At 40.6% G+C, this 72,089-nt stretch overlaps 1 protein-coding gene across 1 annotated transcript; it reads left to right on the forward strand.

Moving 5' to 3' along the window:
- The first annotated feature begins 1,281 nt into the window (after nt 1-1,281).
- LOC134314426 (synapse differentiation-inducing gene protein 1) lies at nt 1,282-51,271 on the forward strand. Its single transcript, XM_062995022.1, has 3 exons — nt 1,282-1,875; nt 13,563-13,700; nt 51,095-51,271. Exons 1-3 carry the CDS (start codon nt 1,333-1,335, stop codon nt 51,251-51,253), a joined length of 840 nt encoding a protein of 279 aa, XP_062851092.1. The 5' UTR covers nt 1,282-1,332; the 3' UTR covers nt 51,254-51,271.
- Nucleotides 51,272-72,089: the final 20,818 nt, after the last annotated feature.

Genomic DNA, 72,089 nt, shown 5'->3' on the forward strand with positions numbered 1-72,089 from the left:
CAAGAATACAAATGAACACCATAAAGTTACAAGCACTGAAGTAAGAATATCATTTTCAATTTTTAATTTGTATTATTATTATTATTTTTTTTTTTTTAATTTTCTATTTTTCCCACTTTTTTTTTTTAAATCTAAATTGCTCCTAGATGTACAGTAGGTAAGAGAGTAAATGATTACCGGGCTGATGATTTCTGGGTGCCGGGCTTCTAGCTTTTGACGTTGAGAGTTTCATTCTGATTTCTTTCATTGTTACTAGGCCTTCTCCAAAAAATACAAGCTCTTAAAAAATAACAGATAAAAAAAAAAGTGTAGTTTTGTTAAAACATGATATTCTTACTTCATAATCAATAAAACGGAATGCTCATGGGCCATGATATACATGTTGTCTACTAATTACTTCTGAATGTTTTCCAAGCAAATATTCCTTTAAAAAGATGATTTTCTTGCACAGCAGGTTATGTGGATGCTGCGCAGCTCTATGATCCACAGGACCTGACCTGGGTTCAAACCTAATCCAGTTACAGTCTGTATTAGATTTTGGCATGATTTTCCGAGACTCCATGTGGGGTTTTGCCAGTTTTTTAAACCAATAACTGACTGTCATTAGTCGACCATAAACCCACAAGCTTATTTCATTCCATTAAAAAATAAGACATATCAATTCTTTATATTTTATTGATTAAAACAGTGTAACAAAGCATATGTGGCAGTAATGCAGCGCATTAAGATGCACATAAACATCAAAAGCAGCATTCAGATTGTACATTTTAAACAAACTGAACAGCTAGTGTAACTAAACTTTTATATTTCTGAACTCATCCGGCTCATTCACACTGAGGGTGGGTAAGGGTGAGTCAGAAATCAACACTGCTCCTGCAGTCACTCATTGATGTTAATTGAAAAGGTCTGGCTTACAGTTGACAGTTAAATTCATTCCAAATTAAATTAATATTAAAGTTGTTCTGGATCAAAGCGTGTCTTTATGAAGCAGCTTTCTGTAAAGGTTTTATGTACAGACTTTAGCCAAACACAAGCACAAAACTGATTTTATTTACATGATTTTTATTAGCATGTAGCTTTTGCATGGTTGAAACTCTGAAAAGCAATAATAGGGGTGTCCACATACTTTCACTTATGTGGTGTATCTTATTAACATTGCATATTACCAAAAAAACTGTTGATCTGCAACATGTATGACACTATTTACGGTCATCTTTTAGGACAAAGTGGTGCAATGCTGTCAGCTTATGCCTCCTCAAGATCGCTGATGAGGCAAATCAGTGCCAGGACACGCACCTTCCTCAGCGGCAGCACCCACTAGACCAGACCAGAATGGATCCAGGGCCCAGACTGGGCAGAGCAGAGGAAGAGAATAATCCTCCAGATCAGAGAAAGTTTATATCAGCAGGTGGTGGTAATTTGGCCTCTGAATGCTGCAAACACAATGGCCTAATCAACACCAGAAATGTGATGGTGGAGACCAAGGAAGGACGAGTGTCAGTGTACTCGGCTCCAAAGTATCAAGGCCACCTGGTGGTCAATCAGTCTCCTCAGCTAGGAGGTCAAGACAAAAATGGGACACATAAAAATAGCCACCACCCACAGCAGCTTAACCCCAGTACCCTGTCTGTGGACCCGTTCTACAGACCCAACCTCATCTTGTACCCGGAGGGAGTGCTAAGGGTGTGTGGGGAGGGAGTTGATTGCTGTGAGACCACCTTTATTGAGGACATGGCTTCTTCTAATTCTGGCACTGCTGTCACAAAAGATGGGCTTATGTTGACTGACAACAAATTCTTATCTGTGGAGGATGCCAAGATTCATACACTGTCCTACGACGTGGATGATGAAGATGATGACTTTCAGGAGCTGGAGGTAGGATTAAAAGATTTGTTATTGCAATTGCCAAAAAAACACATTTACAAGAATATTGAACCTAAAGATGGTTACAGAGACCAAAACCCATTACTTGGGATTTCCCAATCTTGTGATTTCCACCAGGGGCTTAAGTGCTTTGCTGATCAAAGACAAAGCAGGAGCAGGGACTTCTTTCTTGTCTTTAGGCTATTAGGTGTAAAGTGTAAAGCTTGCTTGACTGTGTACAGAATCATCTGTGTTTCAGCAGCCTCTAATTCAATGCACATTATTTTACTTTTTGCAGTGTATTTTCTACAAGCGTGTTCTGGTAATTTTTTCACATGTCTAGCTGTGAGTGAATGTGTGTGAATGTGTGTGTAAGAGTTTATGAAAGGTTGGAGTGGCATGAGTGGATAGGCAGTCTGGAAAGTGGGTTTCCTGCTGCTAGCAGCCTGTCTAGGCCTTCTGTTCAGTGGTGAATGCACATTCTGCAGATAAGGTAAAAGGTATAAGATGACTAACGCTGCATGAGGAGGGAAGAATACAGATGTGCTGTGGTATACATGTTTGTGATCAATTTATTAAAATCAAACAACTTTTAAAAGACCTTGAGCTGTTGTTTAAAAGAGCATCTAAATATGACTGATCTGATTTTCTGCAAGACTGAAGTGGAAAATTGTCATGAAGAAAAACAAAGGACTTTAAAATGTTATAAGTGCCACAAATTGACCCAATGTCTGATTTATACAAACAACCCATGTGTGGCATGATTGTTAAATTGCTGCAGCACCTACTAGCCTCACCTCGCTGGATTGATGGCTGTTGTGATTACTTAGTAAGTAAGAAAATGAAAAAGTATCTAGTTAGCTTTCAATGTCTTTTAGTTTTAACTACTTAACATCTACAGGGGTTGGACAAAATAACTGAAACACCTGTCATTTTAGTGTGGGAGGTTTCATGGCTAAATTGGACCAGTCTGGTGGCCAATCTTCATTAATTGCACATTGCACCAGTAAGAGCAGAGTGTGAAGGTTCAATTAGCAGGGTAAGAGCACAGTTTTGCTCAAAATATTGCAATGCACACAACATTATGGGTGACATACCAGAGTTCAAAAGAGGACAAATTGTTGGTGCACGTCTTGCTGGCGCATCTGTGACCAAGACAGCAAGTCTTTGTGATGTATCAAGAGCCACGGTATCCAGGGTAATGTCAGCATACCACCAAGAAGGACAAACCACATCCAACAGGATTAACTGTGGACGCAAGAGGAAGCTGTCTGAAAGGGATGTTCGGGTGCTAACCCGGATTGTATCCAAAAAACATAAAACCACGGCTGCCCAAATCACGGCAGAATTAAATGTGCACCTCAACTCTCCTGTTTCCACCAGAACTGTCCGTCGGGAGCTCCACAGGGTCGATATACACGGCCGGGCTGCTATAGCCAAACCTTTGGTCACTCGTGCCAATGCCAAACGTCGGTTTCAATGGTGCAAGGAGCGCAAATCTTGGGCTGTGGACAATGTGAGACATGTATTGTTCTCTGATGAGTCCACCTTTACTGTTTTCCCCACATCCGGGAGAGTTACGGTGTGGAGAAGCCCCAAAGAAGCGTACCACCCAGACTGTTGCATGCCCAGAGTGAAGCATGGGGGTGGATCAGTGATGGTTTGGGCTGCCATATCATGGCATTCCCTTGGCCCAATACTTGTGCTAGATGGGCGCGTCACTGCCAAGGACTACCGAACCATTCTGGAGGACCATGTGCATCCAATGGCGGTGCCGTGTATCAGGATGACAATGCACCAATACACACAGCAAGACTGGTGAAAGATTGGTTTGATGAACATGAAAGTGAAGTTGAACATCTCCCATGGCCTGCACAGTCACCAGATCTAAATATTATTGAGCCACTTTGGGGTGTTTTGGAGAAGCGAGTCAGGAAACGTTTTCCTCCACCAGCATCACGTAGTGACCTGGCCACCATCCTGCAGGAAGAATGGCTTAAAATCCCTCTGACCACTGTGCAGGACTTGTATATGTCATTTCCAAGACGAATTGACGCTGTATTGGCCGCAAAAGAAGGCCCTACACCATACTAATAAATTATTGTGGTCTAAAACCAGGTGTTTCAGTTATTTTGTCCAACCCCTGTATATCTACTAAATACACTGATCAGCCATAACATTAAAACCACCTCCCTGTTTCTACACTCACTGTCCATATTATCAGCTCCACTTACATTTTGAAGCACCTTGTAGTTCTATAATTACAGACTGTAGTCCATCTGTTTCTTTACATACTTTTTCAGCCTGCTTTTACCCTGTTCTTCAATGGTCATAAGCCCCACAGGACCACCACAGAGCAGGTATTATTTCGGTGGTGGATCGTTCTCAGCACTGCAGTGACACTGACATGGTGGTGGTGTGTTAGTGTGTCTTGTGCTGGTATGAGTGGATAAGACACAGCAGTGCTGCTGGAGTTTTTAAACACTTCACTTTCACTGCTGGACTGAGAATAGTCCACCAACCAAAAAAATCCAGCCAACATCGCCCTGTGGGCAGCGTCCTGTGACCACTGATGAAGGTCTAGAAGACGACCGACTCAAACAGCAGCAATAGATGAGCGATCGTCTCTGACTTCACATCTACAAGGTGGACCAACTAGGTAGGAGTGTCTAATAGAGTGGACAGTGAGTGGACATGGTATTTAAAAACTCCTGTGCCAAAAACAACATCAGCAGAACCAGTTCAACATTCAGAATGTCGATTTCAAACAATAGCCGATAGTCTATTACAAGTGCTAGCTAAGCATGTTAATTATCATTAATAAAGATCCAGTGGGTATATTAAAGCTTTTCCTGTCATCATTAGTATAGTCACAAGATAATGAGCAGAGTTCTTTTCACTGGGACCTGATGCAAAATATTCACATATTTGTTTGTATTAAAAAAGGTTAACTTTATTATCTTCATGTTCAATTTAACTTGTTCAGTTTAACTTGCTGTCAAGCTCCATATTGATGCAAAACAGCTTTTTCTTGTTATAAAACTTTCAATAATTTGTATTGTTTTTTTCCTTATTTACTCATGACAAAATTTGACAGGAGGCAAGATGGGTGAGCAGTAAGTAGCACTGTCACCTTACAGCAAGAAGGACCCAGGTTTGATTCCCTGGCCAGGCAGCCAGAGTTCTTTCTGTGTGTAATTTGCTTGTTCTCTCTGGGACCACATGGGTTTCCTCTGCATGCTCTGGGTTACTCCCACAAGTCCAAAGACATGCAGTAAGGCCAATTGGTGCTACTAATAATTACCAGATTACTAGAAAGTTTGTATGTCTGCCTTGTGATGGACAGGGCCCTGTCCAGGGTGTTGCCAACCTTTTGTTTAATAAATCTGACCCTCCACAACCCTGACCAGGATAAAGCAGTGGTAAAACTAGTTGTACAACTATTTGTCTCTTTGTTCTTTTAACCTCAATCAGCCATTTTGACAAACATTAGCATGCTTCTGACACAATTCTGTTGGAAACTTTGATCACCTTGATTCATTGTCAGTGGGGTTAAGATCAGGCCTTTGGGAAAAAAATTCAAAAGCGTCTTTGAAGTTTGATTTGAGCAATCCAAATCCAAATGCATTATTTGGGCATTGTCCTATGGGAACATCCATTTTCATGGCTGGTGGTTTGATGTAATGGTGCAAAATACCTCTGTTCACCTTCTGTAGTTCACCAGTTTCATTAGGAACAAAACAGCCCTAGATTATAATACTACCACTGCTATGTACACCAGTAGGTACAGTGTTGTTGGGTTTAAATCTGCTAATTGTGGCCAAATAACCCAACATGTATTATCTGATCACATAACTCCTTCAGAAGGATTTTGATTGTCCAGATGACAGTGATATCTGTGGTCCACTTGCTTTATTCATTACAGACCTTCTATATGTGATTTTTGAAATACATGTGGCTATCTGTCCAATTTTCTTCTCATCTTTGGTGATTGTTGAAACTTTATACATGGCTTTGGCAGGAGACCACTGTTTTATGTAGTATTTATTGGGTGCAGTGAATCTGGACCTATTTATAAATTATAATCAATAACAATGAACTAGGAGCCATGTCACAAAATCCCAAGACTTCTATAACATACATATTACTAGCTGTTGACCCTAATGGTATGTACAGGTTGTATGGAGTTTTGATAATCACAACACAGTTATAATTACACTTCATAAAAATGCTACCTTTAAGGACTGACAAAATAAAATAAATGAAACTGTTAGTAGATTATGCAGCAATACTGTATTATTTTACATACAAGCTGGTTGAACATAAATTATTGTATCTTGTATATAAAATCTTACTATTATTTTCATTTGCCTTAAAAGCTCCTCTCATTCCTTCTCATTCCCTCTTTAAATGAACTGATTTGGGCTGCTTTGCATAGCAGTTACAGGGACAGAAAGGTGTTTGCTGTCCCTTTTGTTACTGAAAGGCCATCACATCCTTTTAATGATACTAAGCTATTTAGGATGTGATTTGACCTTTTCATAATGGCATACTTTTGAAGTTCATTTTTGAAGCTTCCTCTTAATGGCTGTTAACTCAGTCGCACTTGTCAATCTGTTGCAGCACTTATGTGCTACTTAATCTTCTACGTGACACATGACTCTGAATATGATGCAACACTTTTCTAGTCATGTGTCACATCTCACACAGTATAATACTTCTAAATGTGAGGTACAGAAAATCATTACAGAGTCTTCAAGATAAGTGCTTCTTAGTGAAAAATATATGCTTAAATTGGATTTTGCCTTTCTCTATTTCTGTTTTTATACAAGCATGCAAATGAGAGAGAAGTAGCAATAAACGTTACTAAGAACACAGTTCATAAGAATTTAAGGGTGTTTGTTGAGACATATGTTCATTTAGTCAAAAGAGCTCTGATGAGGGGATAGGAAGGCCTGGCTTACGATTGACGTTCCAAGTCATCCCATAGGGGTTTAATGGGCATGGGTGTCTAGGTTCTGTGTAGTCCACTAAAGTACCTGTACACCAATTTTCAAACCATTTCTTCATGGACCTTGATTTGCGCACAGGAGCAATCTAAAATCTTTATACATCTGTCAATAATAAGAAGTGATGTCTCCATACCTTTGGCCATAAATGTACCTCACTGTGATCTGCAATCTTTTAATCTAATCAAGTAAAAGTATTTTTTTCCCCAAAATTGCTTAAGTATAGATACAATTTTCCAAACAATAGTTTTTACAAGTATCTTTTCTTTAATAAAAAAAAAAAAAAATGAATGTAGCATGTCAAAACTAGCAAATAGCAGCCTAGCCTACCCAGTGTAAAGATTACACATAGCTGAATTGCAAGTAGGGCGCAACCGCGACCCTCTCCCACCGCGACCCTAATTGGATAAGCGGTTAAGAAAGTGAGTGAGTGATTGTATTGCAAGTAAGGACAAGGTATTAATTTGGTAAAAAAAAGGCTTAAAGTGGGAAGTTAATAGGACCCCAATAATAGTAATTTTTTATACATTTAGGCTAATAAAGATTAAGCAAGTTAAGAAAGAAGCCAGTGGTCATTTTTATAACTTCTCTTAAAGTACTACAGAAGTACTACAGAGATGCATGTCTAATATTTGCACACCAGCAAGTAAACCACAGTCCAGGAAGGGGGGTGGGAGTTGGGGTGAGGTTGTTAATTAGCCAAACTGTAACTTCAGGCAAGACTTATAAACTAGCTGATGTAAGCATTCATCAATATGCAGTTGACACATCTAATTCAGAAACTTAGAAAGCAATAAAGTGTATTACGTAAGACACAACCCATAATAAGAGTGAAGGCAGGCAGACAAGATGAGGAATAGGTATGGTCCAATGGTATTGTATTCTTCCAGATATGAATATGGGATATGTACACCGATCAGCCATAACATTAAAACCACCTCCTTGTTTCTACACTCATTGTCCATTTTATCAGCTCCACTTACCATATAAAAGCTCTTTGTAGTTCTTCAATTACTGACTGTAGTCCATCTGTTTCTGTGCATGCTTTGTTAGCCTCTTTTCATGCTGTTCTTCAATGGTCAGGACTCTTCCAGGACCACCACAGAGTAGGTATTGTTTGGGTGGTGGATCATTCTCAGCACTGCAGTGACACTGACTTGGTGGTGGTGTGTTAGTGTGTGTTGTGCTGGTATGAGTGGATAAGACTCAGCAATGCTGCTGGAGTTTTTAAACACTTCACTGTCACTGCTAGACTGAGAATAGTCCACCAACAAAAAATATCCAGCCAACAGCGCCTCGTGGGCAGCGTCCTGTGACCACTGATGAAGGTCTAGAAGATGACCAACTCGAACAGCAGCGATAGATGAGTCATCGTCTCTGACCTTACATCTACAAGGTGGACCAACTAGGTAGGAGTGTCTAATAGAGTGGACAGTGAGTGGACACGGTATTTAAAAACTCCAGCAGCGCTGCTGTGTCTGATCCACTCATACCAGCACAACACACACTAACACACCACCAGCATGTCAGTGTCACTGCAGTGCTGAGAATGATCCACCACCTAAATAATACCTGCTCTGTAGTGGTCCAGGGAGAGTCCTTATCATTGAAAAACAGCATGAAAGGAGGCTAAAAAAGCATGTAGAGAAATAGATGGACTACAGTCAGTAATTGTAGAAGTACAAAGTGCTTCTATATGGTAAGTGGAGCTGATAAAATGAACAGTGAGTGTAGAAACAAGGACAAGGTTTTAATGTTATGGCTGATCGGTGTAAATATATATATATATATATATATATATATATATATATATATATATATATATATATATATATATATATATATATATATATTACATATAACTAATATAAGACGTAATGCTTTTCATCAGTGTCTATCTACTGTGTCAAGTTTGAGGAATTAAGTAAGACAAGAACACTTTTATTAAATCATTTGTAAATAACTTTCATTGTAATTGACTTGTTTCTCACTAGAGCATGTTTTGTTGTGTTGTGTGGGTGGCTGGGTGTAAAATCCCCCACGCTGTTACTGGTATTCAGTTTCGCCTCCTCTACAACACTCTTCACTATATTCCACAGATTTATGTTGCCATGGCACACGAGGTTCAGAGAAACTGACAGAAATAGAGAAAGCGAGTGTGAAAGTGAGTGAGTGAGAGAGCGAGAGAGAGAGAGAGAGAGAGAGAGAGAGAGAGAGAGAATCATTCAGTATGCGTGACTATGTCACTATCTGTGAACATATGCAAAGGGCAAACCTGGTGCAAATTGGTGGCATTAGAGGCATGTTATTCAAGCTGTTTCTGTCTACACACACACACACACACAGTTGGGTAAGAACAAGAACAGCCATCTGGATTTTATAAATACCTCACCTATACCACTAAAACCATGCATTCCTATATTAATCTACTGATTTATCTTGTTCAGGGTCAAGGTGGCCGGGAATCTGTCTTATAAACTTTAGGCCAAAGGTAAATTCAGGGAGGACCCTAGGCCATCAAAGAGTATTACATACATACACCGATCAGCCATAACATTAAAACCACCTCCTTGTTTCTACACTCACTGTCCATTTTATCAGCTCCACTTACCATATAGAAGCACTTTGTAGTTCTACAATTACTGACTGTAGTCCATCTGCTTCTCTGCATGCTTTGTTAGCCCCCTTTCTTGCTGTTCTTTAATGGTCAGGACTCTCCCAGGACCACTACAGAGTAGGTATTATTTGGGTGGTGGATCGTTCTCAGCACTGCAGTGACACTGACATGGTGGTGGTCTGTTAGTGTGTGTTGTGCTGGTATGAGTGGATCAGGCACAGCAATGCTGATGGAGTTTTTAAACACCTCACTGTCACTGGACTGAGAATAGTCCACCAACAAAAAATATTTAGCCAATGGCACCCCGTGGGCAGCGTCCTGTGACCACTGATGAAGGTCTAGAAGATGACCAACTCAAACAGCAGCAATAGATCAGTGATTGTCTTTGACTTTACATCTAAGGTGGACCAACTAGGTAGGAATGCCGAATAGAGTGGACATAGTATTTAAAAACTCCAGCAGCGCTGCTGTGTCTGATCCACTCATACCAGCACAACACACACTAACACACCACCACCATGTCATTGTCACTGCAGTGCTGAGAATAATCCACCACCTAAGATATTAAAACAAATAAATTAGTATGGTGTGTAAGTACAGTCTGGTTTCTATGCATGACTCCTATAAGTCAAGTCAAGTCAAATTTATTTGTATAGCGCTTTTACAATGGACATTTTCTCAAAGCAACTTTACAGAATCCAGGACCAACAGACCAAAAACCTCTGTTGAGTAAGCCGAGAGCGACAGTGGCAAGGAAAAACTCCCTTAAAAATACAGGAAGAAACCTTGAAAGGAACCAGACTCAGCAGGGACCCCCATCCTCCTTGGTTGGCCTGGAGGATAATTTGAATAAATAGGAGATACACAAATCATACATACACAAACTTAAATTTAACTAAAAGTTATAACTAGCAAAAAAAAAAAATAATGTAAACAATTGGAGTTCTTCATTATTCAGTCCAGTCTGTGATAAAGTCCGTAGTGAGTTCTTAACATTTTTAGTAAAAACACGGCAGGTTTCCATCACATCTAGCAGGAGCAGCATTGTTGGCACAGCAGTCTTGACTTGCAGGCTTCAACCTCGGGTGTGTAAACAGGTTTCCATCTACTGAAAATACATTAGCCAGGTATTTTCTGATATTATACTCAGGGGTGTATATGGATAATACAATCTGTTACAGGTTACAGCAGAGGCTATAATTTTTTAAGACGACTGTATAGGTTCAGCCAAAAAATCTGTTGCTGGTCTAACAGGCAGTTTTAGAAATGTTTGACTTTGAGATGCTAGCAAATTATTGCAATTTGTCAGTAAAGTTTAAATCTCAGCCTGCCTCCCTGTAAACACTGGCATGAAGATCATAAGGAAAAATAAGTACATGTCTACTCACTTGATTTACAAACAGTCTGTGCTAATAGAACGTGGTGGCTGATCAATCTCATATGCTTCATGCTGAGTACCAGCTCCTAGCCTCTGGCAGAAGGTATAGAACGCCAAGAAGTACAGCTAGCCGGTTTTAAATTTTTTATCAAAGCAGTCACGAAGGAATATTTAAGCAGTAAGATTTAGAGAACTGTGCAATATCGAGTCAAGTCAAGTAGTTTTATTTACTGTATCATGTGCACAGCATGCTATAGACATTTGTAGACTGGAATGCTTGGCTGGCTTTGTGCCCATTGTATTAGAGGACAAGCTTCAGACCCACTGTAACCTTAACTAAAATAAAGCATTAGAGAATAAATTATGAATACCTAACGAGTATGATTGTTGTTTTTTTATTGTCAAGTAAATTACCAATTTATACTATATGCATTTACAGTATATTATAGCTTGAGGTGCCCTGCGATGGACTGGTGCCCCATCCAGGGTGTTACTGTGTGCCTTGCGCCCAATGAAAAGCTGGGATAAGCTCCAGCGCACCCCCCCACGTGACCCTAATTGGATAAGCGATTAAGAAAGTGAGTGAGTGAGTGTAGCTTGAGGTACCACTCATTCTCTCATATCCTATTGCTGTCTTGCAGTACATATTTTATATTTTAATAATACATTAATAATAATAATTCATTCATTCATTCATTCATTGTCAGTATTACCACCACTTTATCTGATTCAGACTCACAATTGGTACAATTCACTGGCCGAAATTCAGGAAACACCATGGATGGGTCACCAGTCCATCACAGTGAAATAATAATAATACGAGGGATCTTCAAAAAGTTTCAGCACTTTTATATTTTGGTTGGGAACAGTGAGGACATGTTAACAGTGGAGGAGTAGTTATTGGTCATGTCTGAGAGACTAAAAGAGAGCTTATGGTCTGGTCTTTTTGAACTGCTCAAAGAAGCTTTAAGGGGAAGAAGATTTTCATGTGATGATGATGTAAAAGCAGTGGTGCATCAGTGGCTACATGCTCAACCAAAAAAATTTTTTGCTGATGGCATTTAAAAGTTGGAATGCTGGGAAAAATGCATCAGAAGGTGATTATGTAGGCCGCTCAGGTGGCACAGTGGTAAAAACACACGCTGCAACCAGAGCTGGGATCTTGAATACATTGTAACGAATCTCAGCTCTGCCTTGCTGGCTGAGGCTGAGCGGCCACATGAACAACGATTGGCCTGTTGTTCAGATGGGCGGGACTAAGCCGGATAGGGGTCTCTCTCTCTGTCAGACTGGTGCAATTACGACTTCTGCTGGCTGATTAGAGGCGCCTACACAGAGATGAGGAAAGAGTGCTCTTAGGGTGTTTCTCTCCGTACACAACGCTAGGTGGCACAACACTCGTCAATGTGTGGGTGATAAGATGCATACGGCTTGCTGCCCACGTGTCGGAGGGGGCGTGGGTTAGCTTTGATCTCCTCGGTCAGAGCAGGGATCGGCACAGGCGGAGAGGAAGCATGATGCAATTGGGCAATTGGACGCGCTAAACGGGGAGAAAAAGGGGAGAAAATGCATTAAAAAATACAAATAAAAAAGGTGATTATGTAGAAAAGTCATGTAATTTGTTTTTGAAATTCTTTATAAATATTGTTAAAAAAGTGTGGAAACCTTTTGAGGAACCTTCATATTAATAATCATCATAATCATCATCATAAGAAATAATTATTGAACAGTAGGCTATGTTTGTGGTTAAAAGGTGGACAGGGAGACACCTTGCCCTTCCAATCTTGACGCCCACTATCTGGTTGAGGTGCCGGCATAAACACTGGAGAAATACAGGATGCGTAGTGTACTCCTCTGTACATGTTAAGGCTTTCTGTCGGAATCCAACAACATTATCAAAAAAGGCCTGTGCTACAGCCATCACTGGTGTTGTGCACTCGGCAAAGGTCAAAAGTGCAATGGGAAATTAGCTATATCAAAACTGGGGGGAAATATGTAGAGAAATAACAGCTATGTTTGCTTGAATTGTATTTGCTTAACTACCAAGTCATGTAGAATAAAATTTGCAAAAATAGACAAATACAAAGATTAAACATTTGGCATTAAACAAACCGAAGCATTACCGTCTGTCAAAGCGAAGAATTACTTGATGTCTGATCCACAACAGCAACCTTTCATAATATTATACGACTCTCATTTTTAAAAGTAGATTACACTCATATTAAAAAGGATTATCTTCCCTTCAACCAAAATCATCATTTTCAATTACACTGGCACTCGCCCACTTTTAAACAGCCAATTATTCTGTTGTTTCAGGGGGAGCAATATTGCAAATTTAAATTTTTATATACCTCAGGGAATGACACAGAGGCCACAGATTCTTTTAAGCACAGCTGATAAAACAGTGAACACTAAAGCCATGGATGTTCGGTCTGCCAGTACAAAAACAATAGCTGATGATATAACAAGCTGAAAAAGCTGTGTGTGCATTTTAGCTGTCTTACCTCAGCACATCACTCTAAAATAAGAAAAAAAGATAACAGAGACATTACATATCATATAAGCAAATTGTTCTTTTTTGTATGAAAGGAAAAGCCGTGCTCAGAATTCAAATTTAAAAGGTAATACCATGCCCTAGGTATCTTGTCTGATACTATTAGCATTTTCTCACTATTGTTTTCTGTGTTTTCTGCAGAGTGAGTACTCAAGTGACTCGGAAAGCGAGGACAACTTCTTGATGATGCCTCCACGAGACCACCTGGGTCTCAGTGTCTTCTCCATGTTGTGTTGTTTCTGGCCCCTCGGCATTGCCGCCTTCTATCTGTCTCATGAGGTAAAGAGCTCATAAGCACCTATTATTTAGAATCTGCATAATCTGATTTGGTTGCATACAGCTGGTACGCAAAGTTGGTCAACAAAAAAAGGAGAGAAAAAGAGAGAGATAGATCATTCTCTGCACTGCAATGACACTAACATGGTATTGACATGGTAGTGTGTGTTATTCTGCTATTAACACTATCAGTAGTGTTGTTAGAATTTTTAATACTGTTTACACTTACAGTATGTCCTGTTTGTCAGACATACCCTATTAGTACACATTGTAGGTGTACTTTTAGAGACTAGAACTATTTTCCTTTTTATATGCAAAGTGTTTCCCTCTCTTTTCTCCCAATTTAGTCAATTTAATTATTTTATTGTAATACCTCTGCCACTTTTATTATATTTCTTCTGGCCGCAGGCATGCACTCATTCCCTCATTCCCAATCAACAGCTATATCAAATACTGAGACTCCCATTATGTTGTATACACCATTCGTGAATTGAATATTGACAAGCAGTCCTTAGGATTGCATCTTGCAGTGGCAGTGAGGAGAAACCCCATCAAACGTTTCCTATCACAGAGATGGCCAGATTTGTCTATAGATGCCTGGCCAGTAGCACTGATGAGATATGAACTTGAGAACTTGAACACTCAGCAGTGGTGTCTTAGCGCAGGGGTTTTCAACCTGTGGGGCGAGTACCTGTCCAGGGGGGCGTGACATTACGAGATTTTTTTACTTCTAAAACTAAAGCAATTCATTTTTCTCCCTCAGTGGCAAAAACAATGACTGCTTTTATAGGACATGGGTGTGTGTGTCTTTACGAGAGGTGTACTATATCGGCACACAGAAGGGGGCGCATGTCCAAAAAGGTTGAAAATCCCTGTTTTAGTGTATTAGACTGCTGTGACCCCTTTCTTCGGTCTTTTGTCAGTAGATTTTTTATGATGATGCTGTTTGCTATAAGACTAAGAAAACAAAAGCTAAAAAGACTGGCTTGTTTTCATTTGCAAAAGAAGAGTTTGACCATGTTGTTTATTGTGGCTTCTGACTTTCTACATAATATTACTGCATAATGGAATGCCCACATCCACATGAGTTGTTGTTGGGCTCTAAAACAAGTGAAAACGCTGATCCCTTTTTAAAAGGTTTGCCAGTTCGAAGGAAACAGCACCAGCACAGTTTACAAGCATTAAAACATTGAAGTTTATGCTTTTCTCGCTTTATTGCTAGCATCTTAGATCTATGGTTGGAAGGAAAATCCAGAGATAAGCTGCTATTTTATTTGTATCTGCTGTTGTAATTAACCTTGAAACTACTACAGCCAAAATGTTACTGCTTAATTAGATCGAATGTTTTACAATGTATTGGTGAGCTGCTGTCAGTTTTCTTTTTTTGGAAAGCCAGATCATTTTTGAAATAAATTAGACATGCCTAATTTCCCCCCTGTAATATCCATCTCTGCCTCATGTCACAACATCCATATCGGCCAAGGAGGACTCCAGACTGGCATACACCCCCTTTAACATATGTGAAGCTATCATGCTCTGGTGGAACCAGACCCACCACAACCTTGACCTTGAAATTATCAAGGCTTACTACTGGAATGTCAGTGTTGCTACAAAAATACAATATATATAACAAGCAGATTTGCTCTAGGACCTCGTGGAGATGTTTTAAACAATAATAACAGTGAATACCTGAGTCCCAGACCTCTGCAACTGATTCAACTGATTCAGAATGCAGTTGGTCACCTGGTTTTCAATCAACCCAATGCTGCAACATCACCTAGTTGCTGTGCACTCTTCTATGGCTTCCTGTAGCTGCCTGCAATCAATTTAAAACAATGATGCATGCCTACAAAGGCAAAATGGACCAGCCCCAACCTGCCTTAGAGAACTTTTCAAATAGTGTTCTGAGCCATGTACCCTTCAAGCCACAAGCCACATCACTCTTCTTAAAAAATGCCAAAGGCTTCTATCCTTACAATTTACAGTTATAGTCCTACTGATTGATTGCATACCCAGGTTATCTGTTTCAAGGAACTAGTGGTTGGCATTTTGACATACACCAGGATTCCCAGGAACTGAAAAACAAACAAACTGTAATATACACTGATTAGGCATAACATTATGACCACCTTCCTAATATTGTATTGGTCCCCCTTTTGCTGCCAAAACAGCCCTGCAACTGTGATGCACTGTGTTTTCTGACACCTTTCTATCAGAACCAGCATTAACTTCTTCAGCAATTTGAGCTACAGTAGCTTGTCTGTTGGATCGGACCACACGGGCCAGCCTTCGCTCCCCACGTGCATCAATGAGCCTTGGCCGCCCATGACCCTGTCGCCGGTCTACCACTGTTTCTTCCTTGGACCACTTTTGATAGATACTGACCACTGCAGACTGGGAACGCCCCACAAGAGCTGCAGTTTTGGAGATGCTCTGACCCAGTTGTCTAGCCATCACAATTTGGCCCTTGTCAAACTTGCTCAAATCCTTACGCTTGGCCATTTTTCCTGCTTCTAACTCATCAACTTTGAGGATAAAATGTTCATTTGTTGCCTAATATATCCCACCCACTAACAGGTACAATGATGAAGAGATAATCAGTGTTATTCACTGCACCTGTCAGTGGTCATAATGTTATGCCTGGTTGGTGTATTCTGTAGTTCTAAGCAATTCATAAATGCTGCTGGTCACCACAAAATTGTGTACATATAGCTTGCGTGTACACATTATCTTCTGGCTGGCTCATTGCGTTGTTAAAGATGTTGTTTTAATAAATAGGATTTTAGAAGAAATAAATATGTACAATGTTCTGGTTGTGGTAGGTCAATTTAGATGAGTGTGTAAAATGTAAAATATTTAGACTGAAGGTGGGACTCTCAATAACCTATCTATCTGGCTTCTGCCACTGGCCCCTTTTGCTGGCATTCCTTTGATCTGAAACTCAGCTGGTGGCATGGTGGATTTGAAATGCAGCTGGTCACCTGGTTTTCAATCAACCTAAATTCTGCCACATCACCCTGCTGCTGTGCACACTTCAATGGCTTCCTGTAGCTGCCTGCAATCAATTTAAAACAATGATGCATGCCTACAAAGCCAAAAATGGACCAGCCTCAACCTGCATTAGAGAACTTTTTAAACAGTGTTCTGAGCCATGTACCCTTCGAGCCACAAGCCTAGCTTGTCTGGATTTACCAGTCAGTATTCAAGGAAGACATAAAGACCATTCTCTAGAACACAGATGCTAGAATAAGCTAAGTCTGTTTGTTTAAGCAGCTGAATCGCTTGCCATCTTCACAAGATGACTGAAGCCCCACCTCTTTACTAAGCACTAAAATTGAAACCAACCAATTGAATGTATCAATGAAAAAAAAAATCCTGTTCTTTTACCTATACTTTTGTTCTAACAGGGTTTTGGCGGGTTATGTTTCTAGACTATTGTTTATTTGTACTAGAGTAAGGAAATGTTTACTGAGGAAGCAGTTCTGTAAGTTGCGTGGAATAAGAGTGTCTGTTAAATGCTGCAAATATGAATGTAAAAGTAAATTTCTGTTTGCCTGCTTCAGGCTTTGGTTTATGGTTCTGGTATTGTTCTGTGTTTATCCTACCTTGTGTATTTTTTAGGCCATTATTTTTTCACTCCTACTCATTTAATAGCTCTTTAGTCAGATTACTGTTCAGCCTTGGTTAAGTATCTTGCAACTGGGTTCTGTTCCCTTTAGCATCACAAGTGTGGAGTTCCATCTGTTGCTTTTGTCACAAGGCACTCACCACCCCGTGAAAGCATGGAATTTTATATTTAAGCCAACAACAAATGCAACACAGATTTACTTAAATGCAGTATGTCTGAAAAATAAACACTATACATGTCTGATAAATATAATAACCATTTTGCCCTGCAGCTACACATCATATAATTATTACACTGTTGTAAGACATGTGAGTTGCAAGGGTAAAATGGTTTATAAATGTGGACTTCTAGGCAAGTCTGAGAATGAGAAGTCCAAATCCTATTTCTGAAAAAATATTGTGTAAAAGTCAAAAAGATTTCCAATGTTTTCACTGATCAGCTTTGTTCTATTTTGTAAATGTAAAAACATTCAGCATTTGATGCCTTCAAGACAGGCCAAAATTAGAATAAAAAATTCAGATGGCGCCAAAAAAATATATAGAATATTTAAGTAACAGCGTTTTAAAATACGCAAGTGAATTGGTAACAGGTGTAGGAATCATTATTGGGTGTAAAGGGAGGATCCACAAATGGATCTGTCATTAAATACAATGATGTGTCATGGCTCACCACTTTCAACTTCAGGAGAGAATTGTCAATCAGTTCAAAAGGAACATTTATTAATCTTAGTATTTCATCATCTACCATAAATAATATTGTAAAAAAATTCAAGGAATCTGGAAAGGTCTCCAGCCTCTGTCCCACCTTTTTTAGAGGGTGTTGCTGTCATCGGTTTCTAAATGTGTAAATTTACAAAATACAATGCAGTTGATCAGTAAAAACATTGGAAATCTAGTTCCATCAGTTTGATAACAAAAAATCAACAGAATTAACAAATCACAGATTTGTTTTTACAAACTCTGCTGGCTGATCAATGGCCCATGAACAGAGACGAGGGATAATGGAGACCAGTGCATGACTATTTGTGCACAATACAGACTTCTACACTGATCAGCCATAACATTAAAACCACCTTCTTGTTTCTACACTCACTGTCCATTTTATCAGCACCACTTACCATATAGAAGCACTTTGTAGTTCTACAATTACTGACCATAGTCCATATGTTTCTCCACATACATTTTTAGCCTGCTTTTACCCTGTTCTTCAATGGTCAGGACCCCCACAGGACCACCACAGAGCAGGTATTATTTGGGTGGTGGATCATTCTCAGCACTGCAGTGACACTGACATGGTGGTGGTGTGTTAGTGTGTGTTGTGCTGGTATGAGTGGATAAGACACAGCAATACTGATGGAGTTTTTAAACACCTCACTGTCACTGCTGGACTGAGAATAGTCCACTAACCAAAAAAATATGCAGCCAGCAGCGCCCTGGGGGCAGCATCCTGTGACCACTGATGAAGGTCTAGAAGATGACCAACTCAAACAGCAGCAATAGATGAGCAATCTTCCCTGACCTTACATCTACAAGGTGGACCAACCAGGTAGGAATGTCTAATAGAGTGGACAGTGAGTGGACACGGTGTTTAAAAACTCCAGCAGTGCTGCTGTGTCTGATCCACTCATATCAGCACAAGACACACTTACACACCACCACCATGTCAGTGTCACTGCAGTGCTGAGAATGATACACCACCTAAATAATACCTGCTCTGTGGTAGTCCTGTGGGGATCCTGACCATTGAAGAACAGGGTGAAAGCAGGCTAAAAAGTATGTAGAGAAACAGATGGACTATAGTCAGTAATTGAAGAACTATAAAGTGCTTCTATATGGTAAGTGGAGCTGATAAAATGGACAGTGAGTGTAGAAACAAGGAGGTGGTTTTAATGTTATAGCTGATCAGTGTTTGTGAAACTGCTTTGTGCAGGTGAAAAAAGCATCTGGCTACTGCACACATGTTAAAGGGGGCATGTTGGTCACAGCTCTCCGCGGTCAGAAGTGGAGATCAGCAGGGCAGTAGAAACAAAATGCAATCGAGTTATTTGATACAAGTAGATTGAAAAAAAAAAATGAGGAAATGCATAAAAACTATAAAGTATGTTTTGAATACAGGATCATTTTGTTTGCGTTTAATGTTATTGAGGCACTGGCTTTTGAAACAGAAGTCAGCCCACTACCACCTCTCTTTACCCTCATTTCTACTTTCTATTATCGTGCATAACACGACTCAACACCTACAGCTCTCTGATTCTCCATAAAAAGGAGAAAATCCTTAGCCTGGCTGTGGCAACTAAGCCCACACAAAAATCAATTCCCTAACCCTCCTTACAAAGCCTCAGAGCTGCTGGAAAAGCATCATACAATGGAGTACCAACAGAACACCCCAATGAATTTTTGAAAAAAGTTTTTTCTGCACAGCAGTGCATCACAGTAAAATATACGATTAGATTTAAATAATAATAGGATGCATTAAAATGTTTTTAAAAACTTTACATTCTTAGGTAGTTTTGTACAGTAATAAACAGCAGCTTAGAACACGACTCTAATGACGTACACCACAGTATATAAAAAAAATGACCATGCCTGTGCTTGCCAGGAAATTAAGAACTTCTTTTAAAGTTTTCCTGTTTAAATGTGTCTTTTATTGTTTTTAGCATTCGTAGTAGACGTCAAGCATTTGTGTATTTGAAGCATTCGGTTAATAGGTGTTTAATGGTCAGCGGAAAGACAAGTCTCACAGTATAGAGGGGGAGCAGCTTATTTATATTATACCCCACAAGACCTGCTACAGTGGTACCTTATACAGTGGGGTCAAAAAGTATTTAGTCAGCCACTGATTGTGCAGGTTCTCCTACTTAGAAAGATGAGAGAGGTCTGTAATTTTCATCATAGGTACACTTCAACTATGAGAGACAAAATGAGAAAAAAAAATCCAGGAAATCACATTGTAGGATTTTTAAATAATTTATTTGTAAATTATGGTGGAAAATAAGTATTTGGTCACGCACAAACAAGCAAGATTTCTGGCTCTCACAGACCTGTAACAACTTCTTTAAGAAGCTCTTCTGTCCTCCACTCGTTACCTGTATTAATAGCACCTGTTTGACCTTGTTATCTGTATAAAAGACACCTGTCCACAGCCTCAAACAGTCAGACTCCAAACTCAACCATGGCCAAGACCAAAGAGCTGTCGAAGGACACCAGGAAGAAAATTGTAGACCTGCACCAGGCTGGGAAGAGTGAATCTACAATAGGCAAGCAGGTTGGTGTGAATAAATCAACTGTGGGAGCAATTGTAAGAAAATGGAAGACATACAAGACCATTAATAATCTCCCTTGGGGTCAAGATCTCATCCCGTGGGGTCAAAATGATCATGAGAACGGTGAGCAAAAATCCCAGAACTACACGGAGGGACCTGATGAATGACCTGCAGAGAGCTGGGACCAAAGTACAAAGGCTACCATCAGTATACACACTACGCCGAGAGGGACTCAAATCCTGCAGTGCCAGGCGTGTCCCCCTGCTTAAGCCAGTACATGTCCAGGCCCGTCTGAAGTTTGCCAGAGAGCATATGGATGATCCAGAAGAGGATTGGGAGAATATCATGTGGTCAGATGAAACCAAAATGGAACTTTTTGGTAAAAACTCAACTCGTCGTGTTTGGAGAAAGAAGAAGAACCCAAGAACACCACACCTACTGTGAAGCATGGGGGTGGAAACATCATGCTTTGGGGCTGTTTTTCTGCAAATGGGACAGGACGACTGATCCGTGTTCAGGGAAGAATGAACGGGGCCATGTATTGTGAGATTTTAAGCCAAAACCTCCTTCCATCAGTGAGAGCATTGAAGATGGAACGTGGCTGGGTCTTCCAGCATGACAATGATCCCAAACACACCGCTCGGGCAACGAAGGAGTGGCTCCGTAAAAAGCATTTCAAGGTCCTGGAGTGGCCTAGCCAGTCTCCAGACCTCAACCCCATAGAAAATTTGTGGAGTTCGTGTTGCCCAGCGACAGCCCCAAAACATCACTGCTCTAGAGGAGATCTGCATGGAGGAATGGGCCAAAATACCAGCTACAGTTGTCACGTGGGAAGAAAGGACGCAAATGCAGAAGTAAATAAAAATAATAATATTTTATTTAATTATAAGGACAACAGAAAGATAAACAGCAAACGAAAAACAGAACACAAAAAACCCGATCGGAAACTCCGACGGAGCTGCTGGCGCAACTAAATGAAAAATAAACAAAGTGAAACCAAAACAGAAGGAAGCGGGACGCGAACCCCGGTCAGCCGCGTGGCAGCCGGGAGCGTTACCACCGCACTGTAGTGGTGCTGGAAAACGGGAGCGCGAGAACCTCTAATACGCTTAGGAGCGAAGGGAGAGGAGGGGAACTCCGAGGAGCGCTAGACCCAACACCGCGACTAACAATCGCAGTGACCGGTCGGCGCGCCCTGGATCGCGGAGCTGACACACCAATCTGAAACCAGAAAGAAACAAATAAACAAAGTTAGGCAGTTCTAGACTGCGGATTCGAACCGGGGTCTTTAGCACGGCCGCTTGCTCAGCGGAGTCGCCACCCAGCGGTTGGAGAATCCAATGTTCAGAATAACTGAAGGCACTGATGCCAGAATACTTTCAGCGCTTTAACACAGCGCTGAGTGAAACCGCTAACGCTAACTGCTAGCGCAAAATGAACTGCAGTTCGAGGACTGCACCGCGTCGCACCACACTATATCTACGAGACCAACAGAACATACCAGTTACCTCAAACCTTGCGGTTTTACTTACCCGAATGGCATACGCCACCAGGGCTACCAGCTAAGGCTACGAACGTGTGGACGACTGCCACCACGGACCGGAAAACAAACAAAGGTGCGACACCCGCTGCTGTGTGGAGCTGGCTTAAGTAGTCAGCCCCACGGCTGCGGGTGATCAGCACTAATTAGGAGGCCTGGTATAAGAGGCCTTTGTTCTCTGAGCTCTGTAATGTCTGCTTCGCTGGGAACCCGGGGCACGTTCACCAGCTACCACAGACCTCGTTATAGAACCCCCTCCTCTAGGGACAGCTCCTGAGGTCCCAAGACCCGCAGCTCGGTTGCGCCGGAACTCGCGGATCAGTTCAGGGTCCAGGATCTGGCGAGCCGGTACCCATGAACGTTCCTCAGGGCCGTAACCTTCCCAATCCACCAAGTATTGGGTGCTACCCTGAACCTTCCTGCTGTCAAGCAACCGGCGGACGGTGAAGGCAGGGGCACCCTGGATGATACGAGGGGCGGGAGGTTGGGGAGGGGGTAAAACTCCCCCGCACATAAATGGTCGGAGATGGGAGACATGAAAGGTTGGATGCACTTTCATACGGGGAGGAAGCTCCAACCTATACGTCACCGGATTAATCCGCTTTACCACCTTGAACGGACCAATGTACTTGGGTGCCAACTTATGTGGGGCACCTCGAACGGGGAGATCCCTCGTTGACACAAGTACTCGTTGGCCTGGCCGGAAGGTAAGAGCCGGCTGCCGCCTGCGGTCAGCTTTGCGCTTCACAGAGCGCTGGGTGGCCACAAGTGCCTGCCTAGCTTTGCGCCAGGCGGCGCGGCAGCGGCGGACATGAAGCTGTACAGACGGGACCGCTACCTGCTGCTCCTGCTCAGGAAAGAGCGGCGGAGGGTACCCGAACTGAGCCTCAAACGGTGACATTCCAATCGCCGAATGATGCAGGGTGTTGTGAGCAAACTCTGCCCATATCAACTTATCCGACCACGTGGTCGGATTCCCTGCCGTCAGGCACCTGAGCATCTTGCTCAGATCCTGGATCAGCCTCTCCGACTGCCCATTCGACTCCGGGTGGTAGCCGGAGGATAAGCTGGCCGTGGCGCCAAGAAGTTGGCAAAAGGCCCGCCAGCACTGGCTTACAAACTGTGGACCCCGATCAGACACAATGTCTGATGGGACCCCATGTGCTCTCACCACATGATTCAGGATGATTTGCGCAGTACCCATGGCGGATGGTAGCTTGGGCAGTGGGATAAAAAGGCAAGATTTGGTAAACCGGTCGACAATTACCAATACCGCCGTGAACCCTCTGGATTTTGGCAAGCCTGTCACAAAGTCCAGAGAAATGTGGGACCACGGTCTAGCAGGTATTGGCAACGGATGAAGGAGGCCCCGCGGGCGCTCTCTGGGTGTCTTGTTCAGAGCACACACAGAGCAAGCACGGACAAAGTCACGTACCTGGTTCTCCATCCCCGGCCACCAAAATCTTCGGCGCAGCAAGACCAGGGACTTAGTCACACCTGGGTGCGCCGAAAATGGGGAAGCATGGGCCCATTCAAAAACCTGACGCCGTACGGATGAAGGTACGTACAGTCTGTCAGGAGGTCCCCCACCGGGGTCGGGTTCAGCCCGGTGGGCATCCCGAATGACCTTCGATATGCCCCATGTGACTGGGGCCGCTATCAGGGTCGAGGGGATCACGGGATCAGGTCCGGTCTCCGGCCTGGTCGGTTCCCACTGTCTAGACAGAGCGTCCGGTTTGACGTTTCTGGACCCCGGTCTATAAGACAGTGTAAAATTGAACCTTCCAAAAAATAAGGACCACCGGGCCTGACGGGAGTTCATCCTCTTGACTTGCTGGATGAATGACAGATTTTTGTGATCCGTCCAGACAAGAAAAGGATGATTGGCCCCCTCGAGCCAGTGTCGCCACTCCTCTAACGCCAACTTAATGGCCAAGAGTTCCCTGTCTCCAACCGGGTAGTTCCGCTCGGCTGGAGTCAGGCGGTGCGAGAAGAAGGCACATGGATGCAGCTTCTTCTCTGGCCCCACTCTTTGGGACAAAACTGCCCCAGCTCCGACCTCGGAGGCATCCACTTCGACAACGAAGGGTTCCTCTGGGTCGGGCAACTGTAAAACGGGAGCAGTTGTCAAGAGTGTTTTTAGCTCGTCAAAAGCTTGTTGGGCCTGCACCGTCCATCGGAACGGACCTTTTCCTGTAAGGTCCGTTAACGGAGAGGCGACTGAGCTAAAGTTCTTAATGAAACGCCGAAAAAAGTTTGCAAAGCCCAAAAACCTTTGCAGTTGGCGTAAAGAACTTGGAGTTGGCCACTTCTCCACAGCTGATACCTTAGCCGAGTCCATGCGCAGGGTGCCCTCGGCCACTACAAACCCCAGGAACGAAACCGTGGGGGAGTGAAAGACTGACTTCTCCAGTTTGACAAACAAATGGTTGTCAAGCAAAAGCTGGAGAACTCGTCGGACATGCCCTATATGCTCGTCGATGGACCGACTAAAGATAAGAATATCGTCTAAGTAAACATAGACGAATTTACCAAGAGTCTCCCGCAAGACCTCATTGATAAATCTCTGGAAGACTGCGGGGGCATTCATTAACCCAAATGGCATCACCCGGTATTCATAGTGGCCAGTGGGCGTAATGAACGCAGTCTTCCACTCATCCCCCTGCCTGATCCGGATCAAATTGTACGCGCTGCGAAGATCGAGCTTGGAAAAAACAGAAGCTCGCTGAAGGGCTTCGAAAGCCGTGGCCATCAGCGGCAGCGGGTACCGATCCTTGATCGTAACGGCGTTCAGACCGCGATAATCGATACAGGGGCGCAGGGTGCCGTCCTTTTTGTTCACAAAAAAGAACCCTGCCCCAGCTGGGGAGGAGGAAGGACGGATGAACCCCTGTTTAAGTGCCTCACGCACATACTCCTCCATAGCCACCTTCTCTGGACCGGAGAGCGAAAAAAGGCGCCCCCTAGGAGGAGTAGTGCCGGACAAAAGATTGATGGCGCAATCGAACGGTCTGTGGGGGGGCAAGTCCTGCGCCCGGGACTTGCTAAAAACTTCCCGTAAGTCATGGTACACAGGGGGAACAGCTGCCAAATCCGGCACCTCCATCTTCGGTTCCGTCGGAGCAGAACCCGTGCTACCTTGCAGCAAACACGAGTCGCGACACCGCGTTCCCCAGATGAAGATTGATCCGGTGGCCCAGTCGATCTGAGGGTTGTGTCTTTGCAGCCACGAATACCCCAAAACCACCTGGAGGTGAGGAACGTGAGTTACAAGAAAGGTAATCCGTTCCTCGTGGTTTTGCAGACGCAACGTGAGAGGTCTTGTCCGTTGGGTTATCGGGCTGCCCGCTACAGGTCGGCCATCCACCGCATGGACCGACACTGGTGATGCTAGCGGTTGGACCTCAATCCCCAGCCTGTGTACCAGATCGCTGTCAATGAAATTCTCCACCGCACCTGAATCGACACAAACCTGAAGGTTTGTGTTTCCGAGGCCCCAGGACAACCGGGCCTGCAAAAGCAGACCTTGGGCAGGGATGGTAGGTCGGCTCACTCCCGAGTCCCTGACTCGAGAGCGGCCTAGATGTTTTCCGGCCGCCGAGGTCGGGAGAACGAACCCGATGCCGAACGGGCATTGGCACGGGCTGAGCCCAACTGCATGGGTTCGGGATCCAGGGCCGGTGGAGGAGACTTAGGGGGCGCCAGCAAGCGGGTAACCAGAAAGAAACAAATAAACAAAGTTAGGCAGTTCTAGACTGCGGATTCGAACCGGGGTCTTTAGCACGGCAACCGCTTGCTCAGCGGAGTCGCCACCCAGCGGTTGGAGAATCCAATGTTCAGAATAACTGAAGGCACTGATGCCAGAATACTTTCAGCGCTTTAACACAGCGCTGAGTGAAACCGCTAACGCTAACTGCTAGCGCAAAATGAACTGCAGTTCGAGGACTGCACCGCGTCACACCACACTATATCTACGAGACCAACAGAACATACCAGTTACCTCAAACCTTGCGGTTTTACTTACCCGAATGGCATACGCCACCAGGGCTACCAGCTAAGGCTACGAACGTGTGGACGACTGCCACCACGGACCGGAAAACAAACAAAGGTGCGACACCCGCTGCTGTGTGGAGCTGGCTTAAGTAGTCAGCCCCACGGCTGCGGGTGATCAGCACTAATTAGGAGGCCTGGTATAAGAGGCCTTTGTTCTCTGAGCTCTGTAATGTCTGCTTCGCTGGGAACCCGGGGCACGTTCACCAGCTACCACAGACCTCGTTATAACAGTGTGTGCAAACCTGGTGAAGACTTACAGGAAACGTTTGACCTCTGTCATTGCCAACAAAGGTTATGTTACAAAGTATTGAGTTGAACTTTTGTTATTGACCAAATACTTATTTTCCACCATATAATTTTTTTTTCTCATTTTGTCTCTCATAGTTGAAGTGTACCTATGATGAAAATTACAGACCTCTCTCATCTTTCTAAGTAGGAGAACCTGCACAATCAGTGGCTGACTAAATACTTTTTGACCCCACTGTAACTCAATGTCCCCTAAACTCAAAATCTTTGAAACTCAATGCCCTTCGTCGAGAAATTTGTACCCTTAAACTCAACGTTTCCCTTAAACTAGGGCTGGCACCGATCCGATAATTGTAATTCGATCCAATGTAATGTAAATAAGGCCATTATTTGTGTGTAAAGCAAATAACACACGAAGATACTGTACGTTCCAACAGTGTTGTAAAATAATTCAATGTTCAAACATTTGAGTAGGGTTTCACAAAAACACTAATTTAATGTCACAAACGCTCAGTGCAAACACAGAACAACATAGCACAGCCGGAGACTATCATTTTCTAATCTCTTCCCTACACACTCGCTCCCTATACTCTAGCATTGTACACATAACATTCTTAAAGGGCCAGACAATATATACTGTATGTAATTCACATTACATGACAAGTGTCGTTTATTGCCACTCACGCTTGATGACATCATTAAGATGTGCCACTGATCTACAACTCATCCACAACAGCCATTCAGAAATTAAAACAATGATTTACTTAAAAAATCATCTAATACTGCCACATCTAAAACACTTGGACTTGGATAAATCAGTCTTGTCCCAGCTTGGAGATATCTCACATCCTCAACTATTAATCCATTAGTGTTATGAAATAAAACAAACTACACTGTTTCCCATTTTCCTCTTTAAAATCCAGCAGGGTTTTTTAATAAGCGCGCTTTGTTTTTTTAATAAACTAAAAACGTGACAGAACTTTAACGAAAAAAACTCAACTCTGTGTTGAGAGTTGACATCCATATCTTCCAATTGTAGACACTTTTGTGAAACAAGCCAAAAATGCTGCTAAAATGTTGTGTGTAAAAGTTAAAATAAAAACAGCAGTTTTGTATAAGTGTGATGTTGTAGGTTCTGTATTTATTTCTTTACAATATTTGTTTCACAGTCTGAGCATTGTTATTTAGATAGCTAGTTTAACCATGGTGCATTGAGACATGTATTATTACTGCTTAGTTGTTTGAGAGGAGAAATTATGGTATCGGTATCAGCAGATACTCAATTTGCGGTATCGTTATGGGACATAAAAAAGTGGTATCAAGCCAGCCCTACCTTAAACTCAACTTGTTCAGTTAATTTATTTAATTTCAAATTAACAATGAACAGGCTCTTTGTTCAGCGCTTGGCTTGAGCGGTGCAGTAAAACGTCAAAGTATGCATATGAGATGAATCTGCATGTGTTGAAAAACAGTCACATCCACTCTGAAAGCATCCACGTGTATCTGTGTTTAGCTGGATTTTTCTCCTGTTTCACTTTTAAACTTGTGTTATAGCGCGGGGTTCTGAAAAATTGTAAGAATCAGCATCTTTTCAAGAGTCTAAAAGGCTTATAATTAAAAAGCAGCGCAAACGCTAATGTGCCTTTACTGAATGGAATATAGTATTCCAAGATTAAGCATCTCCACGATTAAGAAGCATATGGAAACAATAAAGAAATAAAGATAAAGAGCAGGTTTTATTATATTTTTATTGATTTTTAACTGTTTTCAATTGTATTTCAGTGCTTTTATATTTTATTTTTGTTACCTTTAGTGTATAAGTGTCAAAAACAACCCCATTATTTTACATTAGCCTAAAATATATTCAGTTCCACAGGACCACAGAACTCATTAACAGGTTTCCCATACATCCTTATGGGAAAAAATACCATACAACTCAACGCCTTTTAAACTCAATGCCACTCCTAGAACCAGTTGACGTTGAGTTTTAGGGTACCACTGTATTTTGGAGATGATTTGACACAGACAACTAGCCATCTTAATTTAGCCCTTGTGAAAGTCACTGAAATCCTTACACTTATCCATTTTTCCTGCATTTCACACTTTCACTGTTCACATGCTGCTAAATATATCCAACCCAATGACAAGTGTCATTGTAAGGAGAGAATTGTATTCACTTCACTCGTCAGTGGTTTTAATGTTGAGGCTGAACTGAAACAAGCAGCAGTATTTTTACAGTTTACAACACAGCTGTAATGACCTTTTTAGTGATGTAAGATTGGCTGAGGATTGTTATAATAGTAATTAGGGCTGGCACTTCAATATTGGCCCAAATCACTGGATCGGATATCGGAAGGAAAAAAACGTGTAATACAAATTGCTTCATAAATGATAAATCACTCACCTGAGATAAAGAAAACATATCTTGTCCTGGCTTGGAGATCTCTCACATCCTCAACGATTAATCTATTAGTATTATAAAATAAAACAAACTACACTGTTTCCCATTTTCCTCTTCAAAATCCAGCAAGGTTTCTTAACAAGCCCGCTTTGGTTTTTAATAATCTAAAAACGTGACAGAACTTTAACGGGAAATTTTAACTTTGCGTCAATTCTAATTGGTCCATCACGTTTGATTGACATTCACATCTTCCAATTGTAGACACTTTTGTTAAGCAAGCCAAAAATGCTGCTAAATGTTCTGTGTGTAAAAGTTACAATAAAAACAGCAGTTTTGCATAAGTGTGATGTTGTAGGTTTTGTATTTATTCCTTTAGAATATTTGTTTCACAGTTTGAGAATTGTTATTTAGATGGGTAGTTTAACCATGGTGCATTAAGACATGTATTATTACTGCTTAGTTGTTTGAGAGGATACATGACGGTATCGGATTGGTATCGGTATCGGCAGATACTGAATTTGCAGTATCGGTATCGGACATAAAAAAGTGGTATCGAGCCAGCCCTAATAGTGACAAAAGCTTAAAAAGTCACTTAGCTCCTAATTAGTTTTTCTAACACACATTTAATTTAATTGCTCCCATTCAGTAAACAGCAAGCATTAGATAGAAAGCAAGTCACAATACAAACAGGCTGTAAAACGGTCATTTCAACTCTTAGCTGCAACAATAGCTAAGAGTCTTTTATTTCTTTAATAGTTTTTTTCTCTTTTTTTCTCATCAGTGCCTTTACCTCAGGGGGAACATACTTGTTTTGAATACATGACATACAGATAATACTGACTTCATTATTACAATTCTTGTTAATATTATCTTTAGTAAATTCTGTCTACATTATGTACAGTGTATCACAAAAGTGAGTACACCCCTCACATTTCTGCAAATATTTCATTATATCTTTTCATGGGACAACACTATAGACATGAATCTTGGATATAACTTAGAGTAGTCAGTGTACAGCTTGTATAGCAGTGTAGATTTACTGTCTTCTGAAAATAACTCAACACACAGCCATTAATGTCTAAATAGCTGGCAACATAAGTGAGTACACCCCACAGTGAACATGTCCAAATTGTGCACAAATGTGTCATTGTCCCTCCCTGGTGTCATGTGTCAAGGTCCCAGGTGTAAATGGGGAGCAGGGCTGTTAAATGTGGTGTTTTGGGTACAATTCTCTCATACTGGCCACTGGATATTCAACATGGCACCTTATGGCAAAGAACTCTCTGAGGATGTGAGAAATAGAATTGTTGCTCTCCACAAAGATGGCCTGGGCTATAAGAAGATTGCTAACACCCTGAAACTGAGCTACAGCATGGTGGCCAAGGTCATACAGCGGTTTTCCAGGACAGGTTCCACTCGGAACAGGCTTCGCCAGGGTCGACCAAAGAAGTTGAGTCCACGTGTTCGGCGTCATATCCAGAGGTTGGCTTTAAAAAATAGACACATGAGTGCTGCCAGCATTGCTGCAGAGGTTGAAGACGTGGGAGGTCAGCCTGTCAGTGCTCAGACCATACGCCGCACACTGCATCAACTCGGTCTGCATGGTCGTCATCCCAGAAGGAAGCTGACGCACAAGAAAGCCCGCAAACAGTTTGCTGAAGACAAGCAGTCCAAGAACATGGATTACTGGAATGCCCTGTGGTCTGACGAGACCAAGATAAACTTGTTTGGCTCAGATGGTGTCCAGCATGTGTGGCGGCGCCCTGGTGAGAAGTACCAAGACAACTGTATCTTGCCTACAGTCAAGCATGGTGGTGGTAGCATCATGGTCTTGGGCTGCATGAGTGTTGCTGGCACTGGGGAGCTGCAGTTCATTGAGGGAAACATGAATTCCAACATGTACTGTGACATTCTGAAACGGAGCATGATCCCCTCCCTTCGAAAACTGGGCCTCATGGCAGTTTTCCAACAGGATAACGACCCCAAACACAACCTCCAAGATGACAACTGCCTTGCTGAGGAAGCTGAAGGTAAAGGTGATGGACTAAACCCAATTGAGCACCTGTGGCACATCCTCAAGTGGAAGGTGGAGGAGTTCAAGGTGTCTAACATCCACCAGCTCCGTGATGTCATCATGGAGGAGTGGAAGAGGATTCCAGTAGCAACCTGTGCAGCTCTGGTGAATTCCATGCCCAGGAGGGTTAAGGCAGTGCTGGATAATAATGGTGGTCACACAAAATATTGACACTTTGGGCACAATTTGGACATGTTCACTGTGGGGTGTACTCACTTATGTTGCCAGCCATTTAGACATTAATGGCTGTGTGTTGAGTTATTTTCAGAAGACAGTAAATCTACACTGCTATACAAGTTGTACACTGACTACTCTAAGTTATATCCAAGTTTTATTTCTATAGTGTTGTCCCATGAAAAGATATAATAAAATATTTGCAGAAATGTGAGGGGTGTACTCACTTTTGTGATACACTGTATGTGCATTTTTGTAAGATAAGATATAGAAAAGATAATTTTTCTTTTTTTTTGTGCATTTTTCCCAATTTTCCTCCCAATCTAGTCGTATCCAATTATCTTACTGCATTATGCTTCCTCTCTACCAATGCTGATCTCCACTCCTGATTGAGGAGAGCGAGCCCCCTCTGAAACGTGTGCAGTAGCCGACCGCATATTTTCACCTGCACAAGGCGAGTTCATATGCGGATCAGCTTTGTGTACGGAGAGACACACCCTGATCAACGTATTATTCCTCGACCCCGTACAGGCGCCATCAATCAGCCAGCAGAGGTTGTAATTGCATCGGTTATGAGGTCCCGGCTCCAGCTCCCACCTTGTGTGAACAACAGCCAATCATGTAGCCGCCCAGCCCAGCCAAATGGCAGAGCTGAGTTTCGAACAGACGAGTTTGAAATGTCAGCTCTGGTGTGCTAGCGTGTTTTACTGCTGCGCCACCTGAGTGGCGTAAGATAAGTTATCTTGAAGAATTAGTCTTTTATTGTATAAACACTGCATTTTTGACGTTTTGTATGTTAACAAAAACTGTCTTTTAAACGTACTTTACTTCCAAGTTTTACAAGCACTTTTCAAAATGCTCTGTTAAAGACCTCTTGCAAAGAGCCAGATGGATATTTTATTTAGACAGCTTGCTAACAGGTGCTGTTCAGAATATAAACAAGTTTCATCCAACTATCTAAGCTTTTTTCTTCATGTTTTTACTGCAGTATAAAAGTATTCAAATGGACTTAAGACACGTGTCAAACATGCGTCATTTTACAGTGGGGTCAAAAAGTATTTAGTCAGCCACTGATTGTGCAGGTTCTCCTACTTAGAGAGATGAGAGAGGTCTGTAATTTTCATCATAGGTACACTTCAACTATGAGAGACAAAATGAGAAAAAAAAATCCAGGAAATCACATTGTAGGATTTTTAAAGAATTTTTTTGTAAATTATGGTGGAAAATAAGTATTTGGTCAATAACAAACAAGCAAGATTTCTGGCTCTCACAGACCTGTAACTTCTTCTTTAAGAAGCTTTTTTGTCCTCCACTCGTTACCTGTATTAATGGCACCTGTTTGACCTTGTTATCTGTATAAAAGACACCTGTCCACAGCCTCAAACAGTCAGACTCCAAACTCAACCAAAAAGCTGTCGAAGAACACCAGGAAGAAAATTGTAGACCTGCACCAGGCTGGGAAGAGTGAATCTACAATAGGCAAGCAGGTTGGTGTGAATAAATCAATTGTGGGAGCAATTGTAAGAAAATGGAAGACATACAAGACCATTGATAATCTCCCTTGGGGTCAAGATCTCATCCCGTGGGGTCAAAATGATCATGGGAACGGTGAGCAAAAATCCCAGAACTACACGGAGGGACCTGATGAATGACCTGCAGAGAGCTGGGACCAAAGTAACAAAGGCTACCATCAGTAACACACTACGCCGAGAGGGACTCAAATCCTGCAGTGCCAGGTGTGTCCCCCTGCTTAAGCCAGTACATGTCCAGGCCCATCTGAAGTTTGCCAGAGAGCATATGGATGATCCAGAAGAGGATTGGGAGAATATCATGTGGTCAGATGAAACCAAAATGGAACTTTTTGGTAAAAACTCAACTCGTCGTGTTTGGAGGAAGAAGAAGAACCCAAGAACACCATACCTACTGTGAAGCATGGGGGTGGAAACATCATGCTTTGGGGCTGTTTTTCTGCAAAGGGGACAGGACGACTGATCCGTGTTAAGGGAAGAATGAACGGGGCCATGTATCGTGAGATTTTAGGCCAAAACCTCCTTCCATCAGTGAGAGCATTGAAGATGGAACGTGGCTGGGTCTTCCAGCATGACAATGATCCCAAACACACCGCTCGGGCAACGAAGGAGTGGCTCCGTAAAAAGCATTTCAAGGTCCTGGAGTGGCCTAGCCAGTCTCCAGACCTCAACCCCATAGAAAATTTGTGGAGTCCGTGTTGCCCAGCGACAGCCCCAAAACATCACTGCTCTAGAGGAGATCTGCATGGAGGAATGGGCCAAAATACCAGCTACAGTGTGTGCAAACCTGGTGAACTTTTGTTATTGACCAAATACTTATTTTCCACCATAATTTACAAAAAAATTCTTTAAAAATCCTACAATGTGATTTCCTGGATTAATTTTTCTCATTTTGTCTCTCATAGTTGAAGTGTACCTATGATGAAAATTACAGACCTCTCTCATCTTTCTAAGTAGGAGAACCTGCACAATCAGTGGCTGACTAAATACTTTTTGGCCCCACTGTATGTGGCCCGGCAGAGCTTAAAAGACGTATGATTGTCCTAAAATACACTGTAAAATTGTACATAAACTGCATCTCCCACAATGCATGCCGATTTTGTGACCCGCAAAGTGACCGCATCCCGCCACTAAATGGCAGTGTTTTTACATCAGCATTTAACTGAGGTGGTTTTCCAACAAGTGATGTTGAGAAATATTTACAAATAATTCCAAAATGTACAAGAGGAGAAAACTGATGCAGAAGGAAGGTAAATTAATGAAAGATGGGAAAGTGAATACAAGTTTGTGCTTCAAGAAGAAAAACCGGTACGTCTCTTGTGTTATGAGGCCGTGTCTGTGGTAAAGGAGTACAATATAAATGTAGACATACAGTACATTATAAATATACAGTATAAATTTGACATTTTGACAACAAACACAGAATTTAGCCTTTTGCAACAGCAAAACAGCAAATTGTCCAAGACTTAAAAGGCAGACTGCAATCACAGCAGGATACGTCACAATCGGCCCTCGATGAAAATGAGTTTGACATCTTTGCATTTTGATGTAACAACCTCACATTTGTAGATAATGATAGGTGCACTTATCTAGAGATGAAGGTGCCTTGTCAACAAATACTTAAATAAGACAGAGGCATGTGTACATGATCTGATTAACTGCTTTCAGAGTTTGCTCTGTGAGTAAACTTTTTATGTAATATGTTGGCATAGGAAAGGAAAGAGTGGGCATTTTAGGGAGGAAGCTGTGAATAAATAGCTTTTATGGAGAATGGATTGATGTGTTTAACAAAGCATAAAATAGCTTTTATGGAGAATGGATTGATGTGTTTCACAAAGCAGTTTGATGTGTATGTATAGTGTTGTGGGTGTTCTCACACTAGAGATTTGCAACGGCTATTTTATTGCATATCTATGTGCATTATAGTAACCATTATGTAATATTTACATGTAAGAAATCCTGTGTACTCACTCACTCACTCACTTTCTTAACTTCTTGTCCAATTAGGGTCGCGGGGGGGGTGCTGGAGCCTATCCCAGCTTTTCAATGGGCGCAAGGCACACAGTTACACCCTGGACGGGGTGCCAGTCCATCGCAGGGCAGACACACACATGCACACACATTCACCTATAGGGCAATTCAGTGTCTCCATTTAACCTGGCTGCATGTTTTTGTACTGTGGGAGGAAACCAGAGCTCCTGGAGGAAACCCACGCAGACACGGGGAGAATATGCAAACTCCACACAGAAAGGACCTGGACCTCCCCGCCTGGGGATCAAACCCAGGACCTTCTTGCTGTGAGGTGCCAGTGCTACCCACCGTGCCGCCCAAATCCTGTGTACTTTAAATCAAAATAATTACTTATAGAATCGAAATAACTCATAGATTTAATATCATTTATCTAGTATCTTCAGCATCACACCATTGTTAATTAGGTTTTGATTTGATGTTAATTTGGCATACATAAAGTGAAGTCATTACTAAGTATAGTGTCTCATCTGAGCAGAACAATAGAATTGTTAATCATGTTAGCATAGTGAGTTATGATTAGTCGCAAGAAAAAGAAATGAAGTTCTTTTTATTCATATACTGTCAATGTTCAGCTAGATTAAGAAAAAGCTATTGAAATGATCATCTGAATGACAATTTCTGTACAACATTTCAAGCATAGTTCTTAATTATTAAAATCAGCTGCACATAATTTACACTTGTGATACACTTGTGTAAAAAAAGCATGAACACAAAGCTAGCATATCAAGATTTTTCAAGAGGGTCTAAAACAGGGGTCACCAACACGGTGTCCCCGGGCACCTAGTCACCCGCAGGGACCATGTGAGTCGCCCGGAGAGCATGTTCTTAAAATAGCACTAGTCACCATGGAGCTCCGTCTGAAATTGTATTTGTGTTGCTGTTCTTTTCGACACTTGCACTGATGTAGATTTGAAAATGACAACACAGAATATAAAATTTTAAAACCAACGTTTTATGTATATATAAATTCTGATCTTGTCTGGGGGCGAACTTCAATATTGTGTTCAAAACAAATCTTAATCTCACACATTGCTAAGACAAGCAAGCAAGCGCAGCAACAATGGGTAGTGAAAAGCGATTTTTTACCAAAAACATTGCAGTAAAGTAAAAGAAAACAAAGCACTGAAGCTCCCTTTAGAACTGCGTTTTTTATAAAGAATTGAAAGGCTTTTTGGATGGGGAGGTCTTGAAAGGAGCAATATTTAATGACATACACTGTTTTCAAAGATGAGAAGAATGGTCCAGATGTAATCTCCACTCTCTCCAATGTCCAACTGGGGGCAAGTACAACGGTTAGAACAGTGTCGGCTATGTCCGGGAACATGATGAGGCAGCTGGACCCGGATCTGTTTAAGTGCAAGTAGTTTAGCATCCAGTGCGACGAGTCCGTGGAAAGCAGCAGTACATTCCAGCTTTTTAAAAAATCTTACATAAGTGATAATGTAAAACAAATAAGTGATAATTTGTAAAAAAAAATAAAATAATATCATTAAAGGTGAACCATGCAACTTTACGTAATTCAGGAAGTTTGTATCAAACAAGTAGCCCTTCGTATTGCTCAGTACCCTTGAAGTACAGTAGCTCTCAGTATCAGAAAGGTTGGAGACCCCTGGTCCAAAACAAGACTTTATCAGACCAGTATGAGCTTCTAAGCTGTCCATCTAAAACAGAATTAGCAAATAGGCAATAATGTAATAGGCAGAATTGTACATGAAGTGTTTTTCAGTGTAGTAAATAATCATTAACAATTTGGAAACCGCTTCATTATGTTACTTTTAAAGTGACAACAGGTTCTGACCAAAACACACAACATAATGTATTGAATTTACCACTACAATTTAATGGGTGTGATTTTAGTTTTGTATTCTGCATATGACACTTTAAACAACACTAAGATATATTGCTAAAAATCACTGTTCATTTTTCCTTGTGTTAAAAGCACCTCTTTAATCTTATTGTTTTCATGAAATTTTTACCAATGAACATAACAAATAATGCAACCAGTGTTAATAATAACCACAAAACATATAATTAAAATGTATAAAGCATTTAATCTTTAGTAGTCACCTTTCATACTTCTGTTATTTCTGACTAATGCCTTACCAAGGTGCAGCCACCTTACTTGATACTGTTTACCATTAAGCTTGACTAAGCTCTTCACATCATTTGCTTTGTTTTGGCCTCATATGTTGTGAATTTTAGGGAAGAAATATCAGAAAAGACACAATTGTTTGTTTGGATGCTCAGATGCTTTGGATACAAGCATCTGTTAAATGCCATAAATGTAAATAGAGATTATTATAGAGATTATATAGTAGACTATATAGTAAAACATTTTCTATCCTGGCTTGAATGTGTGCTGACACAGGCTGTAGTTAGTATTTCCTCTTTAGTCCTATAGTGAATTCTTGGTGGCAAGTAATGCAGTATTTGCACAAATCCCTCATTACACAGCAAAATTAAATTAAAATCTGCTGTGTTTACAAGGATCCAGCAGGACTCCGATGAACAATATGAAAGGTAATTATCCACTGCAGGTGTTAATGTAATGCTGTAAGTGTACTGGGGAGTTTGCTGGGGAGTTGCTGCATGCTATCCTCACCATTCTACAGTAATTATTGTGATAAGAGTTAACTTATCTTTGTGATTTTTACCCCACAGCATTTTAGTAACCACTAAATACAGAGAATACATGTATTATAAAATATAAAATATTTAAAAACAAGAAAAAGCATGGTCAACCTTTTTGTTTGCTGAGTGACCCACATGTATATGCTCAAAATTTTACAATCCTGCCGCTCAGGTGGCACAGTGGTAAAACATGCTAGCACACCAAAGCTGACATTTCAAACTTGGTGCACCACTTCGAACTGATGCAATTACGACCTTTGCTGGCTGATTTATGGCGCCTACATGAGGAATCAAGGAATACTGTGGACAAAGTGTGGCTCTCCGTACACAAAGCTGATCCGCATATGAACTCGCCTTGTGAGGGAATAAAGATGCAGTCGGCTATTGCACACATGTCGGAGGGGGTGTGTGTCAGTCTCGCTCACCTCAATCAAAAGTGGAGATCAGCATCAGTAGAGAGGAAGCATAATGCAATCGGGTAATTGGATATGACTAAATTGGGAGGAAAACTGGGAAAAATACATTTTTACAATCCTAGCAGAACCCTATTTGTTACCACATTAGAGACATGAATGAGACATAGTGTTTATGTAAATGATATTTTAATTGCCATGACAGATGTTTCAACTAAATATCACATTTTAAAGAAATTTAGAAATGTAACAGCTGTCAAACTGCCTGAAAATGCCTGAAAAAAGTGTATAAAATTATGACTGCAAAAGCTAAATATTAATTTAAAATATTATACACGTTGCTCTGCCTTGCCGGCTGAAGGCTGAGCCATGAACAACGATTGGCCGGTTGTTCAGGTGGGCGGGACTAAGCCGGATATGGGTCTCTCTCTGTCAGCATGGTGCAATTACGACCTCTGCTGGCTGATTAGAGGCGCCTGCATAGAGATGGGGAAGGAGTGCTTTTAGGGTGTGTCTCTCCGTACACAACGCTAGGTGGCACAACACTCGTCAATGTGTGGGTGATAAGATGCATGTGGCTTGCTGCCCACGTGTCGGAGGAAGCACGATGCAATTGGGCAATTGGACGCGCTAAAGAGGGAGAAAAAGGGGAGAAAATGCATTAAAAAATATATATGTTACACACGTTGAACCAACCTGCTTAATGTAAATGGACAAATCCTTGTATCTAGCTTCCTGAACCCCATACAATGTCAGGTTCAATATCACAAAAAGGTTTTGGACAGATTTGTGCATTGCACAAAGTCAGCTATTTAAATGTACATCCAAATTTAACATGTAGCAGCAGTGCACTGCAAATATTTTTGTAGCTGTCAAAGCAATAAATCATAATAGTATAAGGTTACCTTTTTATTTGCCAAGATCTTGGTAATAAATCATGGTCATATAGCTGTCTCTGTAAAAGCAGATATATTGAAATATAATTTGATTTCTTCTTTCTCCTTGCAGATATAAATAGATTTTTCTCATTGCTGACCTGGTCAGTAATGGATGATGACTCTAAAGTTAGCATATAATCATTGTCCTTTGTCCTTGATTGTACCAAACAGCATTTCTAAACAGTCGGGAACATTGGAGCAGTAAACATGGAAAACAATTATATTACAGAAATAAAAATACGTTGTTGGCCTACTATATGAGTTTAAAAGCTAAAATGTATGCCCTAGCAGGAGAAATTACACATATTTTGTTGACGAGTGAGCAATGCAGGACTAAAGAATTCAAAAAGGCCTTGATGTACCAGCACTGATGATGAATTGTTGAATTTTTAACAAAGCCCTATAATGATATCAATAACTTTAATTAGATTTGCTTCTCAGTTTTGTCAGATACTATTTCAGAGGAAAAATTGTACATAGAGCTGCATTTCAATAAACATTCCTATCATTCATTAAATAATGCATTGTTGTACAACCCCAAATCAGAAAAAGTTGGGACAGTATGGTAAATGCAAATAATAAAAAACACAGAGTTTCTTACATTTACTTTGACTTTTATTTCATTGCAGACAGGATGAACCTGAGATATTTTATGTTTTGTCTTCATTTTCATTTCATTTATTAATAAACATCCATTCCTGCATTTCAGGCCTGCACATTCCAAAAAAATGGGGCTAGTATAGCATTTACCACGTAGGTCCGGAGCACACAATGTCCATTTTTTCCAAAAAAGACCTGGAATTCTGATTAATCTGACCAGAATACACATTTCCACTGTGTGATGGTCCATCCTAAATGCCTCAGAGCCCAGAGAAGTCGATGCTGCTTCTGGACATGGTTAACATAAGGCTTCTTTTTTGCACAGTAAAGTTGTAAGTGGCATTTGTGCATGTAACTCCGTATTGTAGTGCTTGACAAAGGTTTGCCAAAGTAATCCCTCACCCATGTGGTTATATCAGCTATTGTTGAGTGGCAGTTCTTAATGCAGTGCCGTCTGAGGGATCGAAGATCACGTGTGCCCTTGGTCTTTACGCTCTAAAATTCCTCCTGATTCCTTGAATTGTTTAATGATATTATGCACTGTAGAGGGAGAAATATGCGAATTCCTTCCAATCTTTCTTTAATGTTCATTGTTTTTAAACATTTCAATCATTTTCTCATGCATTTGTTGACAGACTGGAGATCCTCTGACCATCTTTGCTCATCAAAGACTCAGCCTTTCCTGGATGCTGCTTTTGTACTAAACCATGATTACAATCACGTGTTGACATCATTTGTTTGGAATCACATCATTATTTATTTTTTTATTTTTTTATTTTTTTTACCTCATTACTAGTTCTAAATTGCCCCCGTCCCAACTTTTTTTGGAATGTGTTGCAGGCCTGAAATGCAGGAATGGAGGTATATTAACAAATGAAGTGAAGTTGACCAGACAAAACATGAAATATTTTGGGTTCAAACTGTCTCAATCAAATAAAAGTTAAAGTAAATGTAAGGAACACTGCATTTTTATTTTCATTTTCCATACTGTCCCAGTTTTTTCTGATTTGGGGTTGTACATTACTGGTGTGTTTGTAAGTGTATTTCTCCCACATCACATGAAAACTTGCAAAAATAAATATTACTAAAAATAATGATTAATTTGTTATGCATTTAGTACAGTATTATGCAAATTGGGACACAGCCAGAGTTGCTTTATTAAACTACCTGCCTAACTACACTACATAACTGAATTGTGTCTGTAGAACATGCATATATTTGCCCCAAAATAAAACACCAGGTTGTATTACCAGTTACTGGTCTTAGAGTAATGCTGTGTAGTAAGAAAATAGAGTTCCAGTACTAGATTATTGGGTGAAAGTCTAAAACAGCTTAATTTCAACCCTTATCCTTCACTGAAATAAGTGACATACATCTCTGATTGGTGGACTTGATTGATTAGTCATAAGATATATCTCTGCACTCTGTAACAGATGACTCAGTATCATTTTTACAAGTACCATGCCAAAAAAAAAATTCATATTTAATTCAGTGGCGTAAGAGCATTTTTGACAGGTGCTAAATATGTCCTTGTAAGTGCAGATTATTTTTAACATGGATTATAAAGTGTTCTATTCAAATATTAGAGTAAAAGTGTTTTGTTTTTTACATAATGTACAACCAAAGAAATGACAGTAAAACCAGAACTCATTCTTAGTGACCTAGCAGTAACTATTAAACACATTTCAGGGTGGCACGGTGGCTCGGTGGGTAGCACTCTCACCTCACAGCAAGAAGGTCCTAGATTTGATCCCCAGGTGGGGTGGTCTGGGTCCTTTCTTTCTTTTTTTTGCTATTTTGTTTATGCAGTTTTTCTCCCAATTTAGTGCAGTCAATTCGTCTTCCGCTGCTGGAGACTCCGGTCGTGTCCGAGGAGGGTATATTCGCCTGCTTCATGCTCTCTCCGATGCGTGCACGGTCCACCGAATCTTTCTTTTTTTATGCATTTTCTTCTTTTTCTCCCGATTTTTAGCACATCCAATTTATACCCAGTTGCGTTATGCTTCCTCTACTGGTGCTGACCCCCTCCCCGAATGAGGAGAGCGAACTGACACACGATCCCTCCGACATGTGTGCAGTAGCCAACTGCATCTTTTTACCTGCATGAGGCAAGTTCATTTGTGGATCAGCCTTGTGCATGGAGAGCCACACCCTGATCGCATTATTTCTCAACTCTGTGCAGACGCCATCAATCAGCCAGCAGAGGTCGTAATTGCATCAGTTATGAGGTCCCTATCAGGCTCCCTCCCTGGATGCACAACAGTCAAATGTTGTTCATATAGCCGCCCAGCCCAGCCGGATGGCAGAATTAACGCATGAGGCCAATATTCGGGCGCGGAGAGCCACGCACTGATCCCTGTGCTCCTTCACTTTCTGTACAGATGCTTCGGGCTACTAACCAGGGTCCTTACACAGCGGTTGAAGACCCCACTCACATTAGTCCGGTCTTTTACCCACCCGGCAGACTTTAAATGGCCATTTATGTCTGCTGCAGGCGTTGCCAATTATGCTCGCTAGAGGGCGCTCAGCCGACCTGTAGCAGAGCTGAGGTTCAAACTCAGATAATAAACTCAAATAATACATTTTACATACATTTTAATGCAAAGGTTTACATAGACTTTTAAGAGTCAAGTATGTCAATCCACTATACATACATCACACCTGATATTTGGTTGTACTGTATGTCCCTTAGCTTTTTTCACCTCAGTCAGCTGATTTCGATAGCCATTAACACACTTCTTACACTTTGAACTTCTGAACTTTTAGAATTTTGAATTTCACCAAACGTGTTGGTTTTTGGTGTAGAAATGACTTCTTACCACATACTGAAGTCCATATATTTTCAACGTGTCAAAACTAAAGGAAAAGTGTGCCAAAGGCTTAATTAAAGTCTGATTTATCTATTTCAAACCCAGTTTTGATATGCATTTATTATTTCTTACACTTATAATTCATCAATGTCAATTCAACAGCCCCAATTCTGATCATTGTAGAAATGATCAATATACAAGAGGGGGGCGGACACACACGCAGGGATTTTAATGATGATTTAATAATAACAAAAGACAAATCTACACAAGACAAGACATACGAACACGTGACCTATGCTAAGCTAAATGCTAATGCTAACTAAACACACATAACGTGACAACTATCCTGAACCTAAGCGTACAATGCTAAAGCTAAACATGAACGAACACAAAACATGAACAAGACTAAACAAGGCTTCTAAACATGAACAAGACTAACACAAAACAAGTCTTTTAAACAGGAAGCATGAGTAAGAGCTAGAGCTAGAAACCCTGACAAACCTGACATGAGCTAGAAATCCAAAAGCATGACAAAGTCAAAATAGTCTCCACAGTAGGATCCACAGCTCCTTGCTTAATTGCCCTAAGCATTATATACAGTGTATCACAAAAGTGAGTACACCCCTCACATTTCTGCAAATATTTCATTATATCTTTTCATGGGACAACACTATAGAAATAAAACTTGGATATAACTTAGAGTAGTCAGTGTACAACTTGTATAGCAGTGTAGATTTACTGTCTTCTGAAAATAACTCAACACAGCCATTAATGTCTAAATGGCTGGCAACATAAGTGAGTACACCCCACAGTGAACATGTCCAAATTGTGCCCAAAGTGTCAATATTTTGTGTGACCACCATTATTATCCAGCACTGCCTTAACCCTCCTGGGCATGGAATTCACCAGAGCTGCACAGGTTGCTACTGGAATCCTCTTCCACTCCTCCATGATGACATCACGGAGCTGGTGAATGTTAGACACCTTGAACTCCTCCACCTTCCACTTGAGGATGCGCCACAGGTGCTCAATTGGGTTTAGTCCATCACCTTTACCTTCAGCTTCCTCAGCAAGGCAGTTGTCATCTTGGAGGTTGTGTTTGGGGTCGTTATCCTGTTGGAAAACTGCCATGAGGCCCAGTTTTCGAAGGGAGGGGATCATGCTCTGTTTCAGAATGTCACAGTACATGTTGGAATTCATGTTTCCCTCAATGAACTGCAGCTCCTCAGTGCCAGCAACACTCATGCAGCCCAAGACCATGATGCTACCACCACCATGCTTGACTGTAGGCAAGATACAGTTGTCTTGGTACTTCTCACCAGGGCGCCGCCACACATGCTGGACACCATCTGAGCCAAACAAGTTTATCTTGGTCTCGTCAGACCACAGGGCATTCCAGTAATCCATGTTCTTGGACTGCTTGTTTTCAGCAAACTGTTTGCGGGCTTTCTTGTGCGTCAGCTTCCTTCTGGGATGACGACCATGCAGACCGAGTTGATGCAGTGTGCGGCGTATGGTCTGAGCACTGACAGGCTGACCTCCCACGTCTTCAACCTCTGCAGCAATGCTGGCAGCACTCATGTGTCTATTTTTTAAAGCCAACCTCTGGATATGACGCCGAACACGTGGACTCAACTTCTTTGGTCGACCCTGGCGAAGCCTGTTCCGAGTGGAACCTGTCCTGGAAAACCGCTGTATGACCTTGGCCACCATGCTGTAGCTCAGTTTCAGGGTGTTAGCAATCTTCTTATAGCCCAGGCCATCTTTGTGGAGAGCAACAATTCTATTTCTCACATCCTCAGAGAGTTCTTTGCCATGAGGTGCCATGTTGAATATCCAGTGACCAGTATGAGAGAATTGTACCCAAAACACCAAATTTAACAGCCCTGCTCCCCATTTACACCTGGGACCTTGACACATGACACCAGGGAGGGACAACGACACATTTTGGCACAATTTGGACATGTTCACTGTGGGGTGTACTCACTTATGTTGCCAGCTATTTAGACATTAATGGCTGTGTGTTGAGTTATTTTCAGAAGACAGTAAATCTACACTGCTATACAAGTTGTACACTGACTACTCTAAGTTGTATCCAAGTTTCATGTCTATAGTGTTGTCCCATGAAACGATATAATGAAATATTTGCAGAAATGTGAGGGGTGTACTCACTTTTGTGATACACTGTATGTGCTCCTGGAGAGAGGGGCGTGGCACATAAACAAACTCCAGAAGCAGAGGCCCGATTCGTGACACTGCCATAACCTACTTGCCTCTTACAAATGTGGGTAATTTTTTACTGTAAGTCTTTTTAAATGACCTGTTTGAAAAGAGTACTTATGTGTCATGTCAAATTTCAAAAAATAACCTGCAGATCATGTTGTGTTGTAATCATTTTTTCTTTTTATTTGTTGATGCTCATTATGATTATAGCAGCTATTTTGCAGATAGTCCAGTAGGTTTGCAAGGCTATGTGCTGTGCACTGACATCCGTACCAGGAGAATACTTAAATAATTTACTAGCACTGCCACTAACCTCTGACAAACACACTTGGACAAATCTTTCCTAAAGCAGGAACAGTTGGTTAAATAAAATAAAGACTGATTATCTTCATGGCCATGTACAAGAATATCTCGTCGTCAGTGTTTTCTTTTACTCATGCATTTTGAACACTCCTCTGACTCACTTCATTCATCTTCTAGTTTGGTGCTGTGCTCTGCAATTGATTTTCAAAGTGCAGCCAAAAAAATTAGGGTCCCGTGAGGGTAATAATGCATAAGTGTGTTTGTGTGTGAATATTTTAGAAATTAAAGAAAGAAATGTTTGTTATGTAAATGTATTTTAAATGACTCTGCCTGCTCAGTCAGCCTACTCTCACACAGGCTTTCCTGCTGAAACTCAAGCAGACAGCAGTGATTGTAAAACTCATAATACATTAGATAGCAGCTCTATATCAACAGTTAATTAGGTTATTAACAGAGCAAAGGGGGAACAAAAGGGGTTGAGATAAAAATTTTCCCCATTTATTTAAAGAAATAAAATACAGGGTGGGCCATTTATATGGATACACCTAAATAAAATGGGAATGGTTGGTGATATTAACTTCCTGTTTGTGGCACATTAGTATATGGGAGGGGGAAAACTTTTCAAGATGGGTGGTGACCATGGCGGCCATTTTGAAGTCGGCCATTTTGGATCCAACTTTAGTTTTTTCAATGGGAAGAGCGTCATGTGACACATCAAACTTATTGAGAATTTCACAAACAATGGTGTGCTTGGTTTTAACGTAACTTTATTCTTTCATGAGTTATTTACAAGTTTCTGACCACTTATAAAATGTGTTCAAAGTGCTGCCCATTGTGTTGGATTGTCAATGCAACCCTCTTCTCCCACTCTTCACACACTGATAGCAACACCGCAGAAGAAATGCTAGCACAGGCTTCCAGTATCCGTAGTTTCAGGTGCTGCACATCTCGTATCTTCACAGCATAGACAATTGCCTTCAGATGACCCCAAAGATAAAAGTCTAAGGGGGTCAGATCGGGAGACCTTGGGGGCCATTCAACTGGCCCACGACGACCAATCCACTTTCCAGGAAACTGTTCATCTAGGAATGCTCGGACCTGACACCCATAATGTGGTGGTGCACCATCTTGCTGGAAAAACTCAGGGAACGTGCCAGCTTCAGTGCATAAAGAGGGAAACACATCATCATGTAGCAATTTCAAATATCCAGTGGCCTTGAGGTTTCCATTGATGAAGAATGGCCCCACTATCTTTGTACCCCATATACCACACCATACCATCAATTTTTGTGTTCCAACAGTCTTGGAGGGATCTATCCAATGTGGGTTAGTGTCAGACCAATAGCGGTGGTTTTGTTTGTTAACTTCACCATTCACATAAAAGTTTGCCTCATCACTGAACAAAATGTTCTGTGTAAACTGAGGGTCCTGTTCCAATTTTTGTTTTGCCCATTCTGCAAATTCAGTGCGCCGATCTGGGTCATCCTCGTTGAGATGCTGCAGCAGCTGGAGTTTGTAAGGGTGCCATTTGTGAGTAGCTAATATCCGCCGAAGGGATGTTCGACTGATGCCACTCTCCAGTGACATGCGGCGAGTGCTACGCTGTGGGCTCTTGCTGAATGAAGCTAGGACAGCCACTGATGTTTCTTCATTAGTGACAGTTTTCATGCGTCCACATTTTGGCAAATCCAACACTGAACCAGTTTCACGAAACTTGGCAAGCAGTTTGCTAACTGTAGCATGGGAGATGGGTGGTCTCGTAGGGTGTCTTGCATTGAAATCTGCTGCAATGACCCGGGTACTGCGTTCACCAGACATCAACACAATTTCTATCCGCTCCTCACGTGTTAACCTCTGCGACATGTCAATGGCTGTAAACAAAGAGAAGCTTGTAAATAACTCATGAAAGAATAAAGTTAAAATACGTTAAAACCAAGCACACCATTGTTTTTCTTGTGAAATTCTCAATAAGTTTGATGTGTCACATGACCCTCTTCCCATTGAAAAAACTAAAGTTGGATCCAAAATGGCCGACTTCAAAATGGCCGCCATGGTCACCACCCATCTTGAAAAGTTTTCCCCCTACCATATACTAATGTGCCACAAACAGGAAGTTAATATCACCAACCATTCCCATTTTATTTAGGTGTATCCATATAAATGGCCCACCCTGTACTATCAAAATGCTGTGTTAACAATACATTGTTACATTATATGTCACAATCTGTTGTGGATCTGATCTGATATCAGGTACAGTAGATATCATGCCATCAAATGCAAATGCAAAAATGGGAATCACTGTAACCCACTCTTGGATGTCTCACAATAGCCTGACCATTAATCTGTCTTCCACATAGACCATATGCAAAATGATAATAATGTTTATGAATGAGGCACTTTTTATTGAATCTGAAATCTTCACATAAAAATAGATTTAATTACAAATATATGTAAAATAATCTAATGAAATGTATTTAAAAGTATGAAATAAAATGATTACAAACTACTTATAAGTCTAGTCTAGATGTAATCACAATTATAGAGCTTGTATTTTTAGTCTCCACTGGAACACAAATTCGGAGTTTAGGGGCAGTTATAAAAACTATATGTTCCACCAGATGAGCCTCTAATGATCCTAGGGATTAAGAGAATTTCTGCACTGGATGAACAAAATAATTAGGATTGGCTATACGGCTTTAGAGGATCAGCAAAAAATGCAAGTCTAAATCATTTAGGGAATTAAAGATCATTAGCATGACCTTGCAGTCAATGCTGATTTTAACAGACAGTCAGTATTTACTACATATAACCATATATATACACTGATCAGCCATAACATTAAAAACCACCTCCTCGTTTCTACACTCACTGTCCATTTTATCAGCTCCAATTACCATATAGGAGCACTTTGTAGTTCTACAATTACTGACTGTAGTCCATCTGTTTCTCTGCATGCTTGTTAGCCCCCTTTCTTGCTATTCTTCATGGTTCAGGACTCTCACAGGACCACCACAGAGTAGATATTATTTGGGTGGTGGATCATTCTCAGCACTGCAGTGACACTGACATGGTGGTGGTGTGTTAGTGTGTGTTGTGCTGGTATGAGTGGATCAGACACAGCAATGCTGACAGAGTTTTTCACTGCTGGACTGAGAATAGTCCACCAACCAAATATAGCCAGCCTACAGCGCCCTGTGGGCAGCGTCCTGTGACCACTGATGAAGGTCTAGAAGATGACCAACTCAAACAGCAGCAATAGATGAGCGATCGTCTCTGACTTTACATCTACAAGGTGGACCAACTAGGTAGGAGTGTCTTATAGAGTGCACAGTGAGTGGACACGGTATTTAAAAACTCCAGCAGCGCTGCTGTGTCTTATCCACTCATACCAGCACAACACACACCATGTCAGTGTCACTGCAGTGCTGAGAATCATCCACCACCTAAATAATACCTACTCTGTGGTGGTCCTGTGGGGGTCCTGACCATTAAAAAACAGGGTGAAGCAGGCTAAAATTGTATGTAAACAGATGGACTACAGTCAGTAATTGTAGAACTACAAAGTGCTTCTATATGGTAAGTGGAGCTGATAAAATGGACAGTGAGTGTAGAAACAAGGAGGTGGTTTTAATATTATGGCTGATCAGTGTATTTTTATATAACACCTTTTTTAGAAAAGTTGGGTCGCCTTGTTAAACTACAATCAATAACTGACAAAAACAGAAAGAAAAGATGTCAAATTTTTTACTGATTAACTTTTTTGTATATATAAACACATTTACAATTTGATGCCTGGCAAAATGTCCCAATTTTACTGGAAGTGGAATATTTTTAAATAAAAAAAAATCCTTCTCTAACATTTTTAACAATTTGAAGTTTTCATTTAAAATAAAACAATAAAACAACTGTTAGCTATTGAATAAAAAATCATCATGAATAAATCATGAGATGAGTTTAGTAATTCTACTATTCTGAGTCTAGTTTTTATTTTTGATGCAGGCCTGTAGTAATCAGCTTTTGTATTTGCCTTATAATGCTAAGATGACTTTTCCTATGATTGGCTGATAGATTAGAATTCCTGTCTGATAAAGAACATGAACAAGCCATGTTGGAGCCTGGTTGATGGCTGCACACTTGATCAGAGATATAAGCCATAAGGCTTGATGAAGACAGACTGCTATTCTCTGTCCATTATCCAGTAGATCAAATGAATACAAACAAAAAAAACTGGCTAGGTTAAAAGAGACTTCTGCCACCGAGGAGAAGGAAGAGAACATGGCAGCAGGGTGTTGAATTGATCAAAAATGCCTGCCCAACATTTGCTGAACTTCAAAGGCTTTGAAAGCCCTTAGGAGAGAACTGAATCACTGGCACTCTAATTATTTATGCCAGGACTCTCTGCCAGCACCCCCTGTCAGTCAGCTGGAGAGGGGCCAACTAATAATTTCTGCTAGCTGTTTTCTCTCCTCTCTCATCATCTCTTTCCAATTTTAGTCTAAAAATATTCTCTGCTAGTTATTCTCAGTTTATTTAATCACTAGCTGAACATCTTTAATTACATCTAGTGATGATTTGTAAACAGCACAAGAATAAAATGAATATACTTATTCCCTGAGTAGACAGCAAGCCGACTGAGATTTTTCTCTATACCACCTAACCAACTATATTAATCTAAACCACATCTGGACCAGGTTTTTTCAAAGACTTGAATTTGCCAGTCAGCAACATATTTCTACAATGAGCTTTAACATAAACAGAAGACCATGCTACCCCCTACATTTTTGTGCCGCTCGTGTCAGGACTTGACCAGACAGTAGGAGTAGCTGTTGCAGTGGCAGTGGCAGCAAGGTTACTTTACATTCAGCATTCCCTCTGATAGATACGGCCAATAGTGTTTGTTAAGTGCCCGGCCAGAGTGATGCAGAGTCTGGGAAGTGGTGGGCTGGTGTATAAGACTGCTGCCATCCGAGCGCAATTAAGCACAATATGAAAATAGTTTCTCGTATGTGCAAGGTGGAATAAGAAAGTGTTCTGGTCCCTTTGTGCACTTTGAGTGAATATATATAAATATAAAACATGCACTGCACATGACCTAGTTTGTATACATCTTTACGGTAAAAGATGGTGGTGGCAGCATTGGGGTGCTTCTTTTTTTTTCTCCACATTTTCCTCCCGATTTAGCACACTCAATTTTGTCTTCCGCTGCTGAGAGATACCAGATTGCATCCGAGAAGAGCACGTTGCTGTACACGCCTCTTCCGACACGTGCACAGCCCTCCTCTTCTCACCCATACATTCTGCACAGGCGTCACTTCTGCCAATCAGGGTCCTTACACAGCGTATGAAGAACCACCCACCCACCCACACATAGTCTGGCCCCCACCCTGCAGATACGGTGACCAATTAGTATCTGCTGCAGGCACTGCCAATTATACCCGCCAGATGGTGCCCAGCCGACCGGTGGCAACACTGAGTTTCGAACTCAGCCCCGCTGTGCCACCTGGGCGCCAATATCACTGGGGTGCTTTTCGACGACAGGGACAGAATGAATAATAAGAATGAATGATGTATAAAGCCAAATACAGGAGCAACCTGGAGAAAACCTCCCTCAGTCCAAACTACTATTGGCACTAATGTTCACCTTTTTTTAACATGGCAGGTTTCTGAATATCCAGTAGTGACATAGCCAAAGCCCGGACTTAAACACCTTTGAACATCGGTGAAGAGACCTAAAAAAAGCAGATTAAAAAAATCTAGTCATCACATCTGGTAGAACTTGAAAAGATCTGCTATAAAGAATGAGATAAACTGCCCAAATCTGGGTGTGCAAAACTTGTAGAGACGTATCTAAAATGACTTGCATCTGTAATTGCTGCAAAAAGCTTCTACAAAGTATTGAATAAAAGTATTGAAAAAAGGTTCTCGTCATTATGGGAGATTTTGTGTAGATTAATGGGGAAAAAATGCAATCAAATGTATTTAAAATCAAATTCGCAACACAAAGTGTGTAAAAAGGTCTAGGTTTTTTTATTTTAATAATATGCATTTTGTGCTCTAGGTCCTGCTAATGTGCTGTGGTTGCTTCCCATGTCATATGGATGTAATTCTTTGTCGATATTCCTGCAAGTTGTAATAAATAGGGGCCATTACAGCTTCCTAAAACAGACTTGGAGGAAAAATAATGACTCCCATCTGAAAAAAACATTTTGTCTCACTGCTTCATTAGTATTCTGATTCTGCTGCTACCAGGATCACCTGCAGTGAGGTTAGATTTTTATCTATCTCATTTTGTCCCCTAAATTTAGGGATGCTGCGCTACATTTACAAAGCTGGCTCAAAGAATGAATTCTCAGATTGCAAGTTAGCCAGAGATTAAAGGCTAAGTCAAAGCTAAATTACTAAATGCACTGTTATTTCTGGTTAAAACGTTTGATCTTTTCCATTGCTATATGGATGAATACATGGACTTGTCATTTTTATACTATAATGATAGTGAAGTCATTAACTGATGTAATTTTTGTTTGTCTGTTTTGCCCTCCAGACTAACAAGGCGGTGAACAAAGGGGATTTTCACCATGCCAGCTCTAGCTCCAGACGGGCTCTCTTCCTAGCTGTGCTGTCCATCACCATTGGGACTGGCATTTATGTTGGTGTGGCAGTGGCACTTATTGCATACCTTTCTAAGAACAACCACTTGTAGCCTCACCTCGTCTCCCATCCTGAGCCATCAGCTAATGTGGATTTACTACAAAGGGCCATGAAGAAATAAAGCACTGAGTAATGATCTACTGTACACATTCAGCTCCTGCACATCCGAATCACATTCAATTATTAGGTGGATTCTCATTTGTACAGATTTATAGTAGTGATTATTTTAAATTGTAAGATCATGTTATTGCTTTTTTAATATTCATTGTTTATCCTAATGTCAAGACATGTTGAAGTATTATATAAATTATCACTGTATCTGTCTACAAGGCAAGAACAGTATCATGTTATTGAGCTTGAATAGCCACATTATTTATTGAGCCAGTTTAAACCTTGTGTAGTCCTAACATTATGTATACTCCCACTGTCCTAAGGGTCAAAAATGTAACACCTTTACTAAACTCCTAAAAAACCCTAAAATGAAACAGCTCAGTTGAATTTTAAACCCCAAATCTATTTTGCATGGAGGAACAACCTGCCATTCATTAAATTATCTTGGGTCACTGTAAAAAAAGTCATCAAATTTCTTAATCAAGGTCGCTCAGGTGGCGCAGTGGTGTCGTTTCAAATCTTGGCTCTGCTATCCGCAGGCTGGGCGCCTACATGAACAACGATTGGCTGTTTTTCATACAGGGTGGGAGTTGGACGGGGATTCCTCATAACTGATGCAATTACGATCAGGATGTGGGTCTCTGTACACAAAGCTGATCCGCATATGAACTCGCCTCATGCAGGTAAAAAGATGCAGTCGGCTACTGCACACGTGTCAGAGGAGGCGTGTGTCAGTCTCGCTCTCCTTAACCAGGGTGAAGATCGCCGCTCAGGTGGCGCAGCAGTAAAAACACGCTGGAAGCAGAGCTGGGATCTCGAATACATTGTATCGAGTCTCAGCTCTGCCTGCCGGCTGGGCTGAGCAGCCACATGAACAACGACTGGCCTGTTGTTCAGATAGGGGTGGGATAATAAAAAGCCGGATAGGGACTCTCTCATAACTAATGCAATTACGACCTCTGCTGGCTGATTGATGGCACCTGCACAGAGATGGGAAAAGAGTGCTGTCAGGGTGTGTCTCTCCGTACACAGTGCTGATCCGCACTGCACTCGTCAAAGTGTAGGTGGAAAGATGCATACGGCATGCTGTCCATGTGTTGGGGGGCAAGGGTTAGCTTCGTTCTCCTCAATCAGAGTGGGGATCGGCATTGGTGGAGAGGAAGCATGACGCAATAGGGAAATTGGACGCGCTAAAAGGGTGAAAAGGGGGAGAAAATGCATAAACAAAAATATATATTGAAAAAACAGGGTGGAGATCAACATCAGTAAAGAGGAAACGTAATGCAGCTGGATAATTGGATATGCTAAAGTCAGGAGAATAATAATAATAAGAAGAAAATCATAATTAAGTTGAAATGAGATCATTTAGAGGAGTCTTCTCTGTTGCAAATATAGAGGTAGATCATTTTTGACTCAGAGGACAACATAAGACATAAGTAATGTTTTATTTATTTATTTATTTTGTATAATGGTGGTGAGGTATGAAAATTACAGATCTGAAGTGCCACTGTGTTTTAAAGCTGTTAATAAATAAGCTACATTACTGTGAGAACTATAAAAAGGGGCTTATAACATGTAAGGGGATATGGACACAAAGCCATATAGACAACCTGAAAAACTTCCGACGTGGACTTTTATGGTCTAGCAGTAACCTACTGATCCAGAAGGTTATGTGTATATTTATAAACCTTGGTAACATATCACTTGTAAATCCCAAACATAAGCTTTTTATTTTGACATGCCAGATTATGATGGTCTACTCGCGCCCACTGTGTTTGAAAGTTTACTTTGTGTGAGAGTTCAACTACTACTGGACTATTAAATATAATTTTTTTAATCTTTGCATTCATATCTAGTTATTTTTCATGTAAGCTTTGTGATTTGATTATTTGATTCGTTCAGTGTTTGTAATTATGTATTATAACGTATTCAGTAAGTTATTTATTTAAAATACATAAAAAACATTAACATATTAAAAATGTCTTTGTACATCTTGAAAAATGTTCTGCAAAAGTTGAAGAAGAAAGAAGAAATGATGCATGCAAACTTATTCCTATTTAACATTCAAGAAATCCATAACACAACATTTCCAGCTTTAGCACACAACCTACATTTTTAAAAGCAATACCTCAAATAGGCTTATCATTTGATTTGCCCTTATATAATCCTAGCATTTATTTCATGATCATAGTTGCCAAAACACTCTGCATGGTTCTAATCCAGAGAAACACATTTTACCATTATTAACTTGTGATGTAACTTCACTACTTGTAATAAAAAAATAGATCTCTTTTTATTAAGGGCAGACATCAAGTATTTTAAGTAGGGACAGCATGGTAAAACATGTGTTTCAAAGTATTTATTACATTTACTTTGACTTTTATTTAATTGCAGACAGTATGAATCCAAGCTGTTTCATGTTTTGTTTGGTCTACTTCATTTCAGGCCTGCAGCATGTTTCAAAAAAGTTGGGACAGAGCCAATTTAGGGCTAGTAATGCAGTAAAAAAAAACTAAATAATGGTGTCAACAGGAGATTGATTATGATTTGGAACAAGAAGCAACGATAGGCAGAGGATCGCCAGTTTGTCAACAAATACATGGGACAATCATTGAAATATTCATGTTTTGCAAGCAAAAAAAGACAAAGATTTACATATTTCTCCCTCTACAGTGCATGATATTATTAAACAATTCAAGGAATCTTATAGGAATTTCAGTATGTAAAGGGCAAGGGCTCAAGCCTAAGCTAAAAAACTGTGAGTTCCGATCCCTCAGACAGCACTGCATCAAGAACTATCATTCATCAATAGCTGACATAACCACATAGGCGCAGGGGATTGTAAAATTTTCAAAAGCATCTGGGATGGACCATCACACAGTGGAAACGAGTCTTGTGGTCAGACGAATCAGTATTTCAGATCTTTATATACACTATATTGTCAAAAGTGTTCACTCATTCATCAAAATCTTTGAATTCAGTTCCAATCACTTCTGGGTTTGGCGGTTGCCAGGAGAACAGTACTTGTCTGACTGCATTGTGCCAAGTGTAAAGTTTGGTGGAGGGGGATTATGGTGTGGGGTTGTTTTTCAGGAGTTGGGCTCGGCCCCTTAGTTCCAGTGAAAGGAACTCTTAATGCTTCAGCGTACCAAGAGATTTTGGACAATTATGCTCCCAACTTTGTGGGAACAGTTTGGGGATGGCCCTTTCCTGTTCCAACATGACTGTGCACCAGTGTACAAAGCAAGGTCCATAAAGACAAGGATGAGCGAGTTTGGTGTGGAAGAACTTGACTGGCCTGCACAGAGACCTCAACCCGATAGAACACCTTTGGGATGAATTAGAGCGGAGACTGCGAGCCAGGCCTTCTCATCCAACATCAGTGTCTGACCTCACAAATGCGTTTCTGGAAGAATGGTCAAAAATTCCCATAAACGCACTCCTAAATCTTGTGGAAAGCCTTACCAGAAGAGTTGAAGCCCAAAGGGTGGGCCGACATCATATTAAACCCTATGGATTAAGAATGGGATATCACTCAAGTTCATATGCGTGTGAAGGCAGACTGAGTGAATACTTTCGGCAATATAGTGTATATATACACTGTATATATGGTATGGGGTTGTGTCACTTGAAACACTTTATCTGGTATCAGTGGTGCCAAAACATCTTTTAAGTGTTTAAGTGTTGTAAAAAAGAATAGCAAGATTACAGTAAGTGGTAAATGCTTTACTGTCTTTTTTTGGTATGTTGGTAGTTTGGAAGGGAATGTGTTGCAGGCCTGAAATGCAGTAATGGATGCATATGAACAAGTAAAATTAATTTGTTAATTAATTAATTAATTAGATATTGGGCTAGTTATTAACAGTTTACCATTCAATTTAGTTAAAAATTCAAAATTAAGGTGACAGCTTTACATTAATAATATAATATGTACAACTTAGCTTGTTAAAAGCAAGCCTGTCTGTAAATAATTAGCTATTTTACAATTAAATTGATTGATAAGGATCATTTTTACGAGAATAATATTCCTGCCCATCCCTGTATCAGCACAATTATTCTGTGGAAATTTGAGCATTGCTTCAGTCCTATTATGAGTTATTTCATCCCACACTGTCAGCATTGCGGTGGATGGCTGATGACTAATCACCTGATCTCAATATGCATATTTCATATGGAAGCCTTCAAAGCAAAATCTTCACAGGCTGCTTTTTGCTCTCATCTGATTTATGTGTTTGCCAGTATAGACTGAGATGACGATAGTTGTTTTATAGCAGGAGGATGAGTACCAAGAGGAAGAGATCAGCAGAGGCTGAGGTTGCTTACTAATTAAGGAAATTGTCATTCAGCTCAAGCAGGATGTTCATCTCAAGGTAATTTTAAAAGCTCATAGAGATCCACTGAGAGAAGGTGCGCTAGGGTAGGTGAACGAGAGGATGAGCAAATCTGACAAAATCAAACACGATTTTTATATTTTATAGCAATTAATCACATTAACTGTGTTTAAGAAAAAATATCTGGAGAACACAATGAAACACTTTATAGAACAATGTGATCGCCTACCCTAAGTGTATTATATCCTTGGGGAAAATGATTGGAAGAATACAGGTCAGCACTTGCTTTTTTATATACTCACTGATAAGCCAAAATATTTCATAAATAAAAAGTGGGATGATGGTGCATTGCTAGTACATGTTTTAGATGCAGTGGATATGTGCACACATGAAGACCTGAGTGACATTTGTAAGAGCCAATTTGTTATAACCAGATGGCTGAAAAACAGATATCAGTCCTGATATGAAGAGGTTTCTTGAATCAGCTGCTTGGAACCTGAAGAGGTGTCCTGAATCAGCTGCTCGACACCTGGTGGTGGTAGCAGCAGAGCCGAGGGAGAATTGTCTGTAGTAGACTGTGGCTTGAATTCTGCAGTCTGTAACAAGGAACCTGGAGCTTTAACTGGGAACAGAACTGGAGAGGACTTGGAACTGTTTGACTCTGCCTGGGTGGCAGAAGGGCCAGAAAGTACAGACAGACTATTTTGGAAACCCTGACCTGCAGTCTTACACTTAGGACTGACAGAGACAGACGAACATGGACCTGGACCAACAGACTGCAACACAGACACTTGACTAGACAAACCAGAACTCACAGAAACTGATGAAGATACATGACGGACTTGGACAGACGGACAAGACAGGACAGGCTGACTGACAAAACATGATTGATTAGACAAACTAGGACTTACAGAATCTGACATAAAAACAGGACGAACTTGGACAGACAGACTTGGACAAGACATGACAGACTGACCGACAGAACAAACTTGATCACACAAACCAGGACTAACAGAATCAGGCAAAGAGACAGGACAGATCTGTAAAGATGGACTAGGAACAGGCAAGATCGACTGACTAACAGAATTAACTGGACTCGACATAGTTGTGGGACAAGCTTGAACTGGTGAACAGGACATGGACTGAACTGGCAGAGGACGGTCATAGACTTTGCCAGACAAAGACTCAGACTGACTAGGAGTCAATGAAACAGACGGAACCGGCAGAGGACTGACCCGAACTTGAGTACACAGAACTGGAGCCGGCAAACAAACAGAAGGACCCCCGGAGCCCTTGGGGTCGAAACAAGAAGTAGAACCAAAAGAATTTTGGCTGGCTCCTAACGTGGACATGGGACGGTCACGAGCATTAGTAGCGGGCACTGGCACCCAGACCACATCAGCAGTGGGCACCGGGGAAAATTTAACATCCCCAGTGGGCGCTGGATGCCGGGTATAAGCTGCAGTGGGCGCCTTGCTGCGTGTAGCGTCTCCTATGGGCTTGGGAGGTTGGGAAAACTTCCCTACACCAGACCTGTAAGGGTTTTTTCCTGGAAATTTAGCTCGCATGAGGCCCTCAAACACCTTAACCGAGTTCAGCTCAGCTCCCCTGTCAGACCAAAGCTGCCTAGCCCATTCACGAGCAGCACCCCTCAGTCTTGACATCATGAACAGAACCTTGTCTGTTTCAGCTGGCTGGGGGTCCAGAAGGTTCTGCAGGTAGAGCTGGCTCTGAAGAAGGAAGCCTCCGACAAATGAGTCGCTTCCATCATATGGAGCTGGCCTACTAAGCGGGAAGGTCTGAGGGAACCCCATGGAGTCAAAATCAGGGAACACCTGAACAAAAAGACATCTCGCTGTGTCCTATTAGGGAGATTATTTTGTACCGCTTTATGGGCTAAGACGGACAGGAGGGGCGGACACACATGCAGAGATGTATAAACTGATATATTTTAATAACAAGACAAGACAGGTTAGAACAAGACAAGGGTACACAAAACCAAACACACAACCTATGCTAAGCTAACTGCTAAATGCTAAACATACAAACAAAGATAAATGCTAAACTAACTAAAGCTAAACTAAACACACAGGAAACCTAAACCCTAAGCTAAACAAGAACTAGACAAGACTAAACAAGATTAAACAGGACTAAAGGCAAAGGCTGACTAACAAAGGTTAAACAGACTAAACACGGGCTAAACAGGGTTACTAAAACTAAACTGGACTAAACAAACTAAACAGGCTAACATGCTAAACAGGCTAACGGACGAAACAGGACTAAACAGACAAAACAGGGCTAAAGGCTAAACAAGGTAAACAGACCTAAACATACTAAACAGAGCTAACAGGATTAAACAAACAAACAAACCAAAACCAAAACCAAAACCAAAACCAAAACCAAAACCAAAACCAAGCGAAGGGAGGCAGGGAGGCAGGGAGGCAGGGAGGCAGGGAGGCAGTAAACCGACAGCGGTCAGGCAAAATGCAAGCAAATACAGAGTTACTATGAAAATCATCTCCAACCAGCCATTTCCAGCTCCTCTCTTAAATACCCTGCAGATGGGGCTAATTAGTCCAGGGAACCAATCATGAGAGGGGAGCTGGCTGGAGACACAGGAGAGGAGGCGTGGCACACTGGAGCACAGGCGCTCCAGAGCACACAGAGGGTCAAAGTGTGACAGTGTTATTTTACCATGGACCTAAGGTTGAGTGAATCAAGGGTATATACAGTTGTGCTCAAAAGTTTACATACCCTGGCAGAATTTGTGATTTTTTGGCAATTTCTCTGAGAATATGAATGAAGATACAAAAAATAATTATTTTATTCATGGTTAGTGGTTGGGTGAAGACATTTATTATCAAACAATTGTGTTTGCCCTTTTTAAATCATAATGACAACAGAAACTACCCAAATGACCCTGATCAAAAGTTTACATACCCTAGTTCTTAATACCCTCTATTGCCTCCTTTATCATCAATGACAGCTTGAAGTCTTTTGTGGTAATTGTGGATGAGGCCCTAATTTTCTCAGATGGTAAAGCTGCACATTCTTCCTCTTTAAAATGCCTCCAGTTCCTGTAAATTCTTGGGCTGTCTTGCATGAACTGCACAGTTGAGGTCTCCCCAAAGCTGCTCCATGATATTGAGGTCAGGGGACTGAGATGGCCACTCCAGAACCTTCACTTTTTTCTGCTGTAGCCAATGACAGGTCAACTTGGCCTTGTGTTTTGAATCACTGTCATGTAGGAGCATCCAAGTGCGTCCCATGCGCAGCTTCCGGGCTGATGAGTGCAAGTTTTCCTCCAATATTTTCTGATAAAATACTGCATTCATCTTGCCATCAATTTTGACCAAGTTCCCTGTGCCTGTGTAGCTCACACATCCCCAAAACATCAGCGATCCACCTCCGTGTTTCACAGTAGGGATGGTGCACTTTTCATCATAGGCTTTGTTGACTCCTCTCCAAATGTAGCAATTATGGTTGTGGCCAAAAAGTTCAATAACTGTTCCAGAAATGTTGAGGTTTGTCTCTGTGCTGTTTGGCATATTGTAAGCGGGCTGCTTTGTGGCATTGGTGTAGTAACGACTTTCTTCTGGCAACTCGAACATGCAGCCCATTTTTCTTCATGTGCCTCCTTATTTTGCATCTACACCACTTTTTTTCAGAGAGTCCTGTATGTCAGCTGACATTATTTGTGGGTTTTTCTTTGCATCCCGAACAATTTTCCTGGCAGTTTTGGCAGAAATTTTTGTTGATCTACCTGACCTTGGCTTGGTTTCAACAGAATCCCTCATTTTCCACCTTCTTAATTAGAGTTTGAACACTGCTGATTGGCATTCTCAATTCCTTGGATATCTTTTTAAAACCATTTCCTGTTTTATAAAGTTCAACTATCTTCTCCTGCGGATCCTTTGATAATTATTTTGCTTTCCCCAAGCTTGTAATCCAACAACATCAGTGGCAGCACTGGATGAAACATGCAGGAGTCTGTCAGGAGCCCATAAACTCACTGACTTTTTATACACACACACGAATTACAAGCAAACAGATCACAGGTGAGGATTGGTACCTTTAGTAGCCATTTAAACCTGTGTGTGTCAATTTGTGTTATCATGCCAAAACTTCCAGGGTATGTAAACTTTTGATCAGGGTCATTTGGGTAGTTTCTGTTGTCATTATGATTTAAAAAGGGCAAACACAATTGTTTGATAATAAATGTCTTCACCCAACCACTAACCATGAATAAAAGACATTTTTTTGTATTATCATTCATATTCTCAGAGAAATGGCCAAAAAAATCACAAATTCTGCCTGGTAGGTGAGTGACCAATATATATATATATATATTGGTCACTCACCTACCAGTGCACATGTTTAATAAAGTCATACTTTAATAACTGTGTCCTAAAATCAAGTATGCTACCATATATTCATATGTAAGTGTATACTGGCAGTATAATGGGTTATAAGAGGGATCTTTAAAAAGTTTCTGCACTTTTATATTTTGGTTGGAAATGGTGAGGGTGGGAGGAGTAGTAATTGGTCGTATCTGAGAGACTGATAAAGCTTATAGTCTGGATTAGTGCCATCTGATTTCCACCTTTTTGAACCACTGAAGGAAGCTTTAAGGGGAAGAAGATTTTCATGTGATGATGATGTGCATCAGTGGCTACACGCTTAACCAAAAACGTTTTTTGCTGATGGCATTAAAAAGTTGGTATGATGCCGGGAAAAATGCATCAAAAGGTGACTTTGTAGAAAAGTGATGTCATTTGTTTTTTAAATGAAACTTTTTGAAGAACCCTCGTACTAAAGCGATGCTTAGTACTGGTATAGGATGCCAGAGTGCAAAGCATCATCTTAAAGGGTGTAAAGTACATGTCTTTTGCAGACTAGAGGAAACTAATTACAAATCCCATTTCCAGAAAAGTTAAGACATTTTGTAAAACGCAAAAAAAAAAAGAAAAATCCATGATTTGCTAATTCTCTTAAATCTTTATTTAACTGATAAACGTAGAAAGAAATGATTTCCAATGTTTTTACTGATCAGCCTCATTGTATTTTGTAAATATAAACACATTTAAAATGTAATGCCTGCAACACACTCAAAAAGTCGAAACAGAGGCATGTTTAACCCAATACCATCACCTTTCCCATTAATTATACTTTTTAATGGTTTGGGAACAGAGGACACTAATTGTAGTTTTGTGAGTGTAATTTTTGCAGTACAAAACATTTCCATTCTTGTTTGATTTGAGATCTCCAAAGTCAATGCCTTTTACTTTAATTACTTCCTCTATTCTGAACAAATAGGAAAAAACAAGCACTTGTACTTGAAACTGAAAAAGATGTGCTGTCTCAGAAAAGGATCAATAAAATAAATAACAGTTTGAAAAATCTCTTCTCTAAATACTTGGGAATTTACTCAGAGGGAAAATGTAAGCTCTCAAAAGTATGCTTTTGAAAATGTCAGGCTCTCGGTCCTGGGTCAACATAAGTTGATTTACCTAAGGGGCATGACAGATGAAAATGTGGAATATGGGCTCTCCCAGAAGCGTTAAGTCTTACTTGCTGATGTTGATTGATATTGTGTATTATGGGTTTTAATTTAGGCTTATTAAAATGTTTCTTTTTTCTATTTTATTTATACATTTTCTTCCATTTACTCCCAATTTAGCATAGTCAATTTGTCTTCCGCTGCTGGGGGATCCCTGATTGCAGTCGAGGTGGGTATATTCCTGCTCACGCCTCCTCCCACCCGCATGCAGCCCTTAGCGGAACCCTTTTTCACCCATGCATTCTGCACAGACGCCTCTCTATCTGTTAATCAGGGTCCTTACACAGCATTTGAAGACCCCCCCCCCCCCATGCAGACACTGCCAATTATGTCGCTAGATGGTGCCCAGCCAACCAAGGAGTTCAGAATTTAGGTGCTGGTGTGCTAGCGGAATATCCCGCTGCGCCACCTGGGCGCCCTATTAAAATGTTTCTTAACAGAATACAAAACGTCTCAACTGCTTCTGCTTAATAGTGGCAACTGTAAATTTTGGTGAAGAAATACACCAGTTTGGGGATGTTTTAATGGTTTGGGCTTGGCTTCTTGATTCCAGTAAGGCAAATTTTTATACTAAAGCATGCAACAACATTCCAGTGAATTGTGTGCTTTCAAAGTGAGCAGTACACCCCACAGTGAACATGTCCAAATTGTGCCCAAATGTGTTGTTGTCCCTCCCTGGTGTCATGTGTCAAGGTCCCAGGTGTAAATGGGGAGCAGGGCTGTTAAATTTGGTGTTTTGGGTACAATTCTCTCATACTGGCCACTGGATATTCAACATGGCACCTCATGGCAAAGAACTCTCTGAGGATGTGAGAAATAGAATTGTTGCTCTCCACAAAGATGGCCTGGGCTATAAGAAGATTGCTAACACCCTGAAACTGAGCTACAGCATGGTGGCCAAGGTCATACAGCGGTTTTCCAGGACAGGTTCCACTCGGAACAGGCTTCGCCAGGGTCTACCAAAGAAGTTGAGTCCACGTGTTCGGCGTCATATCCAGAGGTTGGCTTTAATAAATAGACACATGAGTGCTGCCAGCATTGCTGCAGAGGTTGAAGACGTGGGAGGTCAGCCTGTCAGTGCTCAGACCATACGCCGCACACTGCATCAACTCGGTCTGCATGGTCGTCATCCCAGAAGGAAGCTGACGCACAAGAAAGCCCGCAAACAGTTTGCTGAAGACAAGCAGTCCAAGAACATGGATTACTGGAATGCCCTGTGGTCTGACGAGACCAAGATAAACTTGTTTGGCTCAGATGGTGTCCAGCATGTGTGGCGGCGCCCTGGTGAGAAGTACCAAGACAACTGTATCTTGCCTACAGTCAAGCATGATGGTGGTAGCATCATGGTCTTGGGCTGCATGAGTGTTGCTGGCACTGGGGAGCTGCAGTTCATTGAGGGAAACATGAATTCCAACATGTACTGTGACATTCTGAAACAGAGCATGATCCCCTCCCTTCGAAAACTGGGCCTCATGGCAGTTTTCCAACAGGATAACGACCCCAAACACAACCTCCAAGATGACACCTGCCTTGCTGAGGAAGCTGAAGGTAAAGGTGATGGACTAAACCCAATTGAGCACCTGTGGCGCATCCTCAAGTGGAAGGTGGAGGAGTTCAAGGTGTCTAACATCCACCAGCTCCATGATGTCATCATGGAGGAGTGGAAGAGGATTCCAGTAGCAACCTGTGCAGCTCTGGTGAATTCCATGCCCAGGAGGGTTAAGGCAGTGCTGGATAATAATGGTGGTCACACAAAATATTGACACTTTGGGCACAATTTGGACATGTTCACTGTGGGGTGTACTCACTTATGTTGCCAGCTATTTAGACATTAATGGCTGTGTTGAGTTATTTTCAGAAGACAGTAAATCTACACTGCTATACAAGTTGTACACTGACTACTCTAAGTTATATCCAAGTTTTATTTCTATAGTGTTGTCCCATGAAAAGATATAATGAAATATTTGCAGAAATGTGAGGGGTGTACTCACTTTTGTGATACACTGTGTGTCCTGTTTGGCCATTTCAGTGGTGATTTAAGACACCTAAAACTGTTAACACTGTAGGCCCACCTTAATAATGCCCTGAATAATTGAATGAAAGCAAGTACATACATGCAGTCATTATATACATTTTGTGAAAAGCCTTTCCAGAAAAGTAAAGGCAACAAATGGCTCCAAAAACTCCATATTAATATTTAGGGTAACCTCAAACATTAGACCACATACTCTGGTATAATGTTGGATGATCTGACAGGTTGATCTGAGTTCTAACATGTTGAAAGATGTTCACCTTATCAGTATTTAAATGCATCAGAGGCTAGCTGTATGAGATTTGATACTTCAAAAGAAGAAATACAGCTCTGCTTATTGTCACTTAACAATAGTAGGACAGTAAGTCCGTGAGGTGTGGGCACAGTAATTACTCAGAAAATGAGTAATGCCAGCTTTTACATTATAAGTACATTTTGTTTAAAAGGGTTAAATAGCAGTAAGGATGAAAGAGGTATTATCTAAATGCACAATTAGCCGTCATTTTAATAGCCCACTGTGTCAGGTCACGGGAGATGGAATGATGTCAGTACAATTTGTTAATGAATACCACTATGGGTGTTTAGCTCCACAACGGTGCAACCCTCCTAATTACAGTTTAGGAGTTTCAGCCCAACCCATTACAAACAAGTGTATACAAGTGTATAAAAACAATTACAATCAATAAACATTATGCCCTCAACCTTGTGGGTACAATCTGGGGAATGCTCTTCCAGCATTATTTTACCTCTGCTCAAAGCGAGAACCATGAGGTGACATGAGGAGGATCTTCATTGACCTGCATAGCTCTGACCTCAACCCCACTAAACACATTTGGGACAGGAACACTAATTATCTTTTTCCAGTGACTGACTTTTTTTACTTTATAGGCACAAAATTCACACACTTCAAAATCTCCTGAAAACTCTTTTGTTCAAAGCTGCAAGGGGAAAGCTGCTACCCCCTCAAAACTTGAGCAAGAGAATAAGAAAAGAAATTGAGAATAGCAACATAAAAAATTTCATGTATAAAGAGCCAATTCATCTAACAGTATATTATCATAAAACTCACTGTATCAGGCTGCACATAGAGCACAGGAGAGAGCTGTTGTGCTCCAAATACCATCCTGTATACCTAGGAGTGTGCTAAATTAGATTCCGGGCAATAAGGCTAGTACTTTAAAGATACTGTAGAGCAGGGGTCACCAACCTTTTCCAGACCGAGAGCTACTTCAAGGCTACTGAATAATACGAAGGGCTACTTGGTGATACAAACTTCCTGAATAACATAAAGTTGCACAGTTCACCTTTAATATTATTATTATTATTATTATTAATATTCATATATATGAAGAGACTGTCATATCATGTTAATGTTAATGATTCCTCAGAAAAATTATTACAACAATTTAGGAAGCATATATATTTCAACATGTAACATTATTTATCTCTATTAATCTAAATCTGTTTCAATATTTGAAAGTCAGAGCTATCACATTTTTGATATTTTTGTAAATATCTTTCTTGACAGTTTTGTATGAATTAGCACATACTGTATGTAGCATTTTGATCAAAATCAAACCATTTTTTGTACAAATGATCATTACACTTATTTTGGATTTAATGATCTTTATTATATTTTAATATAAAATAAATATAAAAGGATTTTTTTTTTAAAAACAAGGTTTGTAGGAGGTAAGGGACATTAATTTTGTATATAAAAAAATACATGACATTTATTTTTACTTTAAAATGAATGGAAAATAAATACAAACGTTATTTTTTAAAAATATGGTTTGTAGTATTTAATTTGTTTGTATAAAATAGTTTGACATTGATCCATTAAATCATTACAAGACTTGAATGGAATTATTTCTCTGTAATAAATGCAGAGTAAATGTTTCCTACGTTTTTCTGTTAGTTTGATGACGGTCCCTAATGCGTTAGCTGAAGTGGGGGTTTCATTTTAACCTATCTTTAAATAAGTACATGTCATCTTAAAATTACCATAAAATAGTTTTTGTAGTATGTTGCCTATTTTTATCTGTGTAAGAAAAATAAATATAGATAAATAAAGTAGGTGTTAGGTTTTAGGTAAAGTAGGTGTTAGGTTTATAAATGGTTTTTTCAACCATTTATATAGATCAGAATGGCGAATGTTAAACGAATGTTGAATATTAAATTAACTTTACCGCAGTGAAACACTGTCCTGTTTGTACTTATCACTACTTTTGCAAAATTTTTAGAAGAAATCATGTTTATTATCAGTTATGTACGATTTAAAAAAGCTGATGTACATGGAAGTTTTAGTGACACGTACTGAAGTGTCTCTCCATATTGAAGTTCTCTTTCGCTTTTCTTGTGTGTTTTTCATTATTATTATTTCGAGGTAAAAAACCGCATCTCGCTCCGCATCGTAGCTGCGCATGCGTAGCTCGCACGACATAAAACTCAGACCAGATCAGAGCTCATATAAACATCAAACATTATTGTTTTTAAATGTTATATTCAGTATTTTGTCATTTACAAATCTACATCAATGCAAGTGTTATTGATTCAAAAAGAGCAGCAACACAAATATAATATTTAGACGGAGCTCTATAGTCACTAGTGCTATTTTAGAACATGCCCTGCGGGCGACTCACGTGGTCCCTGCGGGCGACCAGGTGCCCACGGGCACCGTGTTGGTGACCCCTGCTGTAGAGGATACTGTAAGTGCAGATTGAGACTCAACCCAGGTGACTCTGCCAGGTAAGCAGTGTCCTCTTTGCTCTGACTGCAGTCTGATATAGGCTGTTTTGGATATTATAGCAAAATATTTGGTGGCTTGGTGGGTAGCACTGTTATCTCACAGCAAGGTGGTTTGATTTCCAGGTGGAGCAGTCTGGGTCCTTTCTGTTTGGAGTTTTCATGTTCTCCCCCATCTGTGCTCCCGTTTTCTCCAACAGACATGTGAGTGTGGTGAATTGGAGATACAAAATTGTCCATGACTGTGTTTGACTTAAACTTAAACTGATGAATCATGTGTACCGAGTAACTATCTGTTCTGTCATGAATGTAACCAAATTGTGTAAAACATGACGTTAAAATCCTAATAAATAAAGATGGCAAATACTTTAGTTACTGTATCCATTCTGAGACATTCTTTTAAAAAAAATATATTTATGTTTATGCATTTTCTCCCCTTTTTCTCCCTTTTAATGCGCCCAATTGCCGATTGCGTCATGCTTCCTCTCCACCAATGCCGATCCCCGTTCTGATTAAGGAGAACGAAGCTAACCCTCGCCCCCTCTGGCACGTGGGCAGCAGCCGTATGCATCTTGTCACCTACACCTTGACAAGTGCAATGCAGATCAGCACTGTGTACAGAGAGACACACCCTGACAGCACTCTTTTCTCATCTCTGTGCAGGTGCCATCAATCAGCCAGCAGAGGTTGTAATTGTATTAGTTATGAGAGAGTCCCTATCCGGCTTTTAATATCCCACCCCTATCTGAACAACAGGCCAATAGTTGTTCACGTGGCCGGTCAGCCCAGCCTGCAGGCAGAGCTGAGACTCAATACGATGATTCAAGATCCCAGCTCTGGTTCCAGTATGTAATTTTACCGCTGCACCACCTGAGCGGCTATAAAACATTCTTTATTTTTAGACCGTTTTTTTAACTTTTATACTGATTATGTGGTAAACAGTTTGTGTAGTTTGGCACTAATTTTATATTATTCTATTCTACAGTATTATGTATTGATTAAAATTTACTGCATTATTTAAACAGTAGGTTAATCCAGGATGTTCACACTTAAAATAACACAAAGTTTGACAGTTTTTTGCCAGTATTGCGTTCACAACCCTGATTTGGTTGTGCTGTTTACTTTGATTCTGATGGGAACTTAAATCGAAAAGATATCATCACGTCTAACTATTTCAGGTGCATTGTAAAATTTTTTGGGTGGTTTAATGTCCACATTTTCTCCACCATATAGTGTGTGTTGACATGTAACCAGTTTTAAATATCCATGCCTACTGATGTGAAAATTAAATACAATTTAGTAAAGTAACTGTTTAGGCAGGTGTATAATGAACTGGATTAATTTAAAGACAGTAAATTTAATGGGTTAATTACGAAGGCTCTTCTTTCTGAATCGTTCCTGAACTAAGAGCATTAATTTGTGTGTGCAACCTATTAACGTGTAAGTGGGTGTGTTGCTGTGATTTAATTCAAATCTTAATTGCATTAATGATACTGTAAAGAACAAGAAAAATTAAGTGAGGGTTTGGTGCATGCAATTGTTCTTTCTAACTGTGGAGAATTATACCTACCAGTTACAGAATTTATAAATCTATATTTATAAATTAATTTTACCTTCCTTTCATAAAATATTTTTTATCTTAATGTTAGATGTCCTATTTCATTTAATTTCAGCTTCAGTCTGCTTTCCTCTGCTGAAGGTCATGTTGGCTGTAGGCTGACAAAATCAGCCAAGAGTTTTCTATTCCCAGCCACATATCTCAGCTTCATTTTGAGGATTACCATGCATTCCCAGGCCAGTTGTGGAATATAATCCTTCCAGTCAGCCCTGGATCTGCCCCATTTTCTCTGATCAGTGGGGCATACCTAAAACAGTTCCAACAGAAGACAACCTAACATCCTTGTGAGATGTTTAAATTACTTAAACTGGCTCCCTTTAAGTCAAGAAAGCAGCCAATACCGATTACTATACTATACTAAACTGGAAGGAAACCCAGCCACCTGGCAAAGATACCTAATTTCTGTCACTATTCATGACCTTGTATTTGTATTTACAGCTTGTGTTCACAACTGTATTAACAACTTCTTTATTAATTATTTGACTATTTGCTTTGTATACAGTTAATCCTACTAAAGAGTGTTGTCACTGAATCTGTTGGTGTTTAAATTAACTAATGATGATGACAATTATATGCCAATAACTTTTTACACCACCATTCATGTTAAATGATATTTTAGAAAACACACAATCAGCTAGTAAACAAATAGATTAGATTTTAAATTCGGCAAACAGGATCATCTAAAGCAGATCTGAAGCAGGTTAAAGTATCCCATTACACATTGTTAAAAAGTCTACAGTGTGTACAGTGAACCTCAAAAACATCAAATAAATCATTCAAAAGGGTTGAAAAAGCAAAGCGTGGCACTATTCATCAGAGACATTGTGCTCAGGCGTCTGGTCAATGAATCAGTGTGGCAGTCCATCCTCTTGGGACATTAATTAGACATGAAACAAACACACGGAGAAAAAGAGAGCTCTGCTGTACCATATCTCACTCCTGCATGACTGTATGCACAATGGGTTTCACTGTTCTCAAGTACCAACAGGAAATTAAATGATAGACGAGGAATTTGTGAATCTGTGTGCTATATATTATTTCTGACACACTAAAAAGCATAAAGATTATTGTGCCTTTTTGACACTTAATAATTATTTCTCATTATCAATAAAATTCTGCATTAATCTAATAAGGGTCTATAGAACACAGGGCACCAGTTATGAATACTGGAAGGAGCCTCACTCCATTAGCAAGCCTTTTAGAGTCAGTCATTCAGTCATTCACACTCACTCACTCCAGTGGCCTGCACAGAGCCTTAACCTTAACCCTATTGAACATCTCTTGAGATAAATGGAAACATCAAAGGAAAGCAGGACATCATTAGTGCCTGACCTCACGTGTGATTTTTATTAAATAGGCACAAGTATTCTTGTCAACTGGGGGGTCCAAAATATTGTTTTGACTATACAATGGTTCTCCACTATTTCAGCATTTTACATTTGAAAATATTGAAACTCACTGTATACACATTTATTAACATGATCAAGTCATCAACCTAAAGCTGACCACAGGAAAAAAAACAGTGTGAACACTATTAAATTACTTCTTAATGGATCCTACTTCCTAATAGCTTATGAAATAATGGGTAAAAACCTAAATGGCAGGGAGCAAGGGGCTCATTTTCAAAAGAAAAGAATACATTTAAAAGCAGTCAAACGGAAATGATGCTCACTCCAGCAACAGGCCGGTGATAACTATGCAAATTCAGGCCACAGGGGTACAATGTCACCAGGGCATCTACAAATATATGTCAATGATACAACAATCAGTGTTGAAATATCTGCTCAGTTTGTTGTGATAAACTGGAATATATGTGACATGGTAATACATTCATGGATTTTGTTGTACCAAATGCCTCATCCTAAGAGATCAGTTAGACAAACACTGCTTGGGTGGTCCAGCAGTCCAATGTACTAGCCCACCAGCCTGTGCAGGTACACAACAGACAGGCTGGAGAAAAGTCATCCCCTTGCTGTGGCCTCCTCACAGACATCGATTAAAGGCAGAAACTGAAACCAGGTTTCCGGGACCCATAATGCTGTATGACACCTAATCTAACAGCTCTGTCAGTGACAGAGAAAAAAAATAAAGATGTGGGATGGTCTGGTGGCACATATATTACAGTAGGGCCTGTGGGACCTAGGTTCAATCCTCACCTCCAGTCACTGCCAATGGGGTATGTGGGTTCACTGAATGGTTGATATGAATGATGTAAATAATATGCTATGGCCTAAATAGTAATCACAGTAATAACGAGTTGTGATGTAGCTTTTTTGGGGCTTGTGGTGGGCCATCACGCTACAAACACACTTTTGACACTCATCTGTACTTTTAACATGGGATGTTTTTTTAGGCAGCTTTAACCTGGCGGCAAGGTACTGGACCAGTAATTAGAAGGCTGCTGGTTCAAGCCCCACTACAGACAGGTTGCCAATGTTGGCCCTTGAGCAAGACCTTTAACCCTCAACTGCTTAGACTGTATACTGTAAGTCACTTTGGATAAAAGTGTCTGCTAAATGCCAAAAATGTAAATGTTTAGCTATGCATTACTGTAGCTAAACACTGCCACGTTTACATCATATTGAACTAAAGCTACCGTATGTGTTTTTTTTTCTTATTTTTATTTTTGGAGCATTTATAGAGGCAGGTATAGACACAATCTATTAAAATACCTTACTAAGATACAGTGCATTGTCAAAACCTTTTATGCAAATTATTTTACAAGTTTACTGTGGCTAAACATTTGACTTCATGGCTTAACTTAATGGCTTGTCCTCATTACAAGACATTACATGATATGACCAAAAGAATTGGGACACATGGCCATTATCAAATACAAATGGTATTAAAATAGAGTGACCTCTGTGTGGTGATCATTTCAGCTACATTAACAACTTCTGAGCAGCCTTCTTACAAGGTTTTAAAGTATGTCTGTAGGTTAAAATTTAGTACACCTGTTAGCAATTGTTGTGCTTGCATTTATTTTTTCTGCTGAAGCTTTCAAGGACATTTTAACCTTACAGTATATTGTCAGTGGCATTCACTCTACTTGGAAGGTTTTCCACAAGATTTTTGAGTGTGCCTATGAAATATGTATTTTAACACAAAGCTGTTTAATAAGGTTGAGGTAAGGGCTATGTGCAAGCCACTGGAGTTAAGGTCCTTAAGGACCTTGCTTTGTGTAAAGTCAGAAGCAAGACTAGATGTGGCTTTGTGAAGGACACATAAATCAAGCTATATACTATAATAGATCATCATGGAAGAAAACTTGCTTGCTTCTGCAATGATGGCAATTATGTTCCCCTTCTCTGAAGATTGTTTGATTTTTTAGCAGGACAATGATTTATGCAACACAGGATGGAGGATGACCAAATCAAGACCATGCCATAGTTAACCCAGACATGAACCCCCTTTAAAAACCAGTGAAATGTGATCAGGTGGAGAATAGATGGTCATAAGCCAACAAACAAAGCTAAAAGCTGTTGCATAAAGTTACCCAACAGTAATGTGAAAGACATTTGGATAGCATGTCAAGATGATTGAAAATGTGGGATATTTTATCAAATAACTATCAAATAACTCCCAGTGTTAACATTTTTACCATTTGTCACTTTCTGCAAATAAATATCTATATTTTCAAGTGGAATTAGGAAGAATTGTTGTCATTAGTTTATAAAATAGTAATTTTACTCAAAACACATACCTATAAAAAGTAAAACCAGAGAAACTGATAATTTCGCACTGGTCTCTTATTTGTTCTCCAGGCATCACGTTAACACTGAACTACTGCAACTCCTTCCTAATGCCCTCTATTAGACCTCTGCAACTGATTCAAAATGCAGCTGCGTCTATTTTTTAATCTACCCAAGTGCTGACACATAACCCCTTCGCTGTGCTCTCTTCATAGGCTTCCTGTTGCTGTCCACATTTCATTTAAATGGAACCACTCAGGATTCAAGTAACACAGGCTTTAACATGCTAATACAGAGAATAGCCTTGATGCCTGTCCTCCTTGAGATTTCCAGATAGTGCTGCTGAAGTGGGTTCATATTAAAATAGCCTAGGTTTGCAAATCACATGTATCCATGCCATTTTAAAAAGGATAATTGTATTTTTTAAACAGTCTAATTTCTTTAGTCTATGACTGGAGACATACCTTTGTTATGGAATATATAAGTGAAAATTGTACACTTACCAATGTAGGAAAAAAAAAACAGAACAGACCTAACCTTTGTTTGCTAAAAGTGTTTGTTTTTTCAGGGAAACACAAAGCAATTCTGTAGGTTCCTTGATTTGATGGTTAAGTCAAGTCAACTTTATTTATAAAATGCTTTTTACAATAGACATTGTCTCAAAGCTACTTTACAGAATCCAGGACCAACACACCAAAACCCCTGTTGAGCAAGCCGAGGGCGACTGTGGCAAGGGAAAACTCCCTTAAAATTACAGGAAGAAACCTTGAGAGGAACCAGACTCAGCAGGGACCCATCC

Source organism: Trichomycterus rosablanca, chromosome 5 (assembly GCF_030014385.1).
Source record: "Trichomycterus rosablanca isolate fTriRos1 chromosome 5, fTriRos1.hap1, whole genome shotgun sequence".
NCBI lineage: Eukaryota > Metazoa > Chordata > Actinopteri > Siluriformes > Trichomycteridae > Trichomycterus > Trichomycterus rosablanca.

Bases quoted from the DNA above. Each gene is read 5' to 3' on its own strand.
- LOC134314426 (XM_062995022.1), top strand. From the start codon at position 1,333: ATGGATCCAGGGCCCAGACTGGGCAGAGCAGAGGAAGAGAATAATCCT. The intron at 1,876-13,562 runs GTAGGATTAAAA...TGTTTTCTGCAG, and splicing joins ATGACTTTCAGGAGCTGGAG to AGTGAGTACTCAAGTGACTC. The intron at 13,701-51,094 runs GTAAAGAGCTCA...TTTGCCCTCCAG, and splicing joins CCTTCTATCTGTCTCATGAG to ACTAACAAGGCGGTGAACAA.